This window comes from Carassius auratus, unplaced genomic scaffold (assembly GCF_003368295.1).
Source record: "Carassius auratus strain Wakin unplaced genomic scaffold, ASM336829v1 scaf_tig00031891, whole genome shotgun sequence".
Lineage (NCBI taxonomy): Eukaryota > Metazoa > Chordata > Actinopteri > Cypriniformes > Cyprinidae > Carassius > Carassius auratus.
Window position 1 is genome coordinate 212,151 of NW_020525955.1, and position 72,089 is coordinate 284,239.

General features: G+C 37.1%; 2 protein-coding genes and 1 long non-coding RNA gene across 3 annotated transcripts; 2 read left to right on the plus strand and 1 right to left on the minus strand.

Annotated features, from left to right (window-relative positions):
* The first annotated feature begins 10,652 nt into the window (after positions 1–10,652).
* On the plus strand, positions 10,653–48,558 carry LOC113080628 (uncharacterized). The gene is made up of 4 exons (XM_026252790.1): positions 10,653–10,794; positions 18,743–19,036; positions 47,617–47,928; positions 48,488–48,558. The coding sequence occupies exons 1-4, from the start codon at positions 10,653–10,655 to the stop codon at positions 48,556–48,558; spliced, it is 819 nt and encodes a 272-aa protein (XP_026108575.1).
* On the minus strand, positions 40,846–43,559 carry LOC113080624 (uncharacterized). The gene is made up of 3 exons (XR_003281916.1): positions 43,520–43,559; positions 41,917–42,002; positions 40,846–40,892 (listed from the first exon to the last, which is right to left on the minus strand). It is a non-coding gene; the product is annotated as an uncharacterized LOC113080624 (long non-coding RNA).
* Positions 48,559–58,406: 9,848 nt separating the features above from the next.
* Positions 58,407–61,656, plus strand: LOC113080629 (uncharacterized). The gene is made up of 5 exons (XM_026252791.1): positions 58,407–58,568; positions 59,915–60,250; positions 60,405–60,830; positions 61,192–61,251; positions 61,557–61,656. The coding sequence occupies exons 1-5, from the start codon at positions 58,481–58,483 to the stop codon at positions 61,583–61,585; spliced, it is 939 nt and encodes a 312-aa protein (XP_026108576.1). The 5' UTR covers positions 58,407–58,480; the 3' UTR covers positions 61,586–61,656.
* The last annotated feature ends 10,433 nt before the right edge of the window (positions 61,657–72,089 follow it).

Genomic DNA, 72,089 nt, shown 5'->3' on the forward strand with positions numbered 1-72,089 from the left:
ACCAGTGGGTCAATAAGTAGAGGTCAAAACCATCATAAAGCAACATTCAATTTAATATATTAACATTCAACATTTAATATATGGCAAGAATATTGGGACACAGCGGATACAGGACGTCATCTACACAGCATACAAAATCACGTAGTCACAAGCATGAGGAAGGGCAGAAGCCCTAGGGAGAAGATGTTAGTCTCACATCTTAGAATGGGTCACACTGGTTTAAATACAACATTGCATAGAATATGTAAACATCCCACTGGTTTATTGACTTGAGTGTAATGTGCAAGAGACAGTGAAGAAAATACTGCTAGACTGCAAAATATATAAAGGAGATAGCGCAGAATTAAAGGCACAGATGGGTGAACATGACACTTGAACATTTATTTACATTTAACATCTGGGATACACAATTTATTAATTTTGGCTTTGAAAAACACTGGGTTAAGTGAATGAATTTAAAAGGAAGGACATTTCTTAGTTTTTTTTTTTTCTTCTTCTTCTTTCTCCTCTGTCATTTTAATACCCACTCTCCAGTCCAGAAGGTGGCGGTAATGCATCAAACCCGACAGACGACAAAAAAGAAGAACACGTTTACCAGACTGCAATGGCGGACATTAGTTTTTTTTTTTTTTTTTTTTTTTTTTAATTAACCTTTATTAAACAACAAGGCGTTACAGAATGTAAAATAACAAAGCACAAAAAAATGCTTTGTAGAACAGTACAGAGTAGCACAAATCTTTTCATCATTGATATAAAAATATGAAAACAATGTATATAAAACATAAAATAAAAGAAATAAAATATGTAAATACGAGCACATAAATAGATTAAACATAGTTATTAAAGTATTACTAAAATAAAATCTCTTAACAGCTGGGCTTTAGAAAATTTGCATTTTTCCAATGCGCTATTAAACAAAATTAACTCGTTTTTGAAAGCTTCAAAGATGGGAGACATTTTCAAAAACCGACATTTATGGATAAAAAAAATGTTGCCAATAAAAGAAGATTATTATTTCCAAATTCTGTAGATTTATCATCCAACTGAAAGCCATATTTGATAATATCAAAAGTTAGAACTGGACAAAAAGTTTTACAGGCTAACCAATTCTGGAGAGTTGACCAAAACAATTTGGTGTGAGTGCATGAAAAGAAGAGATGTTCCACCGTTTCAATTTGAGAATGACAGAAAGTACATGTATTAATACCGATATTGAATCTATTGTGTAAGAAATCATTTGAAGGATAAATGTCATTCAGTAATTTAAAGTGAATTTCCTTAACTTTCGGTGAGACTGGATAAGAGAGATAACTAGTTCTTATCTTTGAAATGGTTTTCGGAGTGAAATTCTTGAGAAGAAAATGCCTCTTTAGTTGAGCTGGAAAGTAAGTAGCTGTAAGGAGAGACCTTAACAATTTGTTATTACATTTTTTGTCAACAAATTGGACACCATCAAAAGACAGACTAGGTACTTGTACTACAGGTGATATATACAGTAATGTCCCTTTAATTAACTGAATTAGTGCTGAAGGGATAGCCTTAATTATTTTGTTATATTTGGTTCTAGAACATAAAATGTTGTATTTAACAATAAAGTCATTATGTCCTAGTAGGTTACCACTGCAGTCAAATAAATGTAAGACATTACATTACATTTAATCATTTAGCAGACGCTTTTATCCAAAGCGACTTACAAATGAGAACAATAGAAGCAGTCAGGTCAACAAGAGAACAACAACAGTATACAAGTGCCATGACAAGTCTCAGTTAGTCTAGTATAGAACGCATAGCCAGGATTTTTTTTTTTTTTTTTTTTTTTTTTTTATTAAATGAACAAAGACAAGAAAAGGAAAAGTACTGGTGTTAGTAGGTTAAGTGCAGGCGAAAAAGATGAGTCTTTAGACGTTTCTTGAAAATTAGTAAGGACTCAGCTGTACGAATTGGGATTGGGAGGTCATTCCACCAGCTGGGCACAGTCCAGGAAAAGGTCCGTGAGAGTGATTTTGAATTTCTTTGGGATGGCACCACAAGGCGTTGTTCACTTGCAGAGCGCAAACTTCTGGAGGGCACATAGGATTTAACCAGTGAGTTTAGGTAATTTGGTGCCATGCCAGTGGTCGTCTTGTAGGCAAGCATCAGTACCTTGAATTTGATGCGAGCGGCTACTGGTAGCCAGTGTAACCTGATGAGGAGAGGAGTAACATGAGCTTTTTTTGGCTCATTGAAGACAACCCTCGCTGCTGCATTCTGGATCATTTGCAGAGGCTTGACAGTACATGCAGGAAGGCCCGCCAGGAGAGCATTACAATAGTCCAGTCTGGAGAGAACAAGAGCTTGGACAAGAAGTTGGGTTGCTTGCTCTGACAGGAAGGGTCTAATCTTCCTAATGTTGTATAAGGCAAACCTGCAGGACCGGGTCGTTGTAGCAATGTGGTCAGTGAAGCTTAATTGATGATCCATCACAACACCTAGGTTTCTGGCTGTCTTCGAAGGAGTTATGGTTGACGAGCCCAGCTGTATAGAGAAGTTGTGATGAATCAATGGGTTAGCTGGAATCACCAGGAGTTCAGTCTTTGTAAGGTTAAGCTGAAGGTGATGGTCATTCATCCAGCTAGAAATGTCACTCAGACAGGCTGAAATGCGAGCAGCTACCGTCGGGTCATCTGGCTGGAATGAGAAGTAGAGTTGGGTGTCATCAGCAAAGCAGTGATAAGAAAAGCCATGCTTCTGAATGACAGATCCTAAAGATGTCATGTAGATGGAGAAGAGAAGTGGTCCAAGTACTGAGCCTTGAGGAACCCCAGTAGCAAGGTGGTGTGACTTTGAAACATCACCCCTCCAAGACACACTGAAGGATCTGTCAGAGAGGTAGGACTTAACCCACAGGAGAGCAGTTCCAGAGATGCCCATCTTTCTGAGGGTGGACAAGAGAATCTGGTGATTAACAGTGTCAAAAGCAGCAGACAGGTCTAGCAAGATGAGTACCGAGGATTTTGAAGCTGCTCTTGCTAGTCGCAGGGCTTCAGTAACCGAGAGCAGAGCAGTCTCAGTTGAGTGGCCACTTTTGAAGCCAGATTGGTTGCTGTCCAGGAGGTTGTTCTGTCCAAGGAACATAGAAAGCTGGTTGAACACAGCTCGCTCAAGTGTCTTTGCAATGAATGGAAGAAGGGATACCGGTCTGTAGTTTTCAAGAAGCGCTGGATTTAGAGATGGTTTCTTGAGCAGTGGGCTTACCCGAGCCTGCTTGAATGCTAAGGGAAATGTTCCAGAGTGAAGAGAGGAGTTGATAATGTGAGTAAGTGAAGGTATGACTGAAGAAGAGATCGCTTGAAGGAGGTGAGTGGGGATTGGATCAAGTGGACAAGTAGTAGGATGATTGGACAGGAGAATTTTGGAGACGTCCATCTCTGAGAGTGGGGAGAAGGAGGATAAAGAGTGTGCATCCGTCATTGTGAAGTTGTCCTCGGTCTGCGGTGTGGAGAATTGGTCACTGATGGATCTTGTCTTATTTGTGAAGAAAGCTGCAAAGTCGTCCGCTGTAAGAGTCGATGGAGGAGGCGGAGGCGGCGGATTAAGAAGAGAAGAGAAAGTCTTGAAGAGTGTCCGAGCATCACTGCAGCTGTTAATTTTGTTGTGGTAGTAGGATGTTTTAGCTGTGAAGACATTTGCAGAGAAGGAAGAGAGGAGAGATTGATACACACTGAGGTCCGTAGAGTTTTTTGATTTCTGCCATTTCCTCTCTGCAGCCCTTAGTTTAGAGCGATGTTCACGGAGAACCTCGGACAGCCAGGGGGCAGATGGGGCAGTGCGTGCTGGTCTAGACAACAGTGGGCAAAAGTTGTCCAAGCAAGATGTTAAAGTGGAGCAAAGAGTGTCCGTAGCACTGTTCGTGTCCAGAGCAGAAAACTGAGAGAGTGGTGGAAGAGAGGATGAAACCACAGCAGATAGGCGAGATGGAGAGAGTGAGCGTAGGTTCCGTCGAAAGGTGACCTGCGTTGGAGTGTGTGCCACTTCAGGAGTAAGTGCTAGGTTAGCAGTAATGAGGAAGTGATCAGAGGTGTGCAGTGGAGCAACTGAAGAGGTGTCCACAGAGCAACAGCGTGTGTAGATGAGGTCCAGTTGGTTGCCCGATTTGTGAGTCGCTGTAGTAGACACTAGCTTGAGATCAAATGAGGTGAGCAGAGTTTTGAAGTCAGCAGCCTGGGGTTTATCTAGGTGGATGTTGAAGTCACCAAGCAGTACCAGAGGAGTACCATCTTCAGGAAAGTTTGATAGCAGCACATCCAACTCCTCCAAGAAGTTTCCCAGTTGACCTGGGGGACGATAAATGACCACAAAGTGGATTTTAACAGGGTGGGTTACAGTAATGGCATGTGATTCAAATGAACCAGTACCTGTAGGTGATGGCTGAAGATCAAATTTCCATTCTTTGGATATAAGGAGACCCGTACCTCCACCCCTCCCAGTGGTGCGAGGAGTGTGGGAACAAGTGAAATTAGTGGAGAGGGCTGCAGGGGTGGCAGTATCTTCAGGTTTGATCCAAGTCTCTGTCAGTGCCATGAGGTTGAGACCGGAATGAGTAGCAATAGAAGAAATGAAGTCTGCTTTGTTAACTGCAGACTGGCAGTTCCAGAGACCAACTGGAATAGAGAGCATAGTAGTAGAGGTCAGAGGGACATGGCGTAAGTTTGTCAGACAGGCCTTCCTGCGACATACATAGCGTGCTCTCCGAGTGTTAGTAGTGATAGTAGAGATCTGAAAGCACATAGTGACTACAAGTGTAAGATATATTTGAGAGGCTATACAAAAAGTAAAGAAAGTGAAAAGCAATACTCAAGTGCCCAGTCGGTGTCCTCGCTCGGTGCAGTCGCGCAGGTAGAGTCGATTGTCTTTACACTCGTCGGTCTTCACACGAGGAGGGTTCACACGAGGGTTGCCGCGACCGCTGCCGCGGTGAAACCTAGTGCTTTGTATTAGCCTGATTACCTGTAATTGAAGTCAGCTGGACACGCCTCACTATTTAGCAGATCGAAACCAGGCAGTCCCGCGATAGGCAAACGCTAAACCAAGCACCACTTTCAGCACGTATTTAACCAGGGTAAGACACACACAATTTAAACCTAAGACTTTCCTAGCAATGATGATCACACACTAGTCTGATGAGAAAACAAGACAAAACACTCACAAGCTGCTGTCCTTCTATGTTGCTCGACTGTTTCTTCTGACAAGTGTTTTACAAACAGCTAATTAAAGTACTTTCACTGGCTTTGGCCACGCCTCACTATTTAGCAGATCGAAACCAGGCAGTCCCGCGATAGGCAAACGCTAAACCAAGCACCACTTTCAGCACGTATTTAACCAGGGTAAGACACACACAATTTAAACCTAAGACTTTCCTAGCAATGATGATCACACACTAGTCTGATGAGAAAACAAGACAAAACACTCACAAGCTGCTGTCCTTCTATGTTGCTCGACTGTTTCTTCTGACAAGTGTTTTACAAACAGCTAATTAAAGTACTTTCACTGGCTTTGGCCACGCCTCACTATTTAGCAGATCGAAACCAGGCAGTCCCGCGATAGGCAAACGCTAAACCAAGCACCACTTTCAGCACGTATTTAACCAGGGTAAGACACACACAATTTAAACCTAAGACTTTCCTAGCAATGATGATCACACACTAGTCTGATGAGAAAACAAGACAAAACACTCACAAGCTGCTGTCCTTCTATGTTGCTCGACTGTTTCTTCTGACAAGTGTTTTACAAACAGCTAATTAAAGTACTTTCACTGGCTTTGGCCACGCCTCACTATTTAGCAGATCGAAACCAGGCAGTCCCGCGATAGGCAAACGCTAAACCAAGCACCACTTTCAGCACGTATTTAACCAGGGTAAGACACACACAATTTAAACCTAAGACTTTCCTAGCAATGATGATCACACACTAGTCTGATGAGAAAACAAGACAAAACACTCACAAGCTGCTGTCCTTCTATGTTGCTCGACTGTTTCTTCGTGACCACACTCCCTGATCCATCCAGTCTTTATAATAAATTGACTTTCTATTAATCAAAATGTATCTGTTGTTCCATATTGAAGTTGTATGTGGCGAAAAGTTATGTTTGTATAACAACTTCCAGTATTGGAGAGCCTGTTTATGAAAATCAGCCAATTTGAGGGGTAATTTAGAAATATCAAAATCACATTTAAGTAAAAAATCTATTCCGCCAACACTCTCAAAGATCATCTTGGGGAAAGAAAACCAAAAACCATTACTATTTTTCAAAAAAGACTGCAGCCATTTGAGTTTAATGGTACCGTTCATTGATTCAAAATCAATCACATTTAAGCCTCCATCTTGAAGAGATTTCACTATATCGTTTTTCCTAATGTAATGATATTTATTTTTCCAAATAAAATTGTAATGATTTTTATTGATTTTTTTCATCATATTGTCCGACACCGGTAAACAATATGAAGGGTAAATAAGTCTGGAAAGACTTTCCATTTTAGTTAAAAGAATGCGTCCAAAAATAGAAAGATCCCTCTGAAGCCAGCTATTCAAAATAGTTTTAGATTTGGTCACATTATTTTCAATGTTCAGAAGTTCTCTTGAATTTTTTTACTTTGGAAATTCTAATTCCTAAATACTTAACTTCAGTTTTGATCGGAATATTAGCTACAACCACTTGTGACTGGTCATGAATAGTTAAAACTTCACATTTATTTTTATTCAGATTCAAACCCGAGGCTTTTGAGAATAGTGAAATCTCAGACAAGGCAGGAGGAAAAGAGTGGTGTCGTCTGCTAGCTGACTAATGATCAATGAAGTTCCCATCACAGTCAAAGGTTTTATATTTTGATTATGTTTTAAGAAAATTGCCAAAAGCTCAGCAACTATAATGAAGAGTAGCGGTGATGTGGGGCATCCTTGACGAATACCTCTTTTAATCATAAAACGTTGTGTAGTCCCAAATGGCAAGGAAATTGAGCTATTGATGTCATAATAAAGGGTAGAAATTAATTTCAAAAATTTATCGCCAAATCCAAAATATTTCAGAGCTTGTAAAATAAAAGGATGTTCAACAGTATCAAACGCTTTGTAGAAATCTAAAAAGAGAATAGCTCCGTCATCTTTAATGAGGTAATTATAATGTAGTAGATCCAATACAAGCCTAATATTGATAAAAATAGATCGATTTTTTAGAAAACCTGATTGTGTCTCACTGATTACTTGCGGTAAAACCTCCTTTAATCTGTCTGCTATAACATGAGAGAGTATCTTATAATCAGTGTTTAGTAAAGTAATTGGACGTAAATTATCTACAATCCTCTTATCTTTCCCTGCTTTTGGAATAAGAATAATAAGACCCTGCTTCATTGTGGATGTCAACATCTCATTATTAATAACGTCGTTTATGGCTTTAAATAGAAAGTCTCTTAAGTCCTCCCAGAAAAATTTGTAAAAAGCAGCAGTTAATCCATCCTGACCAGGAGCTTTACCAGTTTTTAATTTCTTAATCACTCTATCTAGATTATCGATAGTTGTGTCAGAATCACAAATATCTTTACTGATGGAGTCAATCTTTGGGATGTGTTTTTCCAATAACTTAAAAAAATTAGATGAGTCAGTAGCCGAGTACTCCGAGGTATACAATGTAGAATAATATTTGTAAATTTCTTCTGATATGATCCCTTCTTTTGTACATTCATGGCCGTCAATAATTAGCGCATTTATAGATTTTTTTTCCTGCCTTCTTTTTTCTAAATTGCTAAAATAGGAGGTACTTTTCTCTCCTTCCTCCAACCACTTAGCTCTGGATCTAATGAAAGCTCCATGTGCTTTTTTCTTGTACAATAAGTCTAATTGAGAGTGTAAATTTAAAAAAGGTTTTTTTTTTTTTTTTCATCTCTGTGGTACTAGTCTTAATAGAGTAACTATTTATATTTTGGATCAGTTTATACTCGTATTCCTTTTGTTGTTTAATTCTCTGTTTACCAAATGCAATGGCAAATTCTCTGATCTTATATTTTAAATATTCCCATCTTTTCATGTATGTACCAATACTGACATCATTATAAATCTTTTTAATCAAACCTTTGCTTACAAATTCTTCACAGTTCAAAAGATCTGCATTCAATTTCCAATAATCCTTTTTGAAAGTTGGTTTGTTTTCAGGACTCAACTGCAGGACTAAAACACTGTGATCAGTTAAAGGAGCTGTAGAAATAGAAATATCAGAGCTGCAGTTAAATATATCTGAAGTACCTAACCACAAATCAATTCTGGACTTATAATTCCCATTTGGTTTTATCCAAGAGAATTGAGTGGACTGTAAATTTCTTTCCCTCCACAGGTCGATTAAGCTATTAGAATTTAAGAAATCAAAGATTATTGGATTCCACTGATCAACATTGTATCTGGGAGGACTTCTATCCAGCCATTCATTGGGCACTAGATTAAAATCCCCACCTAATAAGATGTTAGTGGTATGGTATTGCTGTTTTAATTCAAACAAAACATCAGATATTTTCTCTAGCATGTTCTTATTTTGAGAGGGTGAAGCATAGCCATAAACATTAACCAAAATCAAGTAAGAACCTTCAATATTTAGCACTACTGCCAACCAGTGACCGGACTCATCACTCTGAGAAGTCACCACATTTCCTGGACATCCATTAAAACAAATAGCCACCCCGGCGGAATAATTAGTACCATGGCTGAATAACATTTTTCCACCCCACTGGTTTGACCAAAACGTGGCATCAGCAGCAACAGAGTGTGTTTCTTGAAACAAAGTGCAATGAGCTTTTAGCCCTTTACAAAACAAAAATAATGCTTTTCTTTTTAAATTGTCTCTAATACCTCTTACATTTAAAGATATGAAGGATAGACTTGTGCTCAACATTAATAGAAAACAAAATCAAGTAGAACAAGGCAAACAAATATGTAAAAATGAATACAAATGAGAAATAGAAAAGATACTGCTTTCTCTTTAAAACATAAATAACTGGTGAAGACACCTCTAACTTATATTCTTAAAATCAATCCAACCCTCTTATCTATTTTAGACCAAAGGAGAAAAAAAAAAATCTTACAAAGAATAATCCGTTTTGTGAAACTATCACATTTAAATCTCTTCAGTTATCCGCAAGAATGCGACGGCCGTCGATATAACCGTAGGCACCTCTGTAGTATGCTTTTTGTCCCGCGTTTCTGGCCTGAGAAATTTTTGGCCAAAGTTTCTCTCTTTCAAGGCTATCTTCCTTGGACAGGTCTTCAGCAAAACGGATGCCTTCCGTTTTACAGATGGATGATTCCTTGGACTTTCTCCATATTCCGTCACGATGTAGGCGTCTGGTGAATTGGACAATCACATGACGATTCCTCCCGTCTTCCTGTCTTCCAAGCCGATGCACTGTGTCCACCGAGTGCTCCATTACATCTGCCCATTCGGGAGCGATCCTACCGAGGAGTTTAACGACAGCATTTCTAACATCTTCTCCCATGACCTCCTTCAATCCTTTAATCCTTAAATTCCATCTCCGGGAGTAACGATCCTTCTCTCTCGCTTTCTCTTTCAGCATATCAACTTCTTTACGGAGGAGAAGGGCCTCATAAACGACGAGATGGCGGCAGCATCAGCAGGCCGAGATCTAAAAAATAGTAGTCGGAAGTTTACAGAAAAAACAAGTCGAGGTGGAAATATCTTTTGTGAGGCGGTTGAGCACGACTGTTCTGTGAATGGATCAGAGGTAGGTAATGCTAGTTGGGCTGATATGGACTGTAATGATGAGAGGGATGAGGGGGAAGTAGGGAGATGGATGCAAATTAATCAAGGCAAAGGGAGTAAAAGAGTTAGAAGTGATATTGAAGAGAAATCGGAAAATGAAGATGACGAGATAGAGGGAAATCAAAGAGAAAAACCTGACAAGTACACAATCATAGTAAGATTTAATGAGAAATCGCAGAGTGACATGAAGAAAATTAACCCATTTACGTTGACAGCAGCCTTGGCAAATAAAGTGGGAGAAATAATATACGCAAAGGTGTTAAATGATGGTAATCTACTGATAAGATGTGCAAATGAAAATCAAGTTGAGAAAGCTCTTAGAATGAAAGAGATAGGGAAAATTAAGGTGGAAAGCTCAGGGAAATTGGGAGGGAAAAATGAGGTTGGAAGTAAAGGAGTCATCACAGGAGTGCCAATGAGTGTAGGAATGGAGGAATTCAAGAAGAATATCAAAGGAGGAAAAGTAATAAAAGCTCAAAGGTTGAAAACGACAAGAGAAGGAGTAAAAAAGGAAAGTGAAACAGTATTGATTGAATTTGAGGAAGACAATATGCCAAAGAAGGTGTTCCTGGGTTTTTTGAGTTACCCAGTGAGAGTTTATGTTCCAAAACCATTGAGATGTTTTAACTGTCAAAGATTTGGTCATATAGCTAGGAACTGTAAAGAACAGAGAAGATGTGCAAGATGTGGGGGGGATCACGAATATGGAATGTGTGGAGCAGGGGTACAGCCAAAGTGTTGTAATTGTGGTGGAGCTCATAATGTAGCCTATGGAGGTTGTGAGATTATGAAACGGGAGAATGAAATCCAGAAAACAAAAGTAGAAAGAAAGATTACTTATGCTGAAGCAGCAAGTATGGTAAATGGAAAGAACAAAGGTATTAACAGTCAAGGGACAATCAGGAACCAAGAGCAGGAAAAAAGATCAAATGAAAGGGTGTACGTGGATAAAAGGGACTTGGTTACATTTATTGCAGGTGTTATTAATAGTACTGCGGATGTTAAATCTAAAAACGACAAAATTCAGCTAGTAGTTAAAGCAGCGGTGAACCATCTTGGATTAATAGGACTGACGTGGGAAGAGGTGAGGGAGAACCTTGCCATTCAGTCAAGTCAGGATGCACCATGGATTGGTTAATCTTAATTATGGTAATCCTCCTACAATGGAATGCCAGGAGTTTACTGGCTAATGGTCAGGAATTTAAACACTTCATTAAAACATTGGCAGTGAAACCAGACATTATCTGTATCCAAGAAACATGGCTGAAACCTAACCTAGATTTTATAATTTATGGATATTTAGGGATAAGGAAAGATAGAGATCTTGGGAAAGGCGGAGGTTGCGCTACTTTTATCAAGCAAGGAATTCCATATAGACAACTGGGTGTGGGAGATGAGCAGGAATGCGTAATGGTGGAAATATGGTATAAGGGGGAGGAAATGGTCATAATTAATTATTACAATCCCTGCAAAAGTTTGGATCTGAATAAACTATTGACAATACAAGGTCAAGACAAAAATAAAGTGATATGGTGTGCAGACTTTAATGCTCACAGCACAGTGTGGGGAGGTAATCATACTGACTCAAATGGAAGGGTAATTGAAGAGCTGATGGAGGATAGGAATTTAGTGTGTATGAATGATGGTAGGGGTACGAGAATTAATGTAAATACTGGGAAAGAATCAGCAATAGATCTTACCTTAGTATCTAATACATTAGCTGGTTTTGGTAACTGGGAGGTGTGGACAAGTGATACAATTGGTAGTGATCATTACCCAGTGGTTTGTTCAATTGGAGAAAGAGGGGAAGAAAGTCCAGGTGATGGAAGTCCGAAGTGGATATTTGAGAAGGCAGATTGGAACAAGTTTCAGATATTGAATGAGGAGGCGATAATGAGGATGGAGGTATCTGAAGATGTCGATGGATTGAATAATCAGTTTACATCAGGAATTATAATAGCAGCAGAGAGTTCAATTCCAAAAAGTAAAAATAGGAGGAAGAGGAAATTGGTACCATGGTGGACAGAGGAATGTCAGCAGGCAGTAAGGGATAGGAATAAAGCATTCAGATTAGTCAAAAGAACCCATAATATGCAACATTTAATCCAGTACAAGAAAGCTCAGGCTGTAGTGAGAAGAACAGTACGACAGGCTAAGAGGGCTAGTTGGAGGACTTTTTGTGATGGGATAGGTAGAACAACTTCAGTGGGTGAAGTATGGGGAATGATAAAGAGGATGGGAGGAGATAGAAGGGAATGGGAATATCCGGTTATAGTAACTGAGGAAGGTTTAGCAGTATCAAATAGGGAAAAAGCAGAGAGTATGGTCAAAGCATTTGGTAGGGTACATAGTTCAGAAAACTTATCAGAGGAAGAAAGAAGGAGAAGAGAGTGGAAAATAAGTGAATATCCAGGGATTTTAGAAAGGAAGAAGAGAGTAGATAGTGTGACGAGTCAGCTGCCTCCTCCCTGATTGTCACCGGCACCCCGTCCTAAATCGCCGCCCTTCACCAGGCTCCCGACTGGAGTGGGTGTGTGAGAGGAGGGGCGCTGGACAAGTCACTTACCCCTTTTGTGGCTGGGAGGCTGTCCCCAGTTTTCCTCCGTCCCAGTCCGGGTTCTCACGAACGTTTGCAAGCGAGAGGGAGTGACGTCACCAGATGGTTCCCAACTGCGCTGTCTAGGCTCCGCCTTGCCCGCATTCTCCACCAGTGTCACGGGACGGGCACAAGACAGACACAGTGGGCGTGGCGTCAGGCCTCGGAGAGGCTTTTATTAACAAAACTCAAATAAAACATGGGATAAAAGTGGCCAAAGGGGAAGGGTGTCCAAAATAACAGGGAATCTGGTGTCCTCGCCGTGCTGCAGGGTTTGTGTGGGTCGGGCAGTGTTCATGGAGGAAGGGTCCAGGTAAGGGGCGGAGTCCGGTGGCCGCACGCGCTCCCCTCTTCGGTCCGGGGCGCGAGGGGCGGCGGCTTCCTCTAGCGGCCGCATCACTCTCGTTGGCCGCGGCGCTGGCAGGGGATGGACGGCCCGGCATCCTGGCCCGTCGGCCGTGTAAACGGGTGCGGTTCTCTTCCGGATCGCGGGTCCGGCAGCTCACGTCTCTTGTGGCGCGGGAGTCCCTCAACGCACCCTTCCTGGACCCACGAGGACACCAGCGTGCATGCACGGGGAAGAGACCGGTCTCTCGAGGAGAGGCGCGTTGGGCTTTTAAACAGCGGCGGTGATGAGGCTCCATTCCCTTCAGGTGTGCCCCATCACACGCCGCCAGCCCTGACTCGTCCAGCGCCCCTCCTCTCACACACCCACTCCAGTCGGGAGCCTGGTGAAGGGCGGCGATTTAGGACGGGGTGCCGGTGACAATCAGGGAGGAGGCAGCTGACTCGTCACATTCCCCCTCCCAAGCGACATTCCCGTCATCAGGGCGCCGCCCACACGGGAGTGCTACCATCCTCAACCAGGCTCCTTACGGTCGGAGTGGGTAGGGATTCCTCTCCGGGCAGTCCTCCCTCTCGCAGCGCACCGGAACAGGGACAGAGAAACCGGGTTTTAGTGACAGCCTCAACCAACCACAGGGTAAAAATGACAATAACAGAAGTCACTTACCCCTTTTGTGGCTGGGAGGCTGTCCCCAGTTTTCCTCCGTCCCAGTCCGGGTTCTCACGAACGTTTGCAAGCGAGAGGGAGTGACGTCACCAGATGGTTCCCAACTGCGCTGTCTAGGCTCCGCCTTGCCCGCATTCTCCACCAGTGTCACGGGACGGGCACAAGACAGACACAGTGGGCGTGGCGTCAGGCCTCGGAGAGGCTTTTATTAACAAAACTCAAATAAAACATGGGATAAAAGTGGCCAAAGGGGAAGGGTGTCCAAAATAACAGGGAATCTGGTGTCCTCGCCGTGCTGCAGGGTTTGTGTGGGTCGGGCAGTGTTCATGGAGGAAGGGTCCAGGTAAGGGGCGGAGTCCGGTGGCCGCACGCGCTCCCCTCTTCGGTCCGGGGCGCGAGGGGCGGCGGCTTCCTCTAGCGGCCGCATCACTCTCGTTGGCCGCGGCGCTGGCAGGGGATGGACGGCCCGGCATCCTGGCCCGTCGGCCGTGTAAACGGGTGCGGTTCTCTTCCGGATCGCGGGTCCGGCAGCTCACATCTCTTGTGGCGCGGGAGTCCCTCAACGCACCCTTCCTGGACCCACGAGGACACCAACGTGCATGCACGGGGAAGAGACCGGTCTCTCGAGGAGAGGCGCGTTGGGCTTTTAAACAGCGGCGGTGATGAGGCTCCATTCCCTTCAGGTGTGCCCCATCACACGCCGCCAGCCCTGACTCGTCCAGCGCCCCTCCTCTCACACACCCACTCCAGTCGGGAGCCTGGTGAAGGGCGGCGATTTAGGACGGGGTGCCGGTGACAATCAGGGAGGAGGCAGCTGACTCGTCACAATAGTGTAATTGATGAACCTTTTACAATGGAAGAAATGAAGAGAGCAATAAGAATGTCAAGATCATCATCACCGGGGAAAGATAAGGTATGCTATGTGATGTTAAAACATTTAGGAGAAAGTGCACTTTTGAAATTGTTGCATCTGTATAATAGAGTCTGGGAAGAGGGAAGATTGCCAAAAACATGGAAAGAAGCAGTTGTAATTCCGATAAGGAAACCTGGCAAGGATCCATCTAAACCCATCAGCTATAGACCAATAGCATTAACCTCTAATCTATGCAAAATAATGGAAAAAAATGATTACAGAAAGGTTATCATATGAGCTTGAGAAGAAGGCAAAGATAGCTAATTATCAGAGTGGGTTTAGGAAAGGTAGGAGTACTATGGATGCAGTTGTTAGACTAGAAAATGAAATAAGGAAAGCCCAGGAAAATAAAGAGGCGGTAATTGCAGTATTTTTGGATATAGAAAAAGCTTATGATATGATGTGGAAGGAAGGAGTTCTAATTAAGTTACATAAGTTGGGAATTGGAGGGAGAGTCTTCAATTGGATAAAAGATTTTTTGTGTGAAAGGAATATCCAAGTAAGAATAGGGTCAGAATTGTCAAATCAGTATACTGTGGAAAATGGTACTCCTCAAGGTAGTGTAGTAAGCCCACTACTATTCATAATAATGATTAACGATATCTTTTTAAAGATTCCAGTAGATATAGGTAGATCACTTTTTGCAGATGATGGGGCTCTGTGGAAGAGGGGGAGAAATATGGATTATGTAGTTGGGAAAGTGCAAGGAGCTGTAGATAAAGTGGTGGAGTGGGGGAAAGAATGGGGATGTAGATTCTCAGTGGAAAAAACCCAAAGTGTTTTCTTTACTAATAAAAGAATAGATGAAAGATTGAAAATAAGGATGTATGGGAAAGAAATAGAAAGAGTAGGAACATTCAAATTCTTGGGGGTTCTTTTTGATTCCCATTTAACATGGGCAGATCATATAAGAAGAATAGTGGAAAAAAGTAAAAAAGTAATAAAAGTAATGAGATGCTTGACTGGTAGAGAATGGGGGGCAAGTTGCCAAGCACTGAAAAGAATTTATGTGGCCCTGATAAGATCTACGGTGGACTATGGCAGTATAGTGTATTCTTCAGCAGCTAGATCCCATTTGAAACATTTGGATGTGATCCAGGCTCAGGCGTTGAGATTGTGTAGTGGAGCTTTTAAGACATCACCTGTCTCAGCTATTCAGGTAGAGGTAGGAGAGATGCCATTGGAACTGAGGAGACGGCATATAATAGCAAACTACTGGGTTAACTTGCAGGGGCATAATGACTCGCACCCCACAAAAGAAGTGTTGAAGGAATGCTGGAGGAAAGAGGGAAGTAAAAAGGATAACTTTGGTTATTTGGGGAACAAAACAGCAAAAGAGCTTGGGGTATCTGATATGAAAATCAGTTCTTCAATAGTACATCCAGTCATAGCCCCATGGAAGATGAGATGTCCAGAGGTAGATTGGTATTTGTTAGAGGTGAAAAGGAAAGAAGAAAGTGCTGATCTGGTTGGGGTGTTTAATGATTATATTACTGAAGTATATAAAAACTTTACTCAAATATATACAGATGGCACTAAGAACCCTGAAACAGGGGTAACAGGAATGGGTGTGGTGGTTCCAGCAAGAGGAATTGAAATCAATAGAAGAACATCTAATCATTTAGCAGTATGTACAGTGGAGATGGTGGCAATTTTAGTTGCTTTACGTTGGGTGGAAAAAGAAAAAAATAGCAAAGTCATAATATGTTCAGACTCAGCTTCAGCTCTAGTTAGTTTAATATCGTTCCATTCAAGTCGACAGGATATTTTATTTGAAATTCTCTATTCAGTTACAAGAATAACACACCAAGGTGGACTGGTTATTTTTTTTTTGGGTTCCGGCGCACATAGGAGTGGAGGGCAATGAAAAAGTGGACAAGGTTGCAAAGAAGGCATTAAAGAAGGAACATGTAGAAATGCAAATAAGAATCAGTAAAGCAGAAGTAAAATGTATAATCTGGGAAAAAATTAACCAAAAATGGCAAGAAATGTGGGATAGTGAGGAGAAAGGGAGACATTTATACTATATCCAAAAGAGTATTCAAGTAAATAAGGTAGGAGGTGGAGATAGAAAAGAGGAAACGGTACTTACGAGACTAAGGCTGGGACACTGTGCTCTAAATAAAACATTAAGAATGGTGGGGAAACATCAGACGGGTATGTGTGAGGAATGTCAGGAAGAGGAATCGGTGGAACATGTAATTCTACATTGTAGGAAATATCAGAGGGAGAGGGTGATAATGGATAACAGATTTAAAGAACAAGGGGTGCAGAAACTCACTTTAAAAACAGTACTTAGTATGAATGACAGAGCACAGGTGAGAGAATTGTTGGTTTTTTTAAAGGATACTGGGCTTTATTATAGGATATAAAGGGTTTCCCCCTCCCCCTCCCCCCCCCTTTCCCTTTTTTTTTTTTTTTTTTTGGATATTATAGATTATACTGTAAACCTACTGACTGATCCACACTCCGGAACAGAAGGTGGCGGTAATGCACCATTAAGCTGGATGCCAACCGCCGTTAAAAAAAAAAAAAGAAGAAGAAGAAGAAGAAGGGCCTCATTCTCCAAGCCGGCTATATTTCCTTTGCATTCTTGTAACGTTACTTCCCCAGCTTGAAATTCTAGAGACTTTGCCAGACTAGCTATCATCACAGAGTTGTCGGTAAGCTTTTTGTTTAAATCCGCCATCTTGTCATCTTGTTGATCGAATCTTATGTGAAGAGCTTGAACGGCATTCAATATATCAGTTGCAGTTGGACTCTGTTTGGGTAATTTCCTCTGGTGCTCTCCTTTCGAAGGAGTTAGAGGTGGAGAATCAGATGTATCCTCAAAACTCCTCTTTCCTCCGCTGCCATTCTCCGTTTCCATATCTGACCCGCAGTAATCATGTTCAGCAAGGGATGGGGAATTCCCCTCCGTTTCTTCTTCATTTGGCCTCTTGTCGTTTTTGTCTTTCTTTTTTTGTTCCTTTGGCATTTTGTAAAAACACCGTCAGATTTGGAGGGTATCACAGTTCAATTACCACTTAGAGGTATTTTTAGCACCAGACCTTCGGCGAGTGTGACTACTCAGTACGCCATCTTGCCGGAACTCCCATGGCGGACATTAGTTTTCAGTAGGGCGAGGCAAAGGAAAAACAGCGCAAGTTTCCTTTTTGTTGTTGTTTTTTTGTTACACACGTCTCGGTGGCTCGGCGTCGAACATCACATCGCTTGCTAAAATTACACAAGCGTTTTTGTTTTGATGTTTTTCACGGTTTTTGCAAATGGGAGTTCACTTTCACTTCTTTCTAGGAACAGAAAAGTAAATTTCTGTTTCCGCGCAATCTACACTTATTTTCGAAAACGTGGTGGAAAATTATGTTAGGTGTTTTTCTCATGTGTGTTTTGCTGTTGCAAGGTGAGATATGTTTGAATTTTGACGCATTGGTGTTGTATTCGCCATTTCTGGGTGTGGCGACAAACAGCCTTTTCTTGTGGCGTCGCCTTGTAAAACTAGGTTATCCCTCCGGTCACTATTTGTGATATAACACTAGACACCTTTAAGATAATGTAGACCTTAAGATCTTTGTCATATCTTTGTTAACATACTTTACTAGACTTTTGTTTTGGAGCTGTGATCCAGTCTTCATCTTCTCATAATGTAAACAGGAAATAAACTACTCTTGTTGTGAGCCCATTTGCACTAAACGTGAACCTGCACATATTTAATTTAGACCCTTATAAGGTTATTGTTTTACCCATATTTGCAAGAAATACACTAAAACATCTGCTTTGAATGCTAAGTATGTCGTCTGCACAGTTTCGAGTAATCTTTTATTTAACTTCATTACCAATTTTGATTTAGGAAAAATAGTCCCAAACATAGGTTTTGGTTTCACAGACAAAAAAACAGCCTCGACTGGATCTGAATGTTCTTTCACACAGATTGATAGTAATAAATAAATATGTCTGAAGAACATTAAAAACTAATTCAGTATATCTCAGAAATAGTTTTTATTGTTGATATGAACGGGTGAGGTCTGCTAAATGCGTGTAAAATATAAGAGGCTGATATCTTTAATACTTGGACTGACAAACTACGTTTCAAGACAAACACATTATTTTGAATTAATAAATGAAATGGCATTGAGTCGTAATAGAGTTATAAATAACATTGTTCTTTTCCAATCTCTTTAAATGAATATCATCAGCGGTCTAAGAAGATCTGAAAGTCTGTTTATCTGAAGAGTGGATGTGATTCAATGATGTTCTTCTGCTGTTTGTTTGCATGCGTTACATTATAAACCCAGACATATTTCTCTCAATATTTATGATCTGTAGATAAACATTTTCACAGCACTTTCCTGTTGAATAATTTTGTCCCAGACATGATTTATAATTATTTGCTCGTTTCTTCTTCAGGTTCATCTGGTGTTGATTCACACAACGTGTCAGTGATTGAGGGAGATTCAGTCACTCTTAACACTGGCATCAAAACAAATCAAACAGACAGAATAAATTGGTATTTTTATACTGATCATATCGCTTGGATCACTGGAGATCAGAGTAAGATCTGTGTAGATTCTGAGTGTCCTGAGAGATTTAGAGACAGACTGAAGCTGGATCATGTGACTGGATCTCTGACCATCACAAACTTCACAAACACAGACTCTGGACTCTATATACTAGATATCACCAGCCGCAACATTGTAAAGACCTTCAGTGTTTCTGTTCATGGTGAGTCATTTAACATTTAAAAGCAGGCAACATGCGTTTAAAATCAATTGTGTTTATTATAGCAGTGACACTTAACAGCTTAGCAACAAAAACTGTGAATGAATTATGTGAGGGATATCAACAGTTAGGGGTGTATTAAACCGTTTTAATGTACAATGTAGAGGAAAATAACCACTTGATGTGCAACTAGTCATGGATCATCAGTGGTCACTTGTCAGCACTGGCAACTTAAAACTGTTATTGGTGTTTACAGCACAATATTTGACCGAAACTGAAAAAGGCGGTTGTTTTTGTCAGTTAAATAAATCTCTTTTCATCATATAAAGTGATCTTCTGTGTGTAATTATTTTTACCATAATTAATACTGCACTCTTTCATGTGTAGTTTGTTGTTTTCAGCAAAATGTTCCTCCATCATCTGTTGGTTTGTGTTTCAGGTGCTCCTGTCGCTGATCAAGAAGAAATAAAGTCAGTGAAGGAGGGAAAATCTGTCACTTTAGATCCTGGTGTCAAGAACAACACAAATGTTTTGATCATGTGGCTTTTTAATGACGTCCTCATCGCTGAAATCAGTGAAGAACCCAGTAAGACCTGCACAGATGTTCAGTGTGAGGACTCTGATGAGAGATTCAGAGACAGACTGAAGCTGGATCATCAGACTGGATCTCTGACCATCACAAACACCAGAAACACAGACTCTGGACTTTATCAACTACAGATCATCATCAGCATCAGCAGCAGCTTCAGTATTAGGAGGAGCAGGAGTTTCAGTCTTACTGTCACCGGTGAGTGTCATTCAGTGCAAATTAAATCAACTGCCTTTCATTGAGAATTGGTTACAGTAACATTTTAATAGATTTTATTACAGCCCTGTAAATTGTGAGTAAATCACTCGCATATGCGACTAAATCTTCACTCTGGGCGACTAAATGATGTCTAATATTAGTCAATGGCTAATGAATTGTCAGATTTTTCTCACCAGTGTGTGAGTTTCAGGTCGTATAAGTTTAGCTCAGAAATATATTTTCACTCGCCGAACAAACTGACTGAGGGCTTCAGAGTTTCAGTCTTCGCCAAGTGTTCTGTGCTGTTTTTTAGTTCATCTGAATGGATGTGCAACGCAGCTGTATTTGACGTACCGTAAACTCTAGTGTTAAGGTGCACAACTCGATGTTGCTTTGTCTCACACACACAGAGAGAGAGAGAGAGAACTGATGTGCTGCATGTAAATTATATTGTATCCTTTGGAATTTTTCAACTTTTAAGAACTTTTAAAAAAAGCGGTGAGAAAATGAAAATAATTCAATGTGTCTGTAGAGGGTGGTATTAACCTGCACAGTGTACTAAATGCAGAAAGTTTCCTGTAATCACATGTTTCCTGTTGAGTGCTTTGATGTTGTTTTAGTTCCTGTACCTCAGAAACCACCATTTGTCAATTAAATCTGCCTCACACAACTGATGAACAAAGCAGAAAGGTGTAAATATCAGACAGAAACATCAAATTAAACTGATATGACTGTCTCTCTTTATCATTACAGGTTCAGGTCTGTCTCTAGCTGTTGTAGCAGGAAAATGTGCAGCTCTAGTTATTCTGCTCGTGACTGCTGCTGCTGCTGGTATGAGTTACTGTCTTGAGCAAAAGAAAGGTGAGTATTACACATAGCTGATTAAATAATAGAGCCATTTTGTGTGCAAGATATGAAAATATGTATTTTCATTCTAATTCAACAAAAGTTGTCTTCATATGTAAATGAGTTTGTCATTATTGTTCAAACAGGAAGGGGGGCGGAGCCAAATAATGATCAGGTAATATAAACCTAAACTCCTCAAATACACAAATGTAAACTTTAAATATGTTTTGTGTGTGTGACCAAATCATCAATCCTGTTCATTTCTCTTACCTTCTATTATTATTTCTTTTTTTTTACAGGAGAATACTATGAAATACTCAACCGTTAATCAGACTGAAACTGCTACTATTGGCTCTTCCTATAAACAGACTGAGACTGCCACTGAAACGCCAGTGTAACATTATTATTTTTTTTATACTTCCATTGAAAGGGTCAGTGAAGAGATGATGGGAAATGGAAAAAATTGAATCAAACTCACTCAAACAGTAGTCCACGTATATTTTCAGTTACATAAACATTGCTTTGAAAAAGTCAGTTAAGCAGGAAACCAGCAATAAAGTAAGAAACGAAGCAGCACATTAGCAGCAGCAGAACAGTGAGTGCTTGAGGTTTTCAGTATTCAGCTGTTGTGACCAAGAGCAGTGAATGATTTCTGTTTCTTGTGATTTGCACCATAATGATATTTGCACTGATGTCCTTAACATGTCAGTTATCCCCTTAACGTGATTTTTTACATGAATACCTCGCCAAGACGGCCATTATGACAAGGAAATGTATTTGACTGCACAAGGCCTCGTACTGTAAGACACAAGTGCACTTCACATACTATAGATGCCAGTACTGGTTACATTACTGTGCTCTTGACATCTCACTGCCTCGACATATTTGATGTGTGAAACAATGTGATTTTAGATTGTTACAGTTATTTGGTTAGCAATCACGTACTTCATGTTCTCATGCTTTGGATAATTATGGAATCACAGTGTACTGTATTAACAGTCGTTACTGCGTTTGAGAGGGGGGAAAAATCAAATCATGAATTTAAACAAATCTAAGGAAAAACTTGATGATGTGCAATGCTAGATCCATTAAGTACACAAATCACATGGTGTTCATCCAATCAATGACACTGACACCTTTAAATATGCAAATGAGAATGCTAACCTGGGTTTAATCTGTTCTATTATCATGCTTAAAACATCACTCATGAGGCAGATTAGCCTGTGAAATATACATGTTTGAAAAATGCTAAAAACGATCACAGATTTTAATCTTGCCTGAAACGGTGTATTGAGATTTCTTGATGTGCTGCTTAGATCTTAGTCTTAGTCTCCTTCATGTGAGGATTTTGTTTTCCCATCTGTCTCTCTCAGTTCCATTCATGAATGGCTTGTGTGACTGTGTGATAGAGATGATTTGCCCGTTCGTTTAAGAACTCCTGTCCTCTTGTGAATTTGTCTATTATTTTATGCTCCATGTAAATATGTTACCACTCTCGATAGGATTTATGGACTTCAGTGATACCTTTTTTATGTAAATGTTCTTATATCAGATATAAAATACTGTCATTTGCCAAACTCCTCACAAAAGCCTGTTACATTGTTAAGAACTGGACATGAAGGACACAAATGTTTCAGTGTTTATATTGAGCTGTTCAAATTTGAAATATATGTGTATAATAAAGAGATTTTACTTTGTTAAAAGAGAACTATGTGCCTTTGCTTAGCTTTGCATCTGCCAATATAAAAAATAAAATAAAAGAAGTTAATGGTTACCCCCCACGTTTTGAACTCAGACATGAAAGTGCACAAATTTCTACACTTTCTGGTAATGTTCTGTTCTCTGAAATCAGTTGGCAAAAAAGGCAACAATATTGAGATTGAGGTTCCATTAGGAAGAGGAGAAATTAAATCAATTATTAAATTAAATATTTAAAACGAGTGGCAGAAGAAATGGGATCTAGCACAGGAAGACTTTATTATAAAAGTAGTTAATTTTGGAAGATATAGGAAAAGAAGAGGTGATTTGAACAAGATTACAGTTTGAACACACGACTAAATTCATGCTGATTGTAGGGTAATGTAGTCAGCTGAACATGTGATGATATTAAAATGTAGGAAATATAATACAGAGTGAATCAAAATAATATAAAACTTAAATGGTAATAATAAGTTAAAATATATACATTTTAGGAAAAAAAATTGAAGTGGGAAATAATCAAAGTGCACTAATGAAATATAGCCTATGGGCTAGACAAATGAATTTGATAGGGAGTTATAATAATTAAACACAAAGACAGATGGGAACACACGAGCTGGATTTCTGGCCTGGGAGCTGAACACACATCAGCTAGAAATACAGCGAAATGTTTGTATCTGAGATAAAAGAATAAAGATGTAACTATCATCCTCTCATACACAGCTATTTTGGATTGAATTGTCTAATGTTTTAATCGTAATGTTCTCCAGGATTAGGATGTGTTGTTCAACTTTTTTAATATACAAAAATATAAAATCGGTTAATTCTTTATTATTAACCTATTATTACTTCTTAAAAAATTATTCACCGCGCAGTAAATTCAACCATCAAAATCCTTTATTATTTTTGAAATCGAGGTTCAACAGTATAGGCTATCCAAAAAAATTAAGCTGTTAATTTTTTTTTACATTTTAAATTTGTTTAGGTAAAGCTTTGCGGAAGTCGTGGACTAGTGCTTAGAGAGTTTGACTCCTAATGCTAGGGATGTGGGTTCAACTCTCTAAAAAAGGCAATACAACGACTTAGGTGCCCGTTGAGCAAGGCACTGATGCCCAAACTTGAAAACTTAAACACTGTGTAAATTGCACAAATAAATAAACAGAATGGACATACAAATTAAACAATTTCAAACAGGCCCCACTGGTACAACCTGTTCAGGTGTGTTCGATCAGGGTTGGAGCTAAACTCTGCAGGAAGGTAGATCTCCAGGAACAGTGTTGGCCACCTCTGCCGTAGAAATACTCCAACTTCCTGATACATGTGCATTCACTCCAGTATAGTAAATATGACACATAGACACTTAGACCCACCACCCCCTTGAAAATCAATTTATTTTTACACCTTTGAATCTCCTATGTCAGAGCTTCTCAACCCTAGTTCTGGGCATCCACAACACAACACATTTTGTAACAAACCCATTTCAGCTTCTGGAGTTTCTTCTAATGAGCTCATGAGTCAAGTCAGGTTTGATTATGGAGACACACAAATTGTGCAGTGATGGGGGCACCCAGGAGCAGGGTTGAGAAACACTATCCTATGTAATAAACATCAGTGCATTTAACATGTTATACAGCCCATTTCACTTATGGCCAAACCTGATCTATAATTAATCCACTGCACTGGGAACCTACTAAAACCAGAAGATGTGGTAAAAAATCAGCTAAATGAAAGGGTTAAAGGCAGCTAAGGATTTTTATTTTTTATTTATTTATTTATTTTTTTGCACAGTGGGTGGACATTTTACAAAATCATTTACTTGTAAAAGATGGGAGATTGCTAACAACATCTCTCATACAGCTGTTCAAGTATTTTACAGTAAATGTGGAGGGAAACCATATTTTGGGGTAATGTATTTGTGTGCACATAAAGGAAAATATTTTATCTTTATTAAGTTAACTTTAAGTATGTAGTATTTGGACCAATAAGACAAACCACTATTTGTTATATTTAATAAATAATATATAATGCCACCATAACCAAAGGGTTTATGGTCCCTTCCCCCGAAATGCAACTAACACCTCAAAAAAGGCAGAACAGGCCTCTGGTTCCATAGCTGCTAAAGGCACACAATCTGATAAGACTAGGCAGTCCTGTTATGCAGTTTTGGTTTGAGCATCTGTAACTCGCTGAACTTGTTTAATGATGAACAGTGTGAAATGTGATGCAAGATAACCCTGGATTCTGTTTACCTGCAGTTCAGAATAAAACCATCAAATGTGGGTCAAATTTGGACTAACCCAACTTTTGGGTTAAACAATTTATGTACAAATATAACCCAATGGTTGTGTTAGTCCATATTTGACCTAAAGTTGGGTTGAAATAACCCAGCATTATTTTTAGAAAAAAAAAAACACATCCTGGTTTTGTCTGTCATTTACTGGAAGTCATCTTGAGAATAAACGTAGTCTATGTACATCTATACTGCTGTAATATTTTTGGTATCAAACAGATGTTCATTGATTCTTCATTTAAGTTTTCATCAACACTACTAACAAACTGTACCTTTTAAATAGAATAAAAGTGGCTCTTACAGTAGAGCAGCCAAAGTAATATTAATAATAACAATGAAATAATAATTTAAAGAATCTAAATCACTGACACCAATCATATTTCATGTTTAACAAAGTAATAAAAGTTGAGCAGATACAGATACATTTTAGCAACAGATCAGAATAACATCCATATTAGTGACTCATCATCATTATACTGTCCAAGCTCCTCTGATGAAATAAACAGCATAACTGAAATAATCCTTACAGGAAAAAGAAAAAAAGAAAACCAAAAAAAGAGGTTGCATTAGTAGGCCAGCTACGATCTATTTTGATGTGCCTTGTGAAAAATTACAAAAAAATAACATAAAAAACACTTGTGGACACATTCAAAGTCATCTCAATAGCCCTTTTTAATTTACACAAGTCTGTAAATCTATGCAGCATATACATCCAATGAACATCATGATGCATCCAAAAATACTTTACAACAAAAAACATTTACATTTATGATAAACAATCTATATAATAAAAACAAACAAATATTGTTTTATCAGTAAACACATTTCAGACAAAAAATAAAACCTTATTCAGCAGTCAGTAACAGTTTTGAAACAAACCATAAAAATGCTGCTATCTTCAGTAGTTATTAACCCTATAAAGCCATTGTTTAATGTATAGATTACTAAGGCTTCTTAATTATCAACATGATCAAAAGTGCTAAAAATATGTTGCAGACAATCTACTTGAAGCTTTTTGTCATCTGATTGATAGTTTACACTTAGTATATTTTTAGTATAAAAGCTTGTGCACTGTTTGTTCGCTGTCAGAAAGTTACAGATCTTTAAAAACTAAACATAACAATAACTTTTATATTTCTAGTAATACAATATAAACACTTAAACAACTTATGTTCACCACACATCATTTTTATACAAATTGTGTTCAAATGTATCAAATATAATCAAGCTTTTGAAGAAACAATTATTGGTTCATCTTTCTGTTTGGAAACTGTAGAAAATTAAGCATCTAAATATCATCTTATAGACATTATTGGGATATATAAAGTGAAAACTGATATTTTCATTATTTTATGTAAGTATCTGCTATACTGTTTTAAAGCTGCCTTGGATTTACATTACAAGCTGCACAAATTTCTTACTTTTTGGTCGTTTAAATATCAGCATTTGCTATCTGCACCAAAGTACAGTCTCAGTTTGGGTCTACGAATAAAACTGGGGTGTTTTTTTTTTTTTTAAATAAGCTCCTTATTTTCACTATGCCATATTAAATGAGCCATAAATGCCTGATGTATCAAACATAATAATCAACAACAACAATAAAATGTCTGCAAACTTTTTGTACAATATTTGTCTTATAGGTTCAATAAACTTAAATATATATATTTTTTTCTTTTGACTCCTATTTTACATGGCAGGTTAACAGGGTTAAAGTTTCAGTTCCTGAGTTTCAGAGTCTCGTTCAAGGACATAATTGTGAGATTTCATGGATCAATCCTTATCAAGCTCTTATTTGATCATTGTTCACACCACAGACTATTCGGTCTCAAAACAGTGATTCTGTCAACTGTTGGAATTCACAATCTTTAGCCTTGTTTTTTTTTTTTTTTTTTTTTTTATCAGTTGCATATGCATCAATCAGTTCACTTGGTGCTTGTTCTCTGCAGTGTTTTCTTCAAAAATTGTTTGGTGGTTTTAGCTGATCCATCTTAAACTTCTGACACCATTTGATATCTTTTGGTAACTCTTGTTAGCTGTTTAGGCTTACTAGTTTAAGAGTCCAAAGATATTAATGAAGACATGACACACAATGTTCTGTTCTCTGATTCCACGGGACACTTGTCTTGAAAACAGGGAACCACCAAGTGGACTGCTCTCTCTCTCATTACATCAGTTCCGGTTTTGGCTTTTCATGATATGGAAGTCAAATTCTTTCACAAAAACAACTCCAGAAGCCTTAATAGCGTATTTTAAAGTATAGTTTAAAGAAAATATAGTTCCTATTATTTTTTCATGGACACACTGGGGTCTCTAAATTTGTGCCAAGCTTTCGGCCTTGACTTTCCATTCAACAAACATCCTCATTTAGTTTACACGAGTGAAGTTCACATTGTCTGAAATATCAAAGATGTGATTTAATACAACCACTCGGGGCGGACTGGCCATCGGGAGCACCGGGACATTTCCCAGTGGCCTGATGGTCATTCTGGCCTGCCGGCTGCCGCTGTGTAATGTATGCAACTGCGAACTAATTGACGGACTTATGAATGTATGAATCAGGCGATCGCGGAGTGAAAATGACACCACCACATGACCCAACATCAGCGAAGCACTGCCTAATTGGCAAAGGCAGGCTTTTTCTTAGAAAATCGCACAAAAAATGGAGCCGTAAATGCAAAGGAGGAGCAGAGAGGGAACGTATAAAAAGGAGAAATTAAAGCCCTGGCCACAGCAGCAAATTGCTGCAAAATCCCAGCCATCTTCGCCAGTAAGGGAGCAGGTCGGTCAGAATTACATTTATATTTACTAGGGATGGGAAGGTTCACTGAAAAAAAAAAGAAAAAAAAAAACGTTCGATTCTCCACACACGGTAAGGATTTTGATTTATTTTTTAAGTATAACCCAATTCAAACAACTGAAAGAGCCAAAGTGTTTAGCAGTCTGGGGGACACATGAATTGGGTGATGGTGACTGCAGCAACAGAGGTGGCCTAGGGTTGAGTCAAACTCCCGGCCTGATTTACTGTCCCAGTCTGCCACTGCAACCACTGATGTGTCGCAGATGTTCAGCAAATATTTAGCAGCCTACAGCAGGAAGAAAAGTGAACCTAGGGCTCACATTAAGGGGGGATGCTGGGGGATGTAATATCTGTTAATTACAAATATACTGTAACGTTAATGGCTAGCGTCTTTACAGCTTAACAAATCAACAGTTTACAACTCAATGATTTTAACACATGGGAACCGTTTTTTGGTTTGTAATATTCACCTTTGTAAGCACCCTCGTCGCTGCTCTCATTCACGCTCGATGATGACATATCCTCTCGCGTGGCATCCTGGGATTGAAAAGTATCAATCGATGAACACTGCAGAATATGGGCTGAAGCAGTAGGACATCCGGGGATTTCTCGCCTACTGTTTTATGATACTGCAGTTTTCGAACGTACTTCTTTCTTCACATACTCTTTTTCCCTACTATATAATAGTTTAGTAGGCATATTAGAACGCAAATTAATGCTGTGTTCAAAACCACTCCCTATCTACAATATAGTGCACTATATCGGGTGTCAGCCATTTTGTAGTGCTGTCAGAATTCTGAGTAAATGACTTCATTTCCTACATTCGTCCACTACTTTTTACCCACAATTCATTCTGATTTCGAGTGTACAACCTATGTAGTCTGCATCCGAAAACTTAGGCAGGTGCCTTGATGGTTTAATGTTCTACAGCAGTGGTTCCCAACCTTTTTCAACTTGCGGCCCACACAACCAAACACATATGTTTGCGTGGCCCAGTGAAAAAAAAAAAAAAATTTACTGACCCCGCTAATTGTTGGGTTAATAACTTAGTACTCAGAAGCTACACAGCAAAAAATCCAGAGTGAAATTAACTCTGCTGGGAGTACATGTGAGACCACACTCAAGAGTGTGAAAGTGTTAAAATAGGAGTGTTAAATTAACACTGAAGCAGAGTTAAAGTTAATAAGATAATTAAATGATTAATTGAGGGATGATTGACCATTATTGACAAGACCTAGTATTACCATGCAGAATCAACAAAGATGAAAATCACTATTTTAATGGTGTCACCATTATAGTGGCCAGTGTTTGCTTTAGTTGGGCTCTTGACCCCTGAAACGTTAAAGTCAGCTTTTAATTGGCTGTTATAACTGAGTTATAAAACTGATGGACCAGCAAAGACTATTGTTCTTTCTGGATAACGGAGTTAAAGTTACATTGTTGATTATTGCAGTCCTATGATTCTTCAACAAAGTATTTCCAGCATTTTGAATACAATCTGATGAATTTCTTAAAAGTTGTTAGTTCAAAAATATTTCAAAAGAGTCTTTCAGTTAGACATGCAAACATCAAGAATCAACCTGTGAATCTCAACAATGGTGAAAATCAAAAAAGCATGTTGCAGTGCATTCTGGGTGCCACCTATCAAAATTCATCCATGGCTCCCATGATGCATTGCGGCATGAATAAATTATTAGCTGAATTGTTTCAGTAATTTCCTTTATTCTTACTATTCTATTATTGATTTTTATGTTACTTTTAGTAGTTTGTTTTCTAATGTTTAGAGTTGTTCTGTTTTTCTGAATATGCTGTTTGTCACCGTTGTTGAGATTCCTACACTCATTTTTGATGTATGTGTGTGCCTAAAACAAGCCTTTTTTTTATTATCAGAACAACTTTCAAGAAATCCTTTTAATTACCAGGTACTGTACAATCACAGGTTGTTATAATCAATGAGGTCAATCTAATCTGTTTAGGCTTTAATTGAGTTTGGTGATTCAGGTCAAATTCCCATGTTTTGATTTATTTCTTGTTTGTTTGTTACAATTCAGTTGTAACAGCCAAACCAAATCTAACTTTAAAAAAGGAAGGCTCAAGAGCCCAACTAAACCAAACACTGACCACTATAATGGTGACATAAAAATAGTGATTTTCATCCTTGTTGATTCTGCATGTTAACATCAAGTCTCGTCAATAATGGTCAATTATTCCTCAATTAATCACTTAATTATCTCATTAACTTTAACTCTGCTTCAGTGTTAATTTAACACTCCTATTTTAACACTTTCACACTCTTGAGTGTGGTCTCACATGTACTCCCAGCAGAGTTAATTTCACTCTGGATTTTTTGCTGTGTAGATTGTTAACTCTCTTTATTGAATGAACTTTATTGAATAAACAGAAAATAACTCAGGCTGGCACCGCTTGGCACAACTGCTGTTTTACTGTAGCAGCAAAAATATATAAGATAAATTGGCGGTTTATTCTTAAACCAATCTGCAAGCTCGAATAGTGGAAGCATAGTTCAAGTTTAATATTTGATATTTAAACAATTTAATATTTATTTTCTTATTTAAATATATAAATGAATTTAAGTTAATAAGTTACGACTTAGACATGTTTACATACATGAACAATATTATTACTTCTTTTAATAGTGTATTGACAATAGTGTATTAACTCAGTGTATCTCAGTGTGGTATGGGAACAGCTCCAGTCAAGACTGAAAAGCCCTGCAGAGAGTAGTGTGTTTAGCTGAGCGCATCTCCGGGTCTGCTCTCCCCTCTCTACAGGACATATACCTCAAACGCTGCAAAACCAGAGCTGTTAAAATCATAAAGGACTCCACCCACCCCAGTAACCATCTTCTCACTTTGCTGCCATCTGGTAAGTGTTTCTGTAGGCTGATGGCAAAAACCGAAAGACTTAGGAGGAGTTTCTTCCCCCAGGCCATCAGGCTCCTAAACTCAAAAACAGCCTCTTAACATCTTCATGTCTCTACTTAATATTCACTTTATCAGTAAGATATTCATCATTCACTATCTCACATTGACACACTGACAGTGTCTACCTGTTTGCACATTTGCCTCTTGTACATCCCTGGGTATCTTAATATTTAAGAGTGTACTTTCATGCACATTATTTTCCATTCTATATTTAATTCTACAGTATAATTTTTTTAAATATTTTTATTCTTATATTTTTATTGTTTAGTTTTATTTCATTATTTCATAGCTATATTTATGTATATTTTCATCTGTGTTGTTTTCTTTAATAATTGCACAGTCCATGGAGCGGACCTGACTCACATTATATGCTCTATATAATTGTGTATGTGAGGAATAAAAATGTTATTTACTTAATCTGTGATAAAGTATGCAAAACACCACTATACGACTCTCACTAGCTAACGGGAGCTGAAAGTGTTCGGCTTGACATGTCTTTTTTTCAACTCCGCCCTGAATGCAAGCGGATGCTCTCGCTGATCGCCGTCTTGACATGTCTTTTTTTCAACTCCGCCATGATGGGATTTATGGCTCTTTGAGGGGATCCGGATCTTCGCGATCCGTTACTTTCAAAGAGCCGTTCAAAAGAATGGCTCTTTTGGCTCTTTTTAAATATTTAGTCAATTTTAAGAAGCCAGCTTGGGGGCATCTCAGTTTATCCTGGAAATAATCACTGGGAGGAATGATGAGGTGAGATTTGTAGTCAAATAATTAAAACTCAGATATCACACACCAATATCTGAGTTTGAATTATTCTGAAATATTGATTATTACCTCATTTGTCATGTGTGGACTATATTCCATAGGGTTGCACAAATCCCTCTGCTTAGACAGTGGCATCACTATTTTGGATTTACCTTTAGTACAAAGTGTGTGTGTGTGTGTGTGTGTGGGCATGTTTTTGTGACATATCAGGACACAACTCTGTATAATGACATGGGTATGACACAGGTATTACAAGGAGAGGGTGACTTATGAGGACATAACCCATGTCCCCATTTTTCAAAACGCTTATAAATCATACAGAATGAGTTTTTTTGAGAAAGTAAAAATGCACAAAGTTTCCTGTGAGGGTTAGGGTTAGGGGTGGGGTTGGTGAATGGCGATAGAATATACAGATTCTACAGTATAAAAACCATTACACCTATGGGATGTCCCCACTTTTCACAAAAACAAACATGTGTGTGTTTGTGTGTGTGTGTGTGTGTGTGTGAAGCTACGTTGATTGACTTATGTTATTCATACAATACCTACTCACAAATAAACATCAAAAACAAAGCCGGCTGCAATGAATTTCTGTGCAAAACAGCTTTTACTACAAACACTTCCACACAAGAACATTTTGATTGAAAACCAAAAATATTTAAAGTAGATAAAATTAGAATAAATAAAATGGAAATGTCTACATACTATTACTACTGTAAACTTTTGGCTCTGCTCCTACCCAATGACAGAGGCACGCAGGGTTTTTTTCCACTGGAGTACTCACGTGAAGGATGCGTGCACAACTAATAACTAATATCATCACAAGGGTTGGCCTGCGCTGGGTGCGGAGGACTGTTCTGTCTCACGGAGGAGCTCATTTGTGTGTATCTGTGTGAAACACGCATAGGAAAAAAGAACGACAGAAAGAACGGCTCCCCTCCAGCCGCGACTCGGCTCCCATCGTTCATGTTTATGAGCCGTTCAAAAGAATCGGTTCGTTCGCGAACGTCACAACTCTAGCTCTCGCTGATCGCCGTCTGTAGCCCTGCTTCTATGGCAAGCCAAATTAACTTTTATTCATTCGCAGGATATGTATTCTTGATATCAACAATTCAATTTTCACTAGTAACAATTTTAATTCTTGATATCAACAATTCAATTTCCACTAGTAACAATTATAATTTTTGATATCAACAATTCAATTTCCACTAGTAACAATGTTAATTCTTGATATCAACAATTACATTTCCACTAGTAACAATGCTAATTCTTGATATCAGGAATTATATTTCAACTAGTAACAATGTTAATTCTTGATATCAATTATTTTTAACCTGGGAATGCCAATAGGCAAGCCAAATTAACTTTTATTCATTCGCAGGATATGTATTCTTGATATCAACAATTCAATTTTCACTAGTCAAAATGTTAATTCTTGATATCAGGAATTAGATTTCTACTAGTAGCAATTGCTATTTTTGATATCAACAATTCAATTTCCACTAGTAACAATTTTAATTTTTGATATCAGGAATTAGATTTCTACTAGTAACAATTGCTATTTTTGATATCAACAATTCAATTTCCACTAGTAACAATGTTAATCCTTGATATCTGTAATTGTATTTTCACTAGTTAAATGTCACCATAGGCTTCCATTCAAATTTAATTGTTGATATCAAGAATTGCTTTCTTACTAGTTGAAATTCCGACTTCACATATCAGAAATACAATTCTTACTAGTAAAGACCTTTATTTTGATATCAGTAATCATATGGTTACTAGTACAGACATCTATTCTTGATATCAACAATTGAATTGTTGATATCAACAATTTAATTCTTGATATCAACAATTTAATTGTCACTATTGACAATGTTCATTTCTGATATCATGAATGTGATTGTTACTAGTAAGAAAATCATTTTAGATATCAGAAATTATATTGATATCAGAAATTATTTTTCAGATATCAAAAATAACAATTGTAACATGTTGAAATACATTTACTGATATCAAGAATTAACATTTCAACTAGTAACAACTAAATTGTTGATATCAAGAATTCACATTGTTACTAGTAACAAAGTAATTATTGATATCAACAAAGGCAGTTGATATCTGAAATTGTCCTTGCAACTAGTGAAAATAGAATTACTGATATCTTAAATAACATTTTAACTAGTAAAAATACTTTTACAGATATGTAGAAATGCCATTTTTACATGTAAGAATAGCTATGGTAATGAGATCATGAATATTAATGAGATTTTCGACACTCCTCCTTTTTCAGCATTTGCCAAAGATGGCAGAAGAATGTCCACGTGCAGAAACGGCTCCTCCTTTATTTATTTTTGTCAGTGAAACTTGAAAAATTATATTATGGCTGGATTCATTTGTAAAAAATGTTGTTAATTGTAAAAAAAATAAAAAAAAATAAATAAAAAAAAAATACATTTATGCTGTTTCCTTTTATTGGCCACCAAGTCCTTCGGATAATTAAAGGAAAAGTGAACAAGGCATTAATTTAGTTTTTAAAATAACTTCATGTCGCTTTTTCAGGTGTTTGTTTTTGTTTTTATTACACATTCTTCTAATACATCAAATAAAAAATACATCTAAAGGAAAAAATATAACAGATAACAATGCATCATACAAACGGTTTACTGGACTTTTTTTTTTTTTTTTTTTGAATATCGTTGGCTACATGAATGAGTCGTGTCCTAAAAGGAATAATTTTTTATATAACATGTTATCCGGTTCTTGAAGCATCGGTGGACAAGAGGAATGGTATATATATGTACGCTGTTATACAAGCTGTATACTCACTACTTAACATTGTAGCAAAGCGTCATTTCTTCAGTACTGTCATATGAAAAGGTATAATAAATATACCAAACGTGTGAGGTGTACTCATAGCCAGCCAGTCCAACAATCCCTACAATCTGTAATGTAAGACTCTAGATACAAAAAGCACAGTTCTTATTTTTATTACATCCACAATCTATACAGGTGTTCCAGTAATACCGTAAAGTTATAGTAATGCACAGAACCGATTAAACAAGGTACAATTCACAATGACGGTGAGAAAAAAAAAAAAACATGTTTTATTAAAAGAATCATTCTGAATAATTCATACATGACAAACAGCTGAAAACGATAATAAATACAAACACAACTGTATAAATAAAAGCGGAAAAAGATTAGAAACATGCACATCAGCATCACACTCTATTTAGCATAACACCGCCTGCAATAGGCTACTGGGTGAACTGGAATGTAGAAACATATTCCTAGTACACAGATTCCACATATTCCACATAGCCATTTCTCTCTAAATTGCTTTCGATATATAATCGAAAAAGTGTCTTAAATAAATGTTAAGTAATATAACGTCATAAGTCTGGTTGCAAATTTTAATCGATGTATTTCTAATGTATGCATTGCACACTAGTGCTATTTAATTTGAAATTAAATGCCATGCAAACGGTAATTTTCCGGAGCTCCTACAACTAGCCCTAACCTTACACAATATTCATGTTATTTTTCACTTTTCGATAATTTCGTTGAGTTTTATTGAAAATACATGCCTTTCCGATGAGATACGGGACGTGAAAAGGATAAAGAAAGGGCTCGGCAAAAGGCGGAATCGAACCCGGGTCCGTCGGGTCAAAACGTATTTACTTGGCGCTTAACCATCTGCGCCACAGAAAACTATAGTATGTTCATGTCTTTTGGCATCCTTGACAAACACTACCCTACGTCTGTAGGCGGAGTTAAATAGTCCCTTTCGAAATAAAAACAAAATAATTATTAAAAATAGCCTACAGGAGCGTTTTATTTTCATGAGAGGGCAATCGAATGTGCCCATTCTCTTTTGTGCTCTGAATCTTGAAGTTTATCCGCCATAAACATTCATAAAAGGTTGCACTCGTCATTAAATTATGCACATATCCAAAAAGGAGTTCATTGCTATGCACATATCCAAAAAGGAATTCATGATAACTAAAATAACAATTTTTACTAGTGAAAATTTAATTTTAACATGTAACAATTAAGTTAAAGATATCAAGAATTATGTGTATTACTAGTTGTAATTTCATTTTTGATATGATAAACGCATTTTTGCATTTCTGATGACGTCATTTGTGATATCAAGAATTCGTGTCGTTACTAGTGGAAATGTAATTGTTGATATCAAGAATTCAATTGTTGATATCAACAATTAAATTGTTGATATCATGAATCGACGTCGGTACTAGTAACCATGTGATTACTGATATCAAAAATAAAGGTCTTTACTAGTAAGAATTGTATTTTTGATATGTGAAGTCGGAATTTCAACTAGTAAGAAAGCAATTCTTGATATCAACAATTAAATTTGAATGGAAGCCTATGGTGACATTTAACTAGTGAAAATACAATTCCTGATATCAAGAATTAACATTGTTACTAGTGGAAATTTAATTGTTGATATCAAAAATAGCAATTGTTACTAGTAGAAATCTAATTCCTGATATCAAAAATTTACATTGTTACTAGTGGAAATTGAATTATTGATATCAAGAATTAACATTTTTACTAGTGGAAATTGAATTGTTGATATCAAAAATAGCAATTGTTACTAGTAGAAATCTAATTCCTGATATCAAGAATCAACATTTTAACTAGTGAAAATCTAATTGTTGATATCAAGAATTAACATTGTTACTAGTGACAATTAAATTGTTGATATCAAGAATTAAATTGTTGATATCAAGAATCGACGTCTGTCCTAGTAACCACGTGATTACTGATATCAAAAATAAAGGAGATCGTGAATATTAATGAGATTTTCCGACACCCCTCGTTCTAGCGTCAGCATTGGCCAAAGATGGCAGAAGAACTACCACGTGCAGAAACGGCTCCTCCTTTATTATTCATTTTTGTAAATCGATGCTGTTTCTTTTTTTGGCCACCAAGTCCTTCGGATAATTAAAAGGAAAAATGAACAAGGCATTAATTTAGTTTTAAAAATAACTCCATGTCCTTTGTTCAGGGTTTTCTTTTTGGTTTTATTACACTTTCTTCTAATAGTCTACATCAGATAAAAAAAAATACAACCAAAAGGAAAAATATAACAGGTAATAATGCATCATACAAACATTTTACTGGACTTTATTATTATTATTATTTGGAATATCGTTGGCTACATGAATGATAAATAAATTTACACTGTTATACAAGCTGTACACTCACTACTTTACATTGTAGCAAATTGTCATTTCTTCAGTGTTGTCACATGAAAACGTACAATAAAATATTTACAAAAATGTGAGGGGTGTACTCACTTCTGTGAGATACTGTATATTTAATCAAGTTTGTTTTATTGGAGTAAATGATCTACAAGCATTAAACATTTCTACAACACTAATAATGTTAAACTACTGTTGCTACACTACGGTTATGCACATTTATTGCATTTATTTTCAATAAATAAATCCTAATAATCTGGCTCCCTCTAGTGGTAATCCATCTAAACCTAATATCACAGCCTTCATCTTCCACTTGAAATTGGCTGATAGTTTAGAATTTGATTTTGGCAGGGGCTATTTGAATACAATGAATTATATTTACACTTAGTGAAAATAGCATATTTTATAAGCAATAGATTTTATTTACCCTATTTAATAATATGAGTATTTTCTTACAGTAATAGTAGTTTGATGCTGTTTGTGCTACATAGTGCAAGTAGTGATCAATATGTGCACCTCATTATTGTAGTAGGCTACATTATAAAACAGTATAGGCTACAATAATAACATATTGAGTGTAAATTATAATTTTTATTTACAAATGATTAAATGGACACCGCCCCTACAACTAGCCCTAGAATTACAAAATATCCACGTTATTTTCCACTTTTCGATAATTTCGTTGAGTTTTATTGAAAATATATGCCTTTCGATGTGATAGGGGACGTGAAAAGGGTGAAGAAAGAGATCGGCAGAAGGCGGAATCAAACCGGGTCCGTCACGTCAAAAAACCAACTATTTCATGATTTACCACCTGCACCACAGAACACATGAGAAAACTGGTGTCTCTGTATATTATTGTTTAACACTACCACGCGTTGGTAGGCGGAGTTAAATAGCCTGTGCAAAAATAAAAACAAAATAATTATTAAAAATAGCCTACAGGAGCGTTTTATTTTCATGAGAGGGCAATCGAATGTGCCCATTCTCTTTTGGACTCTTTACCTTGTCGTCTATCAGCAATAAACATTCATAAAGGGTTGGACTCGTCATTAAATTATGCACATATCCAAAAAGGGGTTCATTGATATGCACATATCCAAAAAGGAATTAATGATATCTTAAATTACAATTTTTACTAGTGAAAATGCAATTTTAACATGTAAGAATTAAGTTACTGATATCAAGAATTAAGTGTATTACTAGTTGTAATTTCATTGTTGATATGATAAACTTATTTCTGCGAGTGATGACGTCATTGTTGATATCAAGAATACGTGTCATTACTAGTGGAAATGTAATTGTTGATATCAAGAATTCAGTTATTGATATCAACAATTAAATTGTTGTTATCAAGAATTAAATTGTTGATATCAACAATTCACATGTTTAAATGTTAAAACGGCGCCAAAACTATTACAGATATCAAAATGCATTTGTTACTAGTTACAATTCTAAAATCACATATCAGCTTTGTATTTCTTACTAGTAGAAATATAATTTTTGATATCAACAATGACATTTTTACTAGTAAAAATGTGAATTCTTGATATCAACAATTTAGTTGTTACTAGTGGAAATGTTCATTCTTGATATCAAAAATGTAATTGTTACTAGTGACACTGTTCATTTCTGATATCTGAAAATGTATTTCTGATATCAACAATTGGGAGGGTAATTTCTGATATCTAAAATGGCATTCTTACTAGTAACAATTACATTCATGATATCAGAAATGAACATTGTCACTAGTGACAATTAAATTGTTGATATCAAGAATTAAATTGTTGATATCAAGAATTAAATTGTTGATATCAAGAATAGACATCTTTACTAGTAACCATGTGATTACTGATATCAAAAATAAAGGTCTTTACTAGTAAGAATTTTATTTCTGATATGTGAAATCGGAATTTCAACTAGTAAGAAAGCAATTCTTGATATCAACAATTAAATTTGAATGGAAGCCTATGGTGACATTTAACTAGTGAAAATACAATTCCTGATATCAAGAATTAACATTGTTACTAGTGGAAATTGAATTGTTGATATCAAAAATAGCAATTGTTACTAGTAGAAATCTAATTCCTGATATCAAAAATTAACATTGTTACTAGTGGAAATGTAATTGTTGATATCAAAAATTCTAATTGTTACTAGTGGAAATGTAATTGTTGATATCAAGAATTAACATTGTTACTAGTAAAAATTGAATTGTTGATATCAAGAATACATATCCTGCGAATGAATAAAAGTTAATTTGGCTTGCCATACTGCTTCAAGTCGAACGCACCCCTTTACCCAGTTAACACGTGACGACTACTGCTCTTTACATACTATAACAGGGAAGTATGCCATTTCGGACGCAGCCACTTTTCAGTTAGGCAAGGCGAAGGCGAAGCAAAAACGGCGCAAGTTTCCTTTTGTTTTGTTTTTTTGTCGATGGCTAGGCGTCGAACATCACATCGCTAGCAAAAATGACACAAGCTGTTTTCTATTGATGTTTTCCACGGTTTCTGCAAATGGGAACCCAGCTAACACAGTTACGTCGTGACGACGTAACTGGACCAGACCATATTCGTTGCAGCGACATCCCAAATAACGTTCCAGCGACGTAACTTTGTGATTCCCATATCCGTCGTGGCGACGTTATAGTGGAACGTCGCTGGAACGTGATGAGTACGTCTCAACGACCAAACTGGCACGTTATGAGAAAGTTACTATAAAGTACCATATTGGTCGCAGCGACGTACCATATAACGTTCCAGTGACGTAACTTTGTGATTCCCATATCCGTCGTGGCGACGTTATAGTGGAACGTCGCTGGAACGTGATGAGTACGTCCCAACGACCAAACTGTCACGTTATGAGGACGTTCCTATAAAATACCATATTGGTCTCAGCGACGTACCACATAACGTTCCAGTGACGTAACTTTGTGATTCCCATATCCGTCGTGGCGACGTTATAGTGGAACATCGCTGGAACGTGATGAGTATGTCCTGACGACCAAACTGGCACGTTATGAGGACGTGACATTACAGGATCATATTGGTAATTCATATTTTCACCTCACCATTACCTTGAAATACATAAAGAACTAATAAACTCAATCCATCTCTGGTGTAAAAAATAAACCTTATGAAATCTAATTGTAATCTAATTACAGGGGATTCATAGTTAATACATTAATTACATACATGCAATGCAAACAAATACAAAAACATTACATTCTAATATAAAATAGACAAAAACACACTGCATTCATTCACAAATCAATATTTATTCAGCACTACTTTGTACAAATACGAAGCCAAAACATTTTGAACATTGCACCTGTTCTTTAACCATGCAAAATGTTACTAAGTTATGAGCACAGAAAACTAAACACATCAATTCATAGAATACACAATATAAACAATAGAAAATTTTTGTCTTAAAGATGGGGAGATGGTTAATGACGTTATTAGTGAAAATTATAAATAATTATCAGTAAACTTGATACAACAATTTAGTGCAACAAAAAATACATGATAAATAGATATGAAACAATTCAGCAGATACTGCACAGAGAAACTGCACAAAGTAAAACTGTGAGCGTCGTATATGAGGCTCCTGGTATAAATGTCTGTTGGTGATGTGCTTTAATTACACGACATGCAGGAAAAAATGTAGGCTAATTCATGCGCACGATTTTCTATTTCATTGCCTCGATTTGCTAAAACGTGTACACTATTTATACATCAAGAGAACGAATTAGTAAATTGTGCATACGATTTAGCAAATCAATGAAATGTAAAAGTAATTATGCATGTTTTAGTACATCGAGGGAACAAATTAGTAAATCATGGACATGATTTCTTTCTTTTTCTTGCATGTCATGATCAGGGCTCTGTGCTCACTATCAGAGGATAAACCTAAACAATAAAGCAATTACCAAAGAACCATAATTTTTGAGCTTCTCAGAAGAAAAACATTCATAAAGCGTAAAGATATGAAAAATGAACAATATAGAGATTTCTAGCATCTCTCCTGTATTATTTGTCCCACCCGAAAAAACAAAGGTTTTTAAGAAAATGAGCATACTGACTTCTGTGATCTGTGATTACTGACTGTGGAGATGACTCTTTCAGACAGTGCTGAGGAGGCAGAGTTAGGTGCAGGACAGCTGATAGAGAAGAGGAAGAGTGTGTTTCTTACCCCAACTGCAGAAGACAGGCTCTTCTGAGGGAAGGACAGGAGGCGTGATGCAGTGTTATGCTGTAGAACAAGGCTTCTTCTCAGCACCTGATCTTCTTCAGAAAAGAGTTCCTCTAGTGTAGAGTCACACACTCAGATTTCTTGCAAACTGGAATCTTTTAATAACATTTAGCATATTATTGTAGTCATGTTCATTGTTTTTATTATAACACATGGCAAGCTTATGAGAAAATTGTTAAATGTGTTCTTCCTCCTCTTCTTCATCCTGGGCCTGCACTGTCAACATCCTTCTCTGAGCTGAAAGGGAGGATCATCTTGTTAATGTTGCTCATGTATGTTCACAACCAGTCAAAAATCTGGAATCTTTTCTTTATGGTTTTCAAGAGAAGTCTCTTCTACTCACCAAGGCTAGATTAATTTGATCAATTTTTTTTTTTAAGTAATTGTAAAAAAAAAAAAAACAGAAAGAAAGAAATAACAGTTTTCATACTCTTTTTTTGAATATACTTAAACATATTTATTGAAATAATTATGAGGCAAAGCTGAATTTTTCAGTAACTTTACTCCAGTCTTCAGTGTCACATGATATTTTTCATATACTGATTTGCTGATCGGGAAACATTGCTGATTATCACAAATCAGTGCATTTACATGCACCTAATCACATTATTGGCGCTATGATCAAAGTGTACATCTGCTCATGACGTACATGATGTGAATCACATCTGCAGTTAGCTTACTACGATTGTTAGTTCTACTGAACTCTATTGGTAACGAAGGAACTTGTGACCAAAGTTGGTTTTAGGGAAACGCACCCCATATTAGAAATGATGGGAAAGAAAACTTAGCATTTCTGTAAAGTTGAATTTTTTCTTCATTATTATTTTATAAAACACAAAGTTCAAAACATTGAAAAAAAGGTAATCTTTTGTAAAATTACAAAAGTCTTCTCTACCACTGGTTTTCAATTTTATGCATTCTTGCTATTAGCCAAACCCCAAATAAAATAAATAAATAAAATAAATAATAAATAAATAAATGTAACTAGTGTAGACAAAAAGTTTGGGCAGCACAACTGTTTTCAACACTGATAATAATCAGAAAAATGTATTGAGCAGTAAATCATCATATTAGAATGATTTCTGAAGATCATGTGACACTGAAGACTGGAGTAATTAATGCTGAAAATATAGCTGTGCATTATAGAAATAAATTAAACTTTTAAAATATATTTAAAACTTTTGACCAGCTGTGTACATTGCCACATTTAAATGAAAACTCAACTTGTAATAAACAATGCACACATTCTCAAAGAACTTACATTCTGGTGATTACTTCCTTCCCGCACTGCTGTCAGTTCCTTTCAGTCGTTCCCAGACCTCCTTGTTTTTAATCTTTCCCTCAAATCTACAGAAACAAACATCATTTTATAGACAATTTGGATAAGTCACGAATTGCAATAGTTATATAACTATAATCACAATGCTAAATTATGTATATAATTATAAATATATATTGAATAGGCACACAAGTATAGGGATAGTATTGAATTGGCAGATTAGCATATCATCCCAGCCCTAGTTACTACAGTCAAAACAATGAAACTCTCTTCAAGAGCGCACAATTACTGAGATTTAAAACTGTTAAAAGAAAAGGCTCAAAATATTGCACACATATAATACACAACAATATCTCTTCCTTTGGTGTTTTGAACATTTCTGTGAGTAATGCTACACGCTGTGACTCTGTGTTGCTTCAAGTGCATCATTCTGCGCACTGGTTGTGTTTACGCGATGCACGCTGTATAGGAGCCATTCCCTTTTGTATTATAATACATTAGCACAATGAAAGATTCTTGTTCTGTCCCATCTACCACATGTTGCTTCCTTCATTACTGTGCTATACATTTCAAAAGAAATGTATTTTACACACACACACACACATATATATATATATATATATATATATATATAGACGGTTTCAACGGCAACAACATAAACAAACGTTACTGCGCATGCGCGCTTTTGTGGACCTAACCTAACCGGTAGACTTCCAAATAGAATCAATAACAACAGCCAAGTCCCTCTAGAGTAGATTTTTTTTGATAACAAACAAAATATGTTTGCTGTGTGGATCAGGCGGACTTGATGAAAATGCAAATTCATCCTTTGCCAGCAGGAGATGTTTTAAAGCATAGACATAAAGCGCGAGAAATAGAGGTTTCCCCAGTTGTAAACAAAGCAGAGCTGGTACGCTCACACGCTGCTTTATCAGGCATATAACATGCAAGTCTTTCTTCAGAAATACAGCGATATAAAAACACCTGTGCCTCGTTTTGATATTTAAACATATAAATGTTAGGAATTATTAAACGTGCAGTACGTAACGTTACTCATGTTTATTCAACGAAGCCTTTTTGAAAATCGATCAGTTTTAAAATTGTGGCGAGTCTCCAAAAATAAATAAATGTATGGGAAACACATCCCACAGCACAACCACCTGAGCCCTTCAGTCTACTCATCACCTTAACTTTAACTACGTTTGTAGAAGGCACCGCAGCCAGACCGATGTACACAACACAGACTGGAAGTTAACTTAGGTCCAGGCGCGTGCATCCGATGAAACTGTCTAATATATATATATATATATATATATCAGTTTGAGACCAAAGGTTTGGACACACCTTCTCATTTAAAGAGTTTTCTTTATTTTCATGACTATGAAAATTGTAGATTCACACTGAAGGCATCAAAACTATGAATTAACACATGTGGAATTATATATGGAATTATATACATAACAAAATAGTGTGAAACAACTGAAAATATGTAATATTGTAGGTTCTTCAAAGTAGCCACCTTTTGCTTTGATTACTGCTTTGCACACTCTTGGCATTCTCTTGATGAGCTTCAAGAGGTAGTCACCTGAAATGGTCTTCCAACAGTCTTGAAGGAGTTCCCCGAGAGATGCTTAGCACTTGTTGGCCCTTTTGCCTTCTGTCTGCGGTCCAGCTCACCCCTAAACCATCTGGATTGGGTTCAGGTCCGGTGACTGTGGAGGCCAGGTCATCTGGCGCAGCACCCCATCACTCTCCTTCTTGGTCAAATAGCCCTTGATGCCTTCAGTGTGACTCTACAATTTTCATAGTCATGAAAATAAAGAAAACTCTTTGAATGAGAAGGTGTGTCCAAACTTTTGGTCTTTACTGTAAAATATATATTTTACAGTTTTTATATATATATATATATATATATATATATATATATAATATATATATATATATATATATATATATATATATATATATATATATATATATATATATATATATACACACACACACACACACTTTTGCACATCCTGTCATACCAGTGACTGGGTGTTACTGCAATAGACTTTGCAGCATTAAGGTTAACGATTAATCGATTATTTGATCATTAATTTAAACGACGATCGATCATGGAAATGATTGAAAATTGACATCCCTACACAGAAGTATAGAAAATTCTACATTGATTTAAATTTTTTTTTGCAAAAAACGACACTGATATCGGATCAGAATTACTGTCTCTTCTCATAGTGACAGCCAATCACATTAGTTTTCTGGTATTGCATGCACTTGATTGGCTTGCGTCTGCACTAGGGTATTTGCATAAGATGTTCTGACTGGAGGACGGTTGCATTGGCGCTTGAAAAGTCTTCAACTTCTATTTAGAATTAATTTCTAGAATTAATTTCACCATGCTTGACGTCACTTCATTTAAAAGTAAACGAGAGGCGTTGACGCCCCGTGTGATGGGGCGTTATATGTCTGGATACCGCTGCACAAATCTTTCAACCACGAGAAATGTAGTTCCAGCACGGCCTTACATCCAGGACAGCAGAATGGTCAGGGTGACCTGAAACACATAACCAACTGAAATCAATTTAAAAGTATTTAGTCTTGCCTGAGTGATGCTGAAACAACCAGGTTTAGTTTTTCACCCAGGAGAAACTGCTTCCTGTGGAACAGTCTCCATGAAGAATGATCTCTTGATCCTGGATCCTTGCTGCCATCCACGCAGAGATGATTTGGAGGATATGTGGTTGTGTCTAAAGGGTAATGAATCAATGTTACAAGAATACTGATAGCAGCACTATTGATCCTGTACCTTATGTAAATGTTTTCAGTACCGAACAAGTCAGGAACCAAATTAGTACCAGTTCTTGAAACCCATCTCTACTTGTAATAGTTGTCTTGTTGCTGCTGCCCAGACTGTCTCTTCCCCTGATGATAAATATGTGTTCATTTTAAAGCAATAAATAATACATTTAAATTACTAGGTGGTAACAAATATATTTCCTTATAAGGAACTCACTGAATCATGGACTCAACTGGTGTTTGTCAGGCCCTAAAAAAGTGAACAATTTGTTTACTTTTTGTGAAACGAAAGTATCAGATCAATTTGAGAATTAAACTAGCATTAAAAAGCATGCATGTGAAAAACACCATCAACACCTATAATGAACAGATGACAGAATTTACAAGCCTGCCACTTGAGGGAGAAAAGGGGAAATTATTAATCCCACATAACGTTACACTGAACATGATTTCGGCAGCCTCGGTCTAATTAACGTTAAACTTTATATTTAACGTTAAATCGGTTTATATTCAAGTTCACAGCATGGCTAGCATGAGCATCATCAAGCTCGAGCAGCAGGTATTCAAACAAACTAATTAACGTTACTACGGTTAAAAATTTAATAATTAGAAAGTTAATACTGTATAGTTTATAGTGATAAATTTCAAATAATTTAAAACAGGTAAGGTTATATTCGATTTTTACAGTTAACGTTACCTTAGACCACCTCTGAGACTGCTTTTGAGCTAATTAACCAAACAGAGCATTTATTTATTAAATTGAAAGAGAAAACCTACAAAAATACAAAACACTACTCCTCTTTGATGGCATTTAACGTTATATCAGTTAAAATCTATAAATAAAAGTAGATTTATAGGACTTACCTTTCCTCCGTGTCCGTCCGCTGGAAGTTGACCGTTACAAAATGACGGGCACGCGCACGTCGCGCACTTCACTCAAAAAGTGACGTGCTCTGCTAGTTTAAGGTTTAAATGTTAATTTGTCCCGTACTCTCTTTCATTAACAAACATTATCACCATTTGCTAACTAAATTGTTTATTTTATTGTTCTTAAACTGATGGCATATATATATATATATATATATATATATATATATATATATATATATATATATATATATATATATATATATATATATAATTATTTTAACATGCTTGATTAATTTTTTTTTTATATTTCCCAAAGAATATGCTGTTCAAATGGTATCTTAATAATAATAATACATCTAGTGCAATAATATTAAAAGTTATCTGAAGACCAGCTGACCACGTCGCTACAATGTCCCCAATGGGACTAACTAGCGACGTCTTTTGAGTACATGCCCACGACGTTTCTGGGAAGTTAGCCAAGATTTAAAAAAATGGAACTTTACCACGACGTCCTCACAACGTTGCCATAAAGTAATGTCGCGCTGACCAAATGACGACTAACTGGCGACGTCCTCACAACGTTCTGTGTTTGCTGGGAATTCACTTCCACTTGGAAGATAAAAGTACATTTTTTTTCCGCTCAGTCCAGACTTCTTTTCGAAACCGTGGTGGGACATGTTTGGTGTTTTTCTCACCTGTGTTTTGCTTTTGCAAGGTAAGCGATTTTTAATTATAAAAATCATTTATTTTATTATCAGTTATTATCAGTTCTTTTATTCGCCATTTCTCGATTGGGAGACAAACAGCTTTTTCTAGTGGCGTCGCCAATAAAAATCTCCCTTAACCCGTTTAATCACGGTTTTTTTTTCCAGACATGAAAACAAAATATATCCAGATGATGTGTCATAAGTAACTGATCTATCATTGTTAATGTCCAGATTTATTTTAGCACTCAGTCTGATTTCACTTCTTCCTCTTTAACTCTTTCTGCCTGTTTGCTGGAAATGAATGCATGGATGAAACACAACTTTCTGAAACTAAATTGTTCTAAAACTGACATTTTATTAATTGGCTCTAATGTTAGTAAGTTCAGTGATTTTTAACAATACCCAAATCCTGCTCAGATCTGGGATATGGGTTTGATTTTTGATGTTCAGTTGACTTTTAATTCTCACCTCAAAAACATTTACTAAAGTTGCTTTCTTTCTAGGCCTGATGCTGAGAGGCATATTTGCAGGAAATGCATTAAAACATCAGTTAGAATGATTTTTAAGTGCTTTATAAATGAAAACCTTCTTTACGGTGGGATTGAATGGGTTCATATTTAAGATTAACATTAGAGAAATAAGAAGAGTAATAATATTTAGTTTTGATGGCTAAGTATACTGTACAGTTTCGAGTAATCTTTTATTAAACTTTATTACACATTTTGATTTGGGAAAAATAGTCCCAAACGTAGGTGTGACAGGGTTTGACAGACATAAAAACAACCTCGGTCGTGGCTCTCTAAATTAGACCTGAATGTTCTTTCACACAGATTGATAGCAATACATAAATATATCTGAAAAAACATTAAAATCTAATTCAGTATATCTCAGAAATAGTCTTTATTATTGATATGAATGGGTGAGGTCTGCAAAATGCCTGCAAAATTAAAGATGCTGATATATTTAATACTTGGACTGACAGAATGTATTTTGTCTTATTTTGAATTAATAAATGAAATGGTATTGAGTCGTAATAGAGTTATAAAAACATTGTTCTTTTTCAATCTCTTTAAATGAATATCATCAGTGGTCTATGAACATCTGCAAGTCAAGTCTGTTTATCTGAAGAGTGGATGTGATTCAATGATGTTCTTCTGCTGTTTGTTTGCATGCGTTACATTATAAATCCAGACATATTTCTCTCAATCTTTATGATCTGTAGATAAACATTTTCACAGCACTTTCCTGTTGTATAATTTTGTCCCAGACATGATTTATAATTATTTGCTCGTTTCTTCTTCAGGTTTATCTGGTGTTGATTCAGAGAAAGTGTCAGTGATGGAGGGAGATTCAGTCACGCTACACACTGGCATCAAAACAAATCAAGACAGAATAAAGTGGTTTTTTAATACTGATCGTATCGCTCAGATCAGTGGAGATCAGAGTAAGATCTGTGCAGATGCTGTGTGTCCTGAGAGATTTAGAGACAGACTGAAGCTGGATCATCGGACTGGATCTCTGACCATCACAAACATCACAAACACAGACTCTGGAGATTATACACTAGATATCATCAGCCGCAATGGTGTAAAGACCTTCAGTGTTTCTGTTCATGGTGAGTCATTTCACATTTAAAAGCAGGCTACATACGTTTAAAATCAATTGTGTTTATTATAGCAGTGACACTTAACAGCTTGAAAAAACTGTGAATGAATTATGTGAGGGATATCAACAGTTAGGTGTGTATTGCACAGTTTTAATGTACAATGTAGAGGAAAATAACCACTTGATGTGCAACTAGCCATGGATTATCAGTGGTCACTTGTCAACACTGGCAACTTAAAACTGTTATTGGTGTTTACAGCACAATATATGACCGAAACTGAAAAAGGCGGTTCATTTCTTCAGTTAAATAAAACTCTTTTAATCTTATAAAGTGATCTTCTGTGTGTAATTATTTTTAATAATTATTACTGCACTGTGTAGTTTGTTGTTCTCAGCAAAATGTTCCTCCATCATCTGTTGGTTTGTGTTTCAGATGCTCCTGCCGTTGATCGAGAAGAAATAAAGACAGTGAAGGAGGGAAAATCTGTCACTTTAGATCCTGGAGTCATGAACAACACAAATGTTTTGATCATGTGGCTTTTTAATGACGTCCTCATCGCTGAAATCAGTGAAGAACCCAGTAAGACCTGCACAGATGTTCAGTGTGAGGACTCTGATGAGAGATTCAGAGACAGACTGAAGGTTAATCAGACTGGATCTTTGACCATCATGAACACCAGAACCACAGACTCTGGAGAATATAAACTACAGATCATCATCATCATCAGCAGGAACAGCAGCTTCAGTATTAGGAGGAGCAGGAGTTTCAGTCTTACTGTCACTGGTGAGTGTCATTCAGTGCAAATTAAATCAACTGCCTTTCATTGAGGACTGTTTACAGTAAGATTTCAATAAATGTTATTAACCTGCAAAATACACAATGCAAAAAGTTTCCTGTAATCATTGATATTTCCTGTTGATTTTGTTGATTGTGTTGTTTTAGTTCCTGTAACTCAGAAACCACCATTTGTCAATTAAATCTGCCTCACACAACTGATGAACAAAGCAGAAAGGTGTAAATATCAGACAGAAACATCAAGTTAAACTGATACGACTGTCTCTCTTTATCATTACAGGTTCAGGTCTGTCTCTGTCTGTTGTAGCAGGAATATGTGCTGCTGTAGTTATTCTGCTCGTGGCTGCTGCTGCTGGTGTAATGTATCTTAAGTGAAAGAAAGGTAAGTATTACACACAGCTGATTAAACAAGATTAAATAATAGAGCCATTGTGTGTGCAAGATGTGAAAATATGTATTTTCATTGTATGTCGTCTTTCTGTGTATCTGAGTTTGCTATTATTGTTCAAACAGGAAGTGGGGCGGAGCCAAATCAAGCTCAGGTAATATACAAATATACATTAATTACTTAAAAACACAATTCTAATATTTTTATTTTTGTGTTTGTGTAATCATCAATCCTGTTAATTTCTCTTGCCTTCTGTGTTTTCTTACAGGAGAATCCTATAAAAAACTCATCCGTTAGAAAGACTGAGGCTGCTGCTAATGGAGCGTCCTGTGAAAAGACTGAGACTGCCACTGAAATACCACCGTAGTGTTATTATTATTTTATTTTTCTTAAAAGGTCAACTGAAGAGACGATGGTAAATGAGAAAATTGAATCAAACTCACTCAAACGGTAGTCCACATATATTTCCAGTTACATAAACATTGCCTCCAAAAAAACAGTTAAGCAGGAAACCAGCAATAAAGAAACGAAGCAGCACATTAGCAGCAGAAGAACAGTGAGTGCTTGAGGATTTCAGTATTTAGAGGTTTATTTAAACCGCAATAGTGACCAAGAGCAGTGAACAAATTATGTTTTTGGTGATTTGCATCATAACTTAAAGTGTCAGTTGTTTTGTTCCATCTGTTTACATCGTCTTTCCCTGACTGATTACATGAAAACCTTGCCAAGACGGCCATTATGACAAGGAAATGTATTTGACTGCACAAGGCCTCGTACTGTAAGACACAAGTGCACTTCACATACTATAGATGCCAGTACTGGTTACATTATTGTGCTCTTGACATCTCACTGCCTCGACATATTTGATGTGTGAAACAATGTGATTTCAGATTGTTACAGTTATTTGGTTAGCAATCGCATACCTCATAGTCTTATGCTTTGGATAATTATGGAATCTCAAAAAGTATCAGAAAATTTAATCTCGCCTGAAATTTTGTATTGATATTTCATGAGGTGCTGTTTAGATAGTCTTACTGCCAAAAGCTTGAGTTTCATGTGAGGATTTTCTTTTCCATCTGTCTCTCAGTTCTGTTCATGAATTTTGATCTTGAGTGCGCTGGTATGATTTGTCTCTCTAAACTACGCCTCTGTCCACACGCAGTATTCAGAACAAGCAACAGAAAACGATGCAGGTCAATCAACCAGGGCCCGGTTTCTCGATAACGCTCACTCTTAGCGCGCTAAGAAGATCTCAAAAGATATATCTTACCAAAGTTGTTTATGTTCCTAAGTGTGTTCCCCCGAAGTGTCCCTTAGGAAGCTTCTTAACACGCTGCCTCTTACGTCCGACGTAACAAGAGCGCTGTCCAAAGTGAGGGTGCTGAATTTAATTGGCATCAATTGCTCAGGAATCGATTTTCCACTTCACGCGAAAGTGCAATACAGCGTTAAGAAAGACAACACGTTCTATGCAAATTAAACATTCCTCAAATTATTATAGTAACATTTATTTTAACATATTTTAAGTTATCAGTAGAATATAGACTATAAATGTAATTATCAAATGGTCAGTAATATGTTCACACGATATGTTGTGACGGTTAGACGATCATCCACCCTCCTTATCCTGTTGTGCCACTTGTGCCGCTTCTTGACATGGGTTTAACGACTTTAAAAAATTATATAATACACTTTTTTATTAATGGTAAGGTACTTTACAATCTGAATTGATTGGCAAGCAGCTGCAGTTACTTCTGTTTAATGCGGTATTGATTGCAATTGGTTTATGTTTTAAATAAAAAGCAACCTATCTACAATGAACAGAGAGAGAGAGAGAGAGTTAGATACAGAATATGATGGGGAAGCAACGTAAAAAGGGCACCTAGCCTCTCGTCAGAGGAAGTTGAAGTTTTGCTGGACATTGCCACCAGGTCGGAGATCACACCCCTGTGCTCCACTGCACGTTTATGGCCGCGTATCCCTTTCGCGAGGAGTAGCCTACGCCTGATCAATCACTGATGGATTGGCGATAGGGATGAGTGTGCCATCCACCAGGATGTAATCCCCGGCATGGCGCAGAAGGGCGTTGGTGACAGTGTGGACGCACCTCCACACAGAGGTCTTGATTAAGCCGTAGCCCTCTCCCATGACCGCGATGAATCTCTTTGTAGAAAAAAACAAAACAAAAAATGTAGCGCTGGGCTTCAGGGCTTAAAGCAAAATGCCCCCACGTTTGCCTGGCAAGCGCAGGTCTGAGAAGGTCCAGTAGCTCCATAATGAGTTGTCTTGGGAGGCTAATTTTTTTAAAATATAGCCATGTCAGGCAAAATGTCAGAAGGGCTTAAGTTTGGCCGAATAAAAAAATTGACATGGACTAAACGGCTCCGCGTCCGGCTCCGTCTTTGATTCAATACAAGGACACGTTGGATCGCTGCTATAGTTGGTCGCTTACTGGACACAACCATGATTACCCATTTATAGATCTTAGCCGTTTAGAGCCAAATTGTTTGCCAGATTTTAATTATCAAAAAATGTATTGCCAATTCGCTTTAATTACATTACGAAAAAGCCTAGGCTAATTACCACCATATTAGTCCTGATACCACATAAAGTCAACTTCATAAATAGGCCTGTATCCATTGCGAACATAATTTATTTTGAGTCTTAAAAAATCACATAAAATCATTGTTGAGCCACAACATTGTGAACATACATTAGATTGACTTGTACTTCGCTGCGCTGGTTTCTAAAGACTGCTGTACAGTAGCGTCTTGAGCTCAAACAACACTAAGGTCCAGACCAACCTTACGAAAGTGTGACTTACAGAAGATATACTTAGCGTACGAACGTGTCGGGAATCGTGCCATAACGTTAAGAGAGTGGTTAAGGAATAGGTTAAGAACTACTTAGCGATAAGAACGTTTTGGGGAACCGGGCCCAGATGTTATTTTTTTTTATTTATTTTTTTGAAAGCATTAACTGTAAAGTGTAATATGGTAATCAAAATAGCATTTTTACTCTGTGCTTTTTGGTTATTTTAGTTTTTAGTTTAGTAACTTTAACTTCTGCTTTAAAAATATTTTTGTTTTTAAATTTTCAGTGTAACAATGTAATGTGATTTTAACCTCTCTTTATTTATTTTAACATTCACTTTATTTGTTTAATCCAAATACAAAATACTAAGATATATAGGCTACTGCATACCGCAAACCAGCTAAAAAATACTGAGATCTTGAATTTTTGCTAATATTGCCCATCCCTATACAGAAGTGTACTGGAGTTTTAATGAAAGTGTATTTAATTAACACACACTTAAAAATATTTCCAAGATTGATAGTTCTGGTACTGGGAGATAGAGGTGATTTGCCTATACTGTATGTTTGGGAACTCTTTGTTCTCTTGTGAATTTGTCTTTTGTTTGAGACTCACTGTAAATATGTTAACGCCCTCGATAGGATTTATGCACTTCAATTATACCTTTTTTTTATGTAAATGGTTTTTCTTGCCAAATTCCTCACAAAAGCCAGTTACATAAACCAGTAAGAACTGGTTGGAACTAGACATTGAGGTTTTAGTTTCACCAGCACAAATGTTTCAGTGTTTTTAGTGAGCTGTTCAAATGTTGTTACATATGTGTTTAATAAAGAGCTTCTACTTTGTCAAAACGGAAATATGTGCCTTTCCTTAACTTTGCATCAGCCAAAGTAAAAAAAATAAAAAATAAAAGTGCTAACTGTTACCCCCAACTTTCTGAAGATAGACATGAAAGGGCACTAATCAAACTTAAACTGTTATAATTCATAAACACTTTTGAATACAGACCTAAGGTTAGTCTATTTAAAGAAAACAATCAGCAGATTATTGCAAAAGTGAACCATTTGGGGGGGGGAAATGAAGTATAAAAAAGTTATAGAAGTTTAAGGGCCCTATCTTGCACCCAGCGCAATTGACTTTGTACACCGACGCATGTGTCATTCCTATTTTGCACCTGCGCAAAGCTCGCTTTTCCCTCCACAGAAGCACGTCGCTAAACTAGTGAATGAACTTGCGCTCCCTGGGCGGTTCAGCGCAAAAAAGGAGGCGTGTTCCGGCGCAAACAATCCCTGGTGCTATTTTGCTGTTCCATTAAACAATTGCGCCACTGACCAGAAAAAAGAAGAAAGAAGAAAAAGTGAAGTGACATTCAGCCAAGTATGGTGACCCATACTCAGAATTTGTGCTCTGCATTTAACCCATCCGAAATGCACACACACAGAGCAGTGAACACACACACACACTGTGAGCACACACCCGGAGCAGTGGGCAGCCATTTATGCTGCGGCGCCCGGGGAGCAGTTGGGGGTTCGATGCCTTGCTCAAGGGCACCTAAGTCGTGGTATTGAAGGTGGAGAGAGAGCTGTTCATGCACTACCCCCACCCACAATTCCGTCCGGCCCAAGACTAGAACTCACAACCCTTCGATTGGGAGTCCAACCCTCTAACCATTAGGCCACGACTTCCCCCATAAAAAAACCTAGTCTAAAGTCAGTGGCGCGTTGTGCTTTGTTCATTATGCTATTTTAAGGGCGCATGCTTGACCATAATGTATAGCGTGCACAACGCGCATACACTTTGCTCATGTAATCTACACAGATGCAACAGTTATTTTTGCAAATCATAAATTGTGACACTAAAAAAAAATATAAACACATGAGATGACGGAAATCATTGTGGTGTATTTTGGGTGGGTTTCTCCCATCCCCATACAACACAACTTCTCTGTCTTTCACTGCTCTTACAAGAACATCAGTCTCCTCGGCTGTGAACCGCTCCTGGCGTGCGCCTGGTAAATACGCCATAATAATAGCAATCCATAATGGAACTTGCGCACCTGCTTTTAAAGGGATTGTTGGGTGACGCTCTGATTGGTTTATTTCACGTTACGCCCAAACCACACCTATGAATAATGAAGCTACTTCAGACCAACCCACTTTAGATTTGCGCCGGGCGCAAGAGCCATTTATCCCGCCGGGAAAATAGCAACAGCGCCGAGACCCGCCCACAAAGTTACTTGCGCTTAGCGCTTTGACACTTGCGTTTCAGATCGTTAAAATAGGGCCCTAAATGTACTTTAAAGAAAATGTACTGTACTGTTTCTTATTTTATATGAAATAAATATTTGACTATTATTAAGCTTTTAATCCAAAATGTATATAACATTAAAGCCATATGTCTAAATTACTTGTTTTAAATTTGATCTAAAAGTTTATATTTGTTGAGATTGAGATTTGACATATTCTGCATTGTAAAAAGTGCTATATAAATAATAATGACTTGATTTGATTCTAATCAGAGGTCATGACCACTTCTATAGAAAAGCTGATCCACATATATTCTGTCTAATAGTAGCTTTATATGAATGTACATTTAGCTTGACGAACACTGACTCTGTTTAGACTGGTTGAGCAACATTCTGTTCTTCTAAATGGAAATTCCCTTTTCTAGCCTTTAAAGTAAAAGTGCATTTGCTATAACTGATGCATCTAAGAGACCAGTTCTTAAGACTTAACATTAGTTTTTAAGACTTAACATTAGTTCTTAAGACTTAAGTGGCTATTTTAATGCAACTGGTCACAGATTTATGGTAACATGGACTTAACACAATGTACTTAAACCAACCATTTCAGAGTAGATGGAAATAAATCAAAATGTGCTTTAAAACAGGATCATTATTATTATTTTTATCATTGACTTATAATGAACTGTTAATGTCTTCTTCAGGAGCGTCTGGAGTTGATACAGATGGACAGTCAGTGTTTGTGATGGAAGGAGATTCAGTCACTCTACACACTGATGATACAGTAAACCGACGAGACAGAATGAAATGGTATTTTAATGACACTCAAATCAAAGGAGATTTTAATAAGATCTGTACAGATGTTCAGTGTGGTGAGAGATTCAGAGACAGACTGAAGGTGATCTGACCATCACAGACATTAGAAGTACAGATGCTGGAGTTTATAAACTACAGACTATCAGCAAAAGAATCGGCCACAAGATCTTCCATGTTGCTGTTCATGGTGAGTCGTTTAACACTGAAAAGCAGGTTTAATGTCCTTGAATTACATGATTGTCAACGTGTATTTATTCTACTTATTCACCTGTATATAGCACAGCTGTTTACAGATCATTTCAAAACTCATTTGCTGTGAAAGTGGAATTTATAGATCTAAAAAGAGGGACAAATGTTGCTCTTGAGACTGAAAGTCAAGTAAGAGTTTGAAAGCGCTGTAGATATGTTGTTTATGGTAAAAACCTCCTTTAATCAGCTGTTGGTTTGTGTTTCAGGTGTTTCTGCTGCCGAACCAGATGAAGTGTAGAAAAAGTCAGTGAAGGAGGGAGAATCTGTCATTTTAGATCCCGGTGAAATAAAAAACTCAAATTATTTAATAACATGGCATATATATGATGACTATATCGCTGAAATCAATGCAGGTTAGATTAAGATCTGTGAAGGTGCTGAAGATAGATTCAGGGGCAGGGTGAAGGTGTGTCTGGATCTCTGACCATCACAAACACCAGAATCACAGACTCTGGACTTTATAAACTACAGATCATCCGCAGTATCCACCATCAATACTGCATCAGTATCACCCTGTACAAAATAGGCAATTCATGACTAAACTGATGACCAAAGTAGAAATGTGTAAATACCAAACAAAAGTGAATTTGGTGAAGTTGACTATTAGTCTATCTCTAGTAATAATGATTGTCTGTGTTTATCTTTGCAAATTCAGGTCCATCTTCAGGTCTTATTGCAGGAATATGTGCTGCTGTTCTTGTTGTTCTGCTGGTGTTAGGAACCGTATCTTGTCGTTTCTGTCACTCCAGAAGGTAAATTAACGTGATAAAATAGGTGTAAAACTTAAATAGTTATCTATCACAGCACTTTGGACCTTTGCACTGTTGACTTTAATAGCCAAGCAGTCCTTGCTGTTATCCATATGTTTATTCCCAGAGCAGTGCATCCATATTTCTATTTGTGCTGTAAATGTGTAATTCCTATCATGAGTGTGGTATAATTAATCTTAATGTCTATATATAGAACAATCTCTATATTTTTTACATTCACAATAAAAGAGGTTGTACGGTCCAGATTGTGTAGAATGCCAGACATGATTACGCGATTTATTGTTTAGAAATTCTGATATGTGAGCCATAGTTTACAATGGTTTGCACAGATGTATCATGTTTACTTTAGAAACTTTAGAAAAAAAGTGGAAAATTTTTGAAAAAAAAAGTAATGGGGACATGTCCCACCCATCCAACTCAAATATTATTTTAATGGACACAATCTTTATCTGCCTGGGATGAATCAGAACCAGCGATCCCTGATTCATGAATCAGTCACTTTTTCGGTTAAAGGTGTTAGGAATAGGAAGTGCACTGATTTGTGATTCAGTCTCAGTGATTCAGTCAAGAGTTCTTCTTTTTTTCATCACACTCTCCCAGTGTCTTGTTTGTGACACTAGATGGTGCTCTATGCATGTTTTGTGCACTCTTTTAATGTAATGAAACATTGAAGGGGAAAAGTTTGTGTGGTTAACATGACCAAAGTCCCTTCTGTGTTTTACTATTAGCTGTTGTGTGTGTGCACTGGATGGAATAAATGCAGAGCACAAATTATGAGTTTACATTACCATACTTGGCCACACATCGTGTCACTTTCACTTTTACAAAGAATTCCAGGCACTGACAGACAAAACAGGAAATCATCTTTATATAGGTCAAAAAAGAAGCCATATCTAAACATGATCCAGAAGCACAGGCATTTTCTCTGGGCCAAGGCTCATTTAAAATGGACTGTGGCAAAGTGGAAAACTGTTCTATGGTCAGATTAATCAAAATTTGAAGTTCTTTTTGGAAAACTGGGACGCCATGTTATCTGGACCAAAGAGGACAAGGACAACCCAAGTTGTTATCAGCGCTCAGTTGAGAGCTGTATCAATTACAACATCATGGCTGCGTAGAAGAAGGATCCGGGTACTGAAATGGCCCACCTGCAGTCCAGATCTTTCTCCAATAGAAAACATTTGGTGCATCATAAAGAGAAAGATGTGACAAAGAAGACCTAAGACAGTTGAGCAACTAGAAGTGTGTATTAGACAAGAATGGGACAACATTCCTATTCCTAATCTTGAGCAACTTGTCTCCTCAGTCCCCAGACATTTGCAGACTGTTATAAAAAGAAGAGGGGATGCCACACAGTGGTAAACATGGCCTTGTCCCAACTTTTTTGAGATGTGTTGATGTCATGAAATTTAAAATCAACTTATTTTTCCCTTAAAATTATACATTTTCTCAGTTTAAACATTTGTCATCTATGTTGTATTCTAAATACAATATTGAAATGTAAAAACACATAATTGCATTCTGTTTTTATTCACAATTTGTACAGTGTCCCAACATTTTTGGAAAATCAGGTTTATGTATATATATATATATATATATATATATATATATATATATATATATATATATATATATATATATATATATATATATATATATATGGTACTTGTTTTAAATTAATGACTTTACAACAATACAAAGAGCAATGTGTAACATTTTACCAGATTTAGTCCTACAATTAACTTTTGTTGCCCACAAAATACACAAATGCTTCACTAAATGTTTAGTTTAATATATTTTTATAATTATTGTGTAGTCTTGATTTTTCTAGAATAAAATTTGCTGCTGAATAACCAAGCCTATATATATATATATATATATATATATATATATATATATGTATATATATATATATATATATATATATATATATATATATATATGTTTAAATTATTTCTTCATCTGTTGTATACAGAGCTGCCGACATATGGTGTTTAATTGTGATCTGGCAAGTGACCTTGATGCCTTTTTGGTGTTCTAATAATTTGTGACCATTTGAATAAAGCATTTTTACATTGTTTACACGTCTCTAAACGTACAGTGTTTACACGTGTCTTTGGGTTTTAATTGGCCTACGAATCTGTGTCCCGGATTTGGGAGGTTATTTCCCCGTTTCTTTACGGGGTGGCGTAGCTTTTTTTTTTGTTTTGGTTTAGGCTTGTTCTGACTAGTCGTACATTAATTCTCCTCTACTCAGCTCTGTCACATAAAGTAAGCACACATAAACATGTATTTGCAATACTAGCCATGTAACTTCACCATATTTATAATAAACTATGTACTAATGGTAATCAATCAGTATACGCAGTGCAGGCAGGTAATCAATATACGCAATGCAGGCAAACAGAGCGCGTGTCAGGTGATAAGAAACCAATCTCAAACGTCGTTTAGAAAACGGTCCTGTCCGAATAGGGCTAATGACAGAAAATGCTTTTGTTCCCACAGAATCTGTACTCGTTTTTCAGAGAAATGATGAACCTCTTCATTTTCGTCCCAGTGTGGGTTTTACAGCATGGTAAGACATTGTTTCTGGTGAACGAATGGCTAATATGAGCAGTATTCTGCACTAGCTTTCATAACGTTATAGGCTAACCGTTTTTTGTTTGTTTGTTTTTTGTAGTATTATTATGAAGACGGCTTGGGCTGTGCAGCCTACGAAAAAATATTATACTTCAAGTTTATTTTACAAAATATACTTAAGTAAAGTTCAAGTATATTTTTAAGTATACTTCATGTACCAAGTAGGCCTATACAAATATCAGTGTTCTAGTAGTATACTTGTAAGTGTACTTTTTCAATACTCCTTGGGACTAAATTGGCCCACTTTCTAGTATATAAAATGATACTTTTAAGTATCCTTTAAGTATAACAGTAGCGAACTTTGAGTACACTACTAGTTTACCTTTGTGTTTGTAGTTTGTACTGCAATTATACTAAAAGTGAACTTATATGTATGGTGACAGTTTACTAATTCAATACTTTGTAAACTTTGAAGTATAGTCCAATAAACTACTTGTTTAGTAGTTTTATACTGCAAGCTTTGGCCTAATGGTTAGAGAGTTGTACTTGTAACCCAAAGGTTGCAGGTTCGAGTCTCAGTGCTGGCAGGAGTTGTAGGTGGGGGGTGAATGAACAGTGCTCTCCTCCATCCTCAATATTCATGACTGAAGTGTCCTTGAGTAAGGCACTGAACCCCAGTTGCTCTCCGGACGCTGGATCTATAGCTGCCCACTGCTCCGGTTGTGTGTTCACTTCTCACTGCTGGGATGGGTTAAATGCAGAGCACCAATTCTGAGTATGGGTTACCATACTTGACAAATGTCACGACTTTCACTTGACATGCTATAATGTGCATGGTTGCCAAGAGTGTTCACATGTGAACATTTTATGAACCTGAAGTCACAGTCAGATCTCACCTATGTTTGAAGTTATGCTGTTTGCATACCCACCTGTGTGATCGAGTTCAAGCCAAACAGTGACAACGAAACCTACTAAGGTCACAGAATACAATGGTCAAAGAATTCGGTGTAACAAAATTAAATGTTGTAGTCATATTAATAATAATAATAATAATATATTTTATTTATAATGCGCTTTTCTCACACCCAAAGCACTACAACAATGTAAAAAAAAGTAATTGTAAAATGTTGTCTGTTTTGCAATGCATTAAGAATAGTGTGTTCAGTCATTGAACTGATACATTATGACTTTATCTGGGATGTCATTTCTCAAAATTGAGAATTAGCTGATTGCCAACTAATTAAATTTAGTAATTTACAGAAAAACAGAATGTACTGTTTGTTGTATATATCCTATGTTCTTAGAAGTGAATTATGATTAACTGTTACATTTCTTCCTCAGGTGTGTCTGGTTTTGATACAGATCTAGAGTTAGTGATTGTGATGGAGGGAGATTCAGTCTCTCTGTACACTGATGTTAAAACAAATCAACATGAAAAGATTAAATGGTTTTTTAATGACACTCGTATCGCTCAAATCAGTGACTCTCTCAGTAAGACCTGTACAGATGTTGAGTGTAATGAAGGTACTGAGAGATTCAGAGACAGACTGAAGCTGGATCATCAGACTGGATCTCTGACCATCACAAACATCACAAACACTGACTCTGGACTTTATCAACTACAGATCATCAGCAGCAACAGCATCAGTAAAAAGATCTTTAGTATCACTGTCAATGGTAAGTCATTTAATAAATGTTTAAAGACATGATTAATGTGTTTATTACTACATCAGTGGGTTTCAGTTTATTCCCTTTACTAGTGCATTTGCGATCCAGACATTTGTTGACCCTTCCAATATGACCTACTTTTACCATCTGTTTAAATTAATTTAATATTTACACAGACTAACCTACTATAATATCCTGCAGCAGATGTTTATTTGTGTTTCAGAAGTTCCTGGTGCAAAGACAGACAAAGCGGGAGGATCTTTTACTTTAGACTCTGGTGTGATGAAAAACCCAGACGCTTTGATGACGTGGTACTTCAATGACACTTTCATAGCAAAAATGAACGGCGATCACAGTAGGATCTGTATAGATGATCAATGTGAAGATGCTGATGAGAGATTCAGAGACAGACTGAAGCTGGATCATCAGACTGGATCTCTGACCATCACAAACACCAGAACCACAGACTCTGGAGATTATTATCTTGAGATCATCACCAACGGCAGCAGCATCCACCGGCACCACATTATCAGCTTTGTCGATGAAAAGGGCTTCAGTGCTCCCATCACTGACGAGTTTATTTCAGTCTGTAAGTTCATTTATCCTTGAGCAGGTTTAATGCTTTTTGTTTCATTGTGGCCTGTCTGAAAAAAAAAAAGAGCTCTCAGTATTAAAACACATTTGAGATCAACTCCATCACTGTTGCATGCTCATCAAATTAAACTCATTTGTCTCAACAAATGTGTATAGCTCACAGGTTGAAAGTTACTAACATGAACAATGCGTAAAATTAGTCAGTGTTTCATTGAGCACCAGATGGACCCATTTATTAGTTCACTCAAAAGCATACAACTGATAAAGTTTGAGAAGTGCATGACATGTAACGAAAATCTCAGTAAAATTTAATTTCATTGAGCTGTAGTAACACTGACTTCCTTTTTTAATTACAGATTGGATTGTGTGTTTATTTGCTGTAGCAGCAGCAGCATGTGTTCTTCTGGCCATTACAGGTGAGAATTGCTGGATTTGTGCTTTCTGTATTTGTATGTGTGATGTAGTTTCATTCACCAGTATAAGTGAATTTAAAATAGTGATGCCTTTTGAATGTGAATGTGGATTTTTAACTGCAAGTTAGAAATATTGTTTCAAATAATTTGCAGAAAGTCACATGATGCAGTTTTGTTTTTGCGTGCCATTTAAATAGAAACAGCCAAATTCTTCCTGAAAGGTTGTGGGTATTTTAATCTCTGAGTATTTTGTCATTATGACTGAAACATCAATCCTGTTAATTTATGTTCAATCTGTTTTCTTTCAGGAGAATGGTGTAGAACATTTACCTGTTAAAAAAGACCATCCTGCATCCCTCATTAAATAATCTGGTAGACCTATACTACCTATATTACCTATTATTGCATCAAAGTTTGGTAATACTTTACTATATTTATGGGGTTCATTTTTCAATTTCATCAGTTGTTTATTATTCATGCAACCATACATATTGCTGTTATTGTTTTTATTTATAACCATTATATAGCTGATAACTTTGTCTAGTGCTCTCATGAATGTTTATAGCATGATTTGTGAAAATTTAACTACTATACTGAATGACCTAGCCATTGACTTCTTAATGGCCAGTGTTTGCATATTTCATTTATTCTGTACCCTAATTTACTTTTTCTACAGATCTCTGCACTAGTGTTAGACAGCGTTTTGATAGTGTTGATAAACTTTGTGACAAGTAATATTATTTTTCCCTTACTGAATGTCAGCAATGCCCTGTCCCTTCTTTTAGACCAGGGCTATTCAATCACTTTCATTTGAGGGCCGGATTATCGTATTGAAAATCTGATGGGGGCCAAGGGGGCCATCCCAATCTCTTTATGTGGGGGGGTGGGGGGTGGGGGGTCCTATAAAATAATGGATTAAAATGAAATGCGTACAAATCACACATTTTCTGTAAATAATCATGACTAATTGATTACTAATATATTGTCATCATTTCACACTGAACCTCCAAATGAATGTATAAACAACATAAAGATAGTATATTTTAAATATTTAATGACATCTCTTTACAAAGTCTCATTAATAACATTTTTTTTTTTTTGATAATACTGCTGATGATGTCTCTATTAAACGCATCTTCCTCTCAATTGTAGCCATTAATTATAGCCATTCAACATTATAGTATAATTATTAAGTGCTATTTTTTAACATTTATCTAGGCTCTGAAAAATATAACAACTTTTAATTTAATGTAAAACAATCTTCACATACACTATAAATTGTATACGCATAAACTATATAGATTAATCTTTATTCAAGCAACAAAAGTTAATCAGCGACTAGAAGAGTCGAGTGATTTCTCTTTGTTTCCGTGATTTCCATTAATGATGGACTTCAGCAAGTTTCACTTTAAAAGCAATGCTGTCTTTTTCAAATCTGATGTGCTTGAGTGATTTCTGACACATATAAGGTTTTTGTCCCAGCTCTTTACGATTATTTTGGACTTTATAACTCATTTAAGGCCATGTTTAAAAAATCATTTGCCAAAACTGTGTATTTTGACATAATTGTGTGTGTTTTTGTAGCTTGAAGTACTACTGGCACGCGCGGCTAGCCAGCATTAGTGGTGGAAATTATGATTCTTTCAAGAGATTTGTTCATTTGCAGTTCATTCACCAAAATGATTCGTTCAGATTGCTTCACTGATTTGTTCAGTGACCATTTCTATGTTTTACACAAAATATGCCAGCAGGTGGCGAAAAAGAGTGTCATGTGTTATGTCTTAAGTCAAGGAACGTATTCACTTGTTACAAAAACTGATTTGATTTTATTAAAATGTGTGCATTATAATCGCATTCAATATATATTTAAGTTGCTCAGATGAACAAAGCACAAGGTTTTCTTGCATTTTAATTGTTTTGTCAGACAGTTCATATATTAGCCTATAAATCAGAGATTAAAAGTGGAATTATGTTCTGTATGCTAAATATGTAAACAAGTGTATGTGCACAGTACCTATAACTGCGGTTTGCATTTTGCAAGATTGACATGCTAAATGGCCAACTGACCCGGTTTACTCTCATTCATTTTGCTCACGAATGACATGCATCCGTTCATTCAACTCGTTCGTGAATGACATACCAGTTCAGTCATTTCATTCACGAACGAGATGTACGAAACCATTCAACTCGTTCACGAACGACATGGGTACCAGTTCAGTTGTTTCATTCACGAACGACACGTGTCAGTTCATGCAACTCGTTCGCGAACGACATGTGTACCAGTTCAGTCATTTCGTTCATGAACGATAAGATCTCTAGGTCTCGTTCAGACTCGTTCAGTATGAAACTCGTTCAGTGAAGGGTGTATTCGTTCACTACATTCAAAAAATCACATGCTCCGTCACATGTCATAATCTAAGGCTATTGGCTCGAGGTTCAGTAACTCTTTGACAGGATGAAACAGTTCAAAGATACCCGGTTCACCGAGCTTCGCATGCGCTGCTGTGGAGGGAGGAATTTCAGTTAACGAGAAATATGAGTCAGTGGATTTCGTGAACGAGAACGATTCATTCACCTAAAATATTCTTTCAAAAAGACCATTCATGAACGACACATCACTAGCCAGCATACATTCAGATGAACGCCAGACTTTCAAACTAAACTGCATTTGATTATCACCAATATTCGTCCAGTCTGCGCTATTTCTGCGTTATGAACGATAACACTGTATTTATACTCGTTTTAAACTAGACTTATGGATATCTCATAACTCCCTCACACAAGCTCTTGCCAATGCCGCCATCTATTGATGTTGCATTCTCGGTAGATTGTAAGTTAGTTGTTGCCAGGTTTTCACAAAACCAGCCTTACTCTACTCAAAACAAGCCCAAAACTAGACCAATCGCTTTTCGAGGATGTCCCCAGTTAAAAATCAAATTTTTTTGGCTAGGTTCCCCTTCGCATTCCAGGGGATATATCATCTTATTGGAGTCGCATCAACCTGCGAACATGAAAACAACCCTTGGCAACATTGTTAAAGTATAGCCCAATTCCGCAGGGAATAGCGCAGATTTGGCACTGTTGCGTCACTTCCTTTTCTTTTCCGGCTGGCCCGGGCCAGTGTTGACACCTTGTGGACAAACTAACTTTACTAGTGCAAACGTTTCAAAGCTGCAATCTGCACGTACTTTTCTCATGGGCCAGATGAAGATGATTGGTGAGCCGCATTCGGCCCGCCAGCCGCCAGTTGAATAGCCCTGTTTTAGACCATTGGGTGCAGAAGATAAACCATACATATTTTGATGGTATCGACCTGGGTTTGAATCCGACTTTTGGCCAGCTTTTTTCTCCCTTTTCAGATCACATCAGAAAAGCATTTATTTTAAATGAAAATGAAGAAATCAAAAAGTTGAAAATAAAGTATTGGGTAGGGTAAGGGTAGATGTAGGGAGGGCTTTATTGTCCCAATAAGGTGGCATCCATTTAATAATTTGAATTAAAATAAAAATTTACACTCATTAATTATTGCATGCTGTTTTATAATGTTTACAATACTGAGGTGTAGATAATAGCCACTATTTGCAATAGGTATTATAAATAGCAGAAAATCCCAAAAATGCTGCTATTAGTGTAAACAGCCGTTGCCTTTTTTGATTACAGCCAGACTAATGCTGGCGATACAATGTTGCCAGATATTGCTATTAAAATAAACAAAAACCTATTAATAAATAAAATAAATGGAAATTATTTCAAATATTTTGAAAATTAGATAAGATAAAGTTATCGCTGACCCTAAACCACAACTTCCTACTTTATTAACTTTCTAAAGTGTCAAATTAAGTGGAAAAAATGAGTCAAAAAACGCTCACAAAGGCTGCGTCTCGTAGCGATCATTTTCATACCACAGATGCTAAACATTCTGAATTATACATGCAGATATTCATATGAGGAGTTTAGCAGCAAATTAGTCAATCAGAGAACAAATTTTATTTTTGAACATGAAAAATTTACAGAGGTTCGGACCTCGGTGACCTCATAGCTAGCTACGGCCATCACAGTATGTATAATTCTGTCACAATTAGGTAGATTTCAGATAGTGTCATAAAGTAATAGTGTCACTAATGTAATGCTTACATCATAGTGAGGACTTGCATATGTTTGTGCATCATGGTGGACCCTGGCTGTTTTGCATCCTCTAAAAAGTGAAGCTGACGTTTTCCTGACACAATCTCTGTACGTCCCCACATATGGCGGAATGACAATAAAACTGAAATGATTTGATGATTTTCACTATGATTTATTTAGTACAGTTTTGAAATGCAACTTATAATGCAAAATACACTGGTGAAAATAGTGCAAACAGCATGCAAACAGAGGCCTATAGGATAGTGGAGTCTGACTTGTCCATATTATAATACTCTGAAGATCTGCTCCATGCCATGCTGGCTAGAAGAGAACTGGCCTCCAACTGGGCTTGTTTTTTCCTCTGTGTCCATTACTGATGGAGTTTTGGTTCCTTGCCTCTGGCATGTTTAGTTGAGGACACTTCATTTCTGGCAATATTGTCAGCTTGATTGCACGGATACTATATGAACTTAACTGAGCTTGACGATGACTTTAACTGAAAATTTTACCTATTGTCCTCTTGCATTATCAACTATTTTTCTGTTTAACAGTATAAAGCTGCCTTCTCACAATCTGTATTGCATAAAGCACTATAAAGCATAAATAAAGGTGACTTGACTTGCTCCTGTAAGTGACTGATTACGAAGTCTTGTGTTGTCTTATATTTTACCTTTGTGTGGAAATAGATCATTATAAATTAATTTTGTCAGTGCTATTTAAGTATTTTTTTGTTGTTGTTCTTGTTGTTTTTTGTTGTTTTTTGTGCATGGTAGTAAGCAAATGTTGAGTTTCACATTAGCAGGAATGGAAAAAGCCTTCACCTGTATGCTGGGTTCACACCTCTACCATGCACTGTCAAATGCACATCAACCACAAATGTTTATTAATAGGCACATGTGGTTTATTTCAAACTAGGAAGGGCAACTGTCCTGCAGAGTTTAGCTTAGTTCTTAACTCTGCTCCTTGAGCTTACTTTTCCAGAATTTGTACTAAGTTCGAATGCATGGCTGTGTAGATTCTCAGCAATACAAAAATTGTCCATAAATTGCAAATGTAAGAGATCACAAACCAAAACCAAAAATGCTCAGAGGTGCTTATAAGTGAAAGGGACTGAAAAGACCAGTGATTCATCTCATGCAGACAGGCGCATACTCCACGTGAGTGTCCTCTGTGGGTATCTGTAAAAAAACACCAGTTGAGAAGTCTAAAAACTCATGTAGTGTTTTTATTCATATTTGTTAATATGTGACAGATCAGCATAGAAGCACACAACTCATGTACACAATGCACAGAAATCAAATCGACTTACTAGTTGTTGTTCATTTCGTTTGCAGAATGTTGGATCAGCGTAAGTGATCTCTACTTTCTGAATTTGAACTGTTACATTAGCATCAACATCACCTATAATAAAATAATGTATTTTAAACAAAACTGCAATTTAACTAAATCCATGTCATGTATACAATGTATAAGAATAACAGCACTAAGTGGTATGTGTGTAGCACCATCTAGTTTCATTATAGATATATACACAAACTTATTGCAATATAAGCATAGTTCAGAGGAATTGTGTAATCAAATACTGCATTATTTCCATTGCTTTTTACACACTTGCCTTTAGTTTTTTTGTATTTCCTGTAGATGCAGCAGATCCCGACTGCAGCTACAATCAACAGAGATCCAGCAGAAGCAGCAGAAGTCAACACGTGATGTGATGTAGACTTTTCATCCAGTGCTGTAATCATAAAGAAGTGATTGCATTAGCCTGACCTACAACAAAATAGAGACCAGGTCAGTAAAAACACACACACATATCTGCGCTGATGTACCTGCACATGTGTGACAGAGTTTGCTGATGTCCAGATGTGTGGTCTGGTTCCTGATGGGATTGTTGATCACACAGCTGTAGCTGTTTTTCTCCTGATATTCCACCTCCAGAGGTAGAGAGAGACTGATGCTGAGATCAGACACACTGATGCTGGACAATAAACTGTTTCCTTTGTACCAGGAGAGAGTCACATGACCCACATTCACCACTGAACACAACAATGAACAATTTTGCTTTAAAGAGGATGATGAAGATGAAGACGAAGAACAGTTTGAAGAGTTATTGCTGATGACAGGAACAGGTAGACGAGCTGAGAAACATGAGTGAATAAACAAATACAGGTAACACTGTCATCTCACACACTGAAATAATTTAAACATGTAAGTGGCTGCAGTAAAATAAAACGAGAATATGCAAATGATCTCTACTCACCAAAGACAGAAACACTGAATGATTTAGATATCAGTTTTGCTCCACTTATCTCTAGTTTATAGAGTCCAGTGTGTTGAGTTGTGATGTTTGTGATGATCAGAGATCCAGTTTGATAGTCCAGCTTCAGTATGTCTCTGAATCTCCCATCAAGAACATCATTATATGTGAAGAAAGTTTTAGTCTCTCTGTTGATTTTAGCTACGGGTGATTTTTCGCCTCCAAAATACCACAGTATGTCATCCTCTTCATGCATTTCTGTAGCATCAATTTGTAAAGTAACAGAATCTCCCTCAATCACAGACTGTCTTTCATTTGTCTGTGAACCAAACCCATCTGGAGAAAATGAACAGGTTTTGATACAGATTTAGGTTCTTATTTAAATTGAAGAGCAGCAGCGGAAATGAGAAGAAAAGAAAATGCAGATCCCCAATTTGAACAGCAGCAGTAGCTGATGTTCTGAAACAAAAACTAATAAAATGGCATAACATGCTTTATAACTTACCAATCAGATGTCTCCAGCAAAAACAGAACAAAATAAGCACGTAAAACATTTTCTTTAACCGTTCTCTGTCTGATCCAATAAGGCTATCTGCTAAAAACATGGCGTGAATCCTCCCACACGTTCGACTCTCCTAATGCAAATGCACATGATCTGCATGTTATATAGTAACATATAAATATACTTCTGGCTCTTATTAAAATATTTGATGCTTTAATAGCCAAAAAAAAGCATACAATTTGTTCAATCTTCCAAGATTTTGTGGTAAAACAAAGATGGATTTTAAAATAGTTTATAATCGTTCAGTTGTTGTGAACCTTAAAACAGTTAAAATCATCTTTGATCGCACATTGCCAGTCTGAGGTGAGACAACAGCAGCACCTACTTCGCATCGAACTGAAACTTGCGGTCTGATTTCCTTAGAGACATGGTTTGATCTGATGGGTGGACAAACATCTTATGCATGGGGTTTAAGTGCATGGGTGTTTACTTGTAGGTGAAGGGCTTCTTCCTGCTTTAATGTACCTGATAATACATTCTCTTCATATAGAACAACTTGAAATAAAATTTAATCCATCAAAAACCATGAAATAGCCACAGGTCAGACATGATTAATTATCATAAATCATTAATAAACTTGACTGACAACTGATCATTTTACAACACACACAAACAGTAGTTTACTACACTTTAAACAGAAACTACAAAATCACTTGTAGATGTATGATAATGCAAAGCAGGTGAAACAAATTAACAGAAAAATAATGCTTTGTGAAGAGGATTTTATCTTGGTTGAAAAATTCTTATTTTTTCTTTTTTTAGTTTTTACATTTGGTGGTCAGAAGAATGAATAGCACAGCACTGACTTCTAATCTTGTTGAATTTTACTTTTTTATTACAAAAAAATTGCAGGTGCATCTCAATAAATTAGAATGTTCTGGAAAACTTCATTTATTTCAGTAATTCAACTCAAATTACGAAACAATGCACACAATGCACACAGACTGAAGTAGTTTAACCCTTAAAGACCTAGAACAGTTTTGGGGCGCCTGACACCCCTGCACTTTTCTTTGTTTTTCAGACCTATTCTAACAGTCAGCATCAAGTGCCATATATAGTTATAAACAGGAGAACTTACAGTTTAAGTTTAACTAATTTAAAGTCTCAATTTTCCTTTCATTTTCTCTAAGAATTAATGAAATTACAGAGTTTTAAGAAAAATGCAAGCAACAGTTGGGTGTTTTTTACCGTGTACTCAAACAGAAACTCTTAAAGTTTGGATATTTTTCTTTAGAAAGTTGTGTCTGGGTGTTCTACACTTCCAAATAAAATTTTGTTTACATATACCATTAACCAAAGCAAGTGAAAGCCATTTATTACAATATTGTTATCGATGCTTTTAAGTGGAAAAACAAGCCTATTTTGTTAACTAACAATAGAGCTGTGTCCAAAAAATATTTTAATGAGTAAATAAAATGGAAAGAGTGTTATATGATAACAAAACCAAACAAAACAAGTTTTTTCTTCATCCGAGAAATATATTTTCAATCTGAGTATGAACAATAAGCTATGCAGCATATAGTAAAAACAATTGCACAAATTGTCTTCAATACGGTGCAAAAACAGTGAAATTATTCGCAAACTACACAATATGAGTGAGAATTATTCAGAGTGCAACAGAAAATATATAAGAAACTGTATAATTGTATAATAATATACTTGGTATACATAATGTACATAATATAAATGCTTCCACACTGGCAGTTAAGTGCGGAACGGGGCACGGTTCGCATGACAAATTGCTAATGTGAAAGCTGCCATCGGACCCTGGTGCGCACTTGGGTACCAAATCCGAGACTACCTGGAGAAAGTGGTCTGAGTTCGGTTGCTCCCAAACTGTGGCACAGTTTGTGTGAATGTGCAAGCAACACAGACCCGAGTGCGCACTAGTTCAGGAAGTAAAGTATCCCGCGCATGCGTAACACTGTCGATATCATTGTTAACTAAACAGATGAGAGAGCCAAGGTCGATTCCACACACTCCTAAAAGTAAAAATTATATTAAGTAAAATTTAATAATTTAAATTAATTATTATGCTGTGCATAATAGCACCAAAATAACATCGCGTTGTGTTCAGGCATTTTCCGTGTGCGATGATGTAAAGTGACTGCAAACAATTTGATACAACTGAGTGTGAAAGCAGACCAACGTTGCGGGCGGCGCCGGGAACAATTGGCAGCAGCAAACAAGCCCAGTGTAAAAGTCTTTGGCTCACATTTAACAAAAACCTACTGTAATAATATTATCTCCATATTCATCCAGAAGAAGGAGGCGGGAACCGGCGCACAATCCAAAATGAAACTTTAATTATTCAAAATAAACAAATAACAGCGCATCAGCCCCTCACGGATGACTGATGCGCACAAATAAAAAGCAACACATAAAATAATGTCCAGGCCTGGTCCTCTCTCGTCCTTCACGGTCGTCGCTCCAGTTTTATATCCTTTCATCTCCTATGTGGGACTCGAGACAGGTGGTGGGTCGCAGGTGTAGCTCATCTCCAATCACTACACCTGGCCTCACTCCTTGTTCCCACGTCTCTCGGCCCCGCCCCACTCGTCACACCTACCAATTCACATTAATCTCAACAAATTAGAATAGGATGACATGCCAATCAGTTAATCAACTCCAAACACCTTGAAAAAATGGTCTCTCAGTTTGGTTCACTAGGCTACACAATCATGGGGACGACTGCTGATCTGACAGTTGTCCAAAAGACAATCATTGACACCTTGCACAAGGAGGGTAAGCCACAAACATTCATTGCCAAAGAAGCTGGCTGTTCACAGAGTGCTGTATCCAAGCATATTAACAGAAAGTTGAGTGGAAGGAAAAAGTGTGGAAGAAAAAGATGCACAACCAACCGAGAGAACCACAGCCTTATGAGGATTGTCAAGCAAACTGGATTCATGAATTTGAGTGAACTTCACAAAGAATGGACTGAGGCTAGGGTCAAGGCATCAAGAGCCACCACACACAGACATGTTAAGGAACTTGGCTACAGTTGTCGTATTCCTCTTGTTAAGCCACTCCTGAGGCATCAAGCCTGGGCTAAGGAGAAGAAGAAACCAACTGCTGCCATTGGTCAAAAGTCCTCTTTTCAGATGAGAGCAAGTTTTGCATTTCATTTGGAAACCAATGCCCATGAGTCTGGAGGAAGGGTGGAGAAGCTCATAGCTCAAGTTGCTTGAAGTCCAGTGTTAAGTTTCCACAGTCTGTTATGATTTGGGGTGCAATGTTATCTGCTGGTGTTGGTCCTTTAGTATGTTCGTAGGTGGAAAGGAAGAGGACAAGGGGTCGGCTGGACTGCTGATTATATATAATAATAATCTTTTCAAATACCAACGGTGACATTTACTCTGACATCAACACACTATTGTAATCACTTCCGGGTTACTTCTTCCGGCTCAGGCACACGTCAGCAGTCCTTCTCTCTCTCTCGACTACTCCTGTTTCTCCTGGTGTTATATACTCTCTCCACACCAATTACTGAAACAAGAGACAGGTGTTGATCATTTCCATCCAAACCACTCACTCACCGTTCATCTCCTGATTCTCTCTCCCGCAGCAGACTTCGCTAAACTACGCCCCCCCTGCCACATACCCCCACCGCCCGACTCAGGCCGGGGAGCCATCCGGCCTGCAGGCACCCCCCCTTTCTGGAGAGGAAGTCGGCCACAGCCATCTGAACACCCGGTCTGTGGATCACCTTGAACTTAAAAAGGCTGTAGAGCCAGATACCCACGATTGATCAGCACGTTGGTATCCTTCATGCGGTGGAGCCACTGCAGCGGAGCATGGTCTGAACACAGGGTGAATTACCTACCCAGGAGATAACAGCGGAGGGTGAGGACGGCCCATCTGATGACAAGACACTCTTTCTCGATGGTCCTGTAC

What these genes read in the sequence shown, in the direction of transcription:
- LOC113080629 (XM_026252791.1), top strand. Translation starts at nt 58,481, where the DNA reads ATGCTTTTGTTCCCACAGAATCTGTACTCGTTTTTCAGAGAAATGATG. An exon ending in AGTGTGGGTTTTACAGCATG is followed by an intron (nt 58,569 to 59,914) that starts GTAAGACATTGT and finishes TTTCTTCCTCAG; the next exon opens with GTGTGTCTGGTTTTGATACA. An exon ending in TGTTCTTCTGGCCATTACAG is followed by an intron (nt 61,252 to 61,556) that starts GTGAGAATTGCT and finishes GTTTTCTTTCAG; the next exon opens with GAGAATGGTGTAGAACATTT.
- LOC113080628 (XM_026252790.1), top strand. Translation starts at nt 10,653, where the DNA reads ATGGTAAATGGAAAGAACAAAGGTATTAACAGTCAAGGGACAATCAGG. An exon ending in TGTTATTAATAGTACTGCGG is followed by an intron (nt 10,795 to 18,742) that starts ATGTTAAATCTA and finishes GTGTTGATTCAC; the next exon opens with ACAACGTGTCAGTGATTGAG. An exon ending in CTTCAGTGTTTCTGTTCATG is followed by an intron (nt 47,929 to 48,487) that starts GTGAGTCATTTC and finishes CGCTGAAATCAG; the next exon opens with TGAAGAACCCAGTAAGACCT.